This window comes from Periplaneta americana, chromosome 8 (assembly GCF_040183065.1).
Source record: "Periplaneta americana isolate PAMFEO1 chromosome 8, P.americana_PAMFEO1_priV1, whole genome shotgun sequence".
Lineage (NCBI taxonomy): Eukaryota > Metazoa > Arthropoda > Insecta > Blattodea > Blattidae > Periplaneta > Periplaneta americana.
In genome coordinates, this window is record NC_091124.1 from 63,080,640 (window position 1) to 63,152,728 (window position 72,089).

A 72,089-nucleotide genomic window follows, 5' to 3' on the forward strand; every position below is an offset into this window, starting at 1 on the left:
CTACAAGCCGTCGAAAAGTACTGGCCAACCTACCCCATTATCTCCTGGCCTAGTTGGCTTATAAGTTGTGTCTTATTGGTATCACTTGTGAGGTTCAGACCTGTCTTCTGACAGTTGACTAAACAAAAAATCAAGAACAACATCAGATCTGAGCGCACAGAACTGTTTCCTTATGTTTTGTGGTTTAAATGAATACAGGCTTCATACACAACAATTTGAAGCAGTCGGTCCACAGCAGCGGAAACATGCGGCTCTTGTCGCGAGTACGAGGAACGCGTGATGCTCTCTCAAGGCCCATTAACAATCGCTGAAATCTCTACGTGGATGTTGTGATAATTCACAGTGAGCTTGACGCACCTTCTTTGTCGTGGCCTTGCTGACATGTTAATCACTTCCTGCTTATCACGGGTAGAGCTCATACTTTGTATTGTTTTATCGCTAGGGCACAAAAATAGTAGTCGGAGAACCAAAATCTTTCTGACATTTCTGAGGTTGCCATTATCCTATTCCCTCAATTTTTGGAATTTATTTACGAGTGCAAATAATGTGTCATCTCAAATGGTAGGTCACTGGCGTTATCTAGAGGTAACAAGCGAAAATCATAATCCGAGGCTACGCCCGGCGTGACATGAGTTTGAATCAAGCTTGGTCTTCTTACCTGGTTGGGTTTTTTTCTCGAGGTTTTCCCCAACTGTCAGGCGAAGAGTCAAGTAATCCCATGATGAATCCACGCACTCATCTCGCCGAATACCATTTCGATATTACCAATTTCATCGATCTTAGATAATCGTGTACGCGATACAACGTCCTTTAAATACCTCTATTAATATGTCAAATGATAGGCCTACGTATTTCACATTACACATTTCTGTAATCACATTGCAGAAACTGATTTCAAACCAGTTTTATCCAGGTACTTTAATATCTTATCTTACGTTATTGAAATTCTTTTTGAACGGTCTGATGAACCGAAACTTTTCTTCTGGAATTTATTATAAGTTATTAACACTCTGATTTTCTTGAAGAGTACAGTATTTATTAAGATCTAGTGTAGCCTATCTCTCAGCGTATTCCGAATCTCACCGGACCGGTGGACAACAATGACGTCACGCAGCAGCGAAATAGGAACAAAACTGCTGGAAGGTTCGATGGCTATCATGGCGGCTGTACAAGTTGTTGTCTGTGCTACGCTAGCAAGATTTTTCGAAATTTCCGTACTGTCATCTCGTTCACAGAAAAGAGAGCATAAACAATTTATTTCTTGAACCGGTAGTAATAACTGGTCTGTTGACATGTTCGCTCATAAGCCATTAACATATTGTTTTTACGTTATACTCATTACAAACAATACAGCAGAACTAAAGCAGAACACACCGCCATGACACAACAGTGCACGATGTCATTCGTCTGCTAATTCCCGCCCTATACAAGAACCAATCAGATTCACTGATGGCGGCTGATGGAGACTGCCACCACCTCTGTAAGCTGATGGAACCGGTGCGACACCGGTGGAGCATCAGTGACGTCATCGTTGAAATTCGGAACACCGTGATGCCATCTGATTGCTCAGCGCTGAGATTCGGATTACGCTCTCTGATTGCGGTTCCTGGCTGATATGTACATTTTCCCTGAAAAAGGATGAGACGATTGAATATTCCTAAGTCTCAGATGTGAGACACTGCGCATGATCGGAGACCAGAGCACTGATACACAAGATAACGAATATTGAGTTACTTAAATTCAGACTATTTGGTTTGTTACTAGCATCGTTCCGAAATTCACTTCAAAAACTGCAAAAAATATGATAATATTACGTAAATGAAAGATAAATATATACATAAATCGTGTGGTTAAATCGACAATGGACCTTCATGACTAGATTGACACTCCACACAGAAAGGAAAGCTTTCATGTCGTTTCAATAGCTCAGACGGTAAGACTTCTGCGTGTTGTGTAGAAGAGTGCGAGTTCGATTCTTAGTCTACACAACGATTTTTTTTGTCTAAATAACGTTGAAATAGCTAAGTAACGTTGAAATAGAGTTTTACAAAGTCCTGAGATTAAGTGTTAATGATCGCAAACAATACAAAATTACAAGTTATAATATTATAAACGTTAATCTAATGAATGCATTTATACACACATATACAATGTAAATGCATATATATTAAAAACTAACAATTAAAATGAAATTATAAAAATATATATAATAATAGACAAACTTTTACAAAGGTTTAGAGTCCTTAGGCTATGTAATTTGTTGAGTAATTATTACAATATTTTATTAATAGCTTTCCCATATGTGTAAGAAATACACTCGCACAAAACAATTTTTGTTAAAAGTATGGCTTTAGATTATTTCATTCTCACACTTTCAGTTAATTTTAACTATTTTATCTACGTGTTTGCAATAGTGTTTAATTTAGTATGCATTCAATTTTATTCATGTTATGATTGAATGGAAAAGCACTGTTGCAGTTATTGACTAATTACATATATTAATACTAATTATTAAATGCATCTGTTAAGTAACCAATTGCAGTATCTTTTGCAAAATCTTGAATGTTTAAGTTGTCAATAATATTTCTGTACTATATACTATAATACGTTAAAAGAATTTGCAATAGATTTGGGATCCTCTACTTTATAATCATTGGTTTTAGTGAAAAAAATTTTTCTTTCTTAGGATATCTACAAGTTTAAATTGAATAATATTCCGAATAGATTTAATTGCATTATCTGAATTTTGTACTTTTCTATTCAAATATATTCTATTTCCCTCTTTCATAAGTTTTGATAAATTACACTGTACTCCTTGCAGTATTTAAGAACATGAGGATCATTACATTGCAACTCATTACATATAGATTCTTCTTTTTAATACATGAGATTTTGAAGTCCCTGCGTTATCTACATGTTTTTACTTTTGAATTTTTTCACAACATTGAGTGGAGAAAATCCACTGAAGTGATTATGAAATTAAGTGAAAAATGCAATACATTAACTCTTAATATCAGTAGTACCAGTATCATATACGTTTTTCCAAGATTCATTTTGTAGACATAAATGTAAATAATCATTAGATACAACATTTACGATCCTTTCTTAGTTTTTAAATTAATATTTTGAAATTGTTCAGTGACATTGGAAACACTTAGGATTTGTTTATCATGTTCAGACAAGCCATGATTATAGGTTCTGTCGAATAGGAATTCAGTCTAATTCTGTGTACAAAACATTTATCAATGGCTGTGCTACTTCAGCTTAGATTTAATTTGATTAGTTTCGCAACAGTTTGACTTCCTGTTATATCCTGTTATTTAGATATTTAACTTAGGGTTGATTTATTAACTCTTACTATGCAAGATGCCTCTTATTTCAATAATTCTATATCACGTTAAATAGTCATTGTCTACACTAAAGTATTATCGTCATCCCTCATTTCTCATCGTAATGGCGAACCGACGTGACATGAGACAGCGAGTTATAGCTCTAGTTGAGGCTGGATATGGGGCTAGATCTGCTGGCCGTTTGGTCGGTGTTCCTGGAAGTACAGCCGCGAGGTGGGTTATCGTTATCAAAATTTAGGGGAAGTCGAAAATCGCCCTATTCCTGGGCGTCCGCGGATTTCTTCATTGGAAGAGGATGCTCTCTTATTCGAGACAGTTCGACAGGACCCCTTTCTGACTGCTAACGAAATAAGAGCAGTATCTAACTTTCCCGGCTCTTCACAGACTGTGATCAGCAGGTTGAGGAACCGCGGTATTAGGAGCCGGAGGGCTGCGCAAATGGAAATATTGGGGGAAGCACAAGCTGTCGACCGTCTTGCCTTCGCTACCAATCGAGTGGATTTCGATTGGAGAAATGTAATTTTCTCCGACGAAACAACCATCTCGAGTGATTACGAAGGTCCTGTCCGTGTCTATCGTGAGGATGGTCTCCGACATGACCAGCGCTATGTGCACCGACGTGAAAGATCGGGGCGCTTTAGCATATCGTGTTGGGGGTGGATGTCTTACGATGGACCTGGCGTTATAGAAGCATCTATGGCCGGTTTAATGCGGGAACTTACGAGCACATTCTGGAAAATATATTCCTTCCCTCCGCCCGAGAACGTTTTCCCGAAGGAACATTGCTCTTCCAGCAGGATAGCCATCCCGTGCACTACGCTGCAAGCATTCAAAGATGGTTTCAAAGGAGACCCGAGATCGAAATCATTAATTGGCCTCCGAAGTCACCTGATTTGAATGTCATCGAAAATTTATGGGTGGAATTGAAAAAGAGAAGGATAGTCCCTATGCCCACCGACGCCCTCGAAATCGAGACGAATTGTGGGATCAAGTTGTTGACACCTGGGAAGATCTCGGCGGGGATCAGAACTTATTTCACAATCTCGTGACATCCATGCCGGATCGACTTAGATCTGTAATAGAAGCTGATGGCATGTGGACAAGATTTTAAGTTAACAGGTCTCTTTTTGTTTCTTATGATTTTTGTTTGAGGAAGAATACTTTTAACTTCCAAGTAAGTTTTATTTTTTTTTGACGAGGTTCAGCCAACTTGTAAAACCCAGAAATTGGGCATAAATTATTCCATATTTTTCGACAAATTAGACAGTCGAGGAACTCTGAACAAATTAATTACACCTCAATAAAAAAAAGTTTTACCCGGGATCGAACACGAGACATTTCGGTTATACAGCGGAACCAACACGCTACTATATGAGCTACCGAGACAAGACAGTGATAGCAGCAGTCCAGAATGTAGATCCCTTAGCAGGCATTTGCCATTCGTACAGTGAAGCAATGATATTTTGTGACTCGAGCTATGTTGTGAAATCCTGGCCTTAAATGGCAGTCTTCTTCATGATCCTTATTCTGGTCCTTGTCCTTGTTGTGGTCCTTGTAACAATTCTTGTACTATTTCTCATGTTATATATCGTTACGTCGATATCGAGTGAACCGCGCTGTAGAACTTTAACTTCCGACGACCAAGAATCGTCTCATTCTTTTTAAGGGTAACTGTACATCTGTAATCAGGGAGTACATTTCACTTGATATGTATCAGATTAGTGCAATATGTGGTAATATGTAATTAATCGGCGATGTTTGAAAGGAACCGGCCAGCCTATCTCATTATCTCCTGGCCTAGTCGCCTCATAACTGATGCCATGTTGGTATCATTTGTGACCTTCAGATCTGTCTTCGGACAGTTGACTAAATAAAAAACAACTAGTGAAGCCATATCTTCTCTATAGTAATTTCAGACCAATAGACCTTATTTGAGGGGCATGCGGTAACGTCGCGGTTAAGAAGTATTACCACAGTCTGGTATATACAGTCACGAAGCTTGAGTTGTGAGGATACTAGGAACAAAAGACTGTGCTGGTACTATTTCGCATTGTCTGTTATGAGGCGATAGTAGCGATCCTAGTGGTTAGAAACTATCCATGGATGCATATTTACTACGTATTGAGCTTCGTGACTGTATATACTAGACTGTGGTAGTACTGCATGCCGATTCCCGTTGGGTAATGGTTTTTCTCCATTGATCTAATCCTTCCAGCTGCACTGTGGCCCTATCATTTTTTCAGCCTGTAACAAAAATGAGTACCGGAGGGGTATTTCTTTCTTGTTTAGAGGCGGCAAGTATTTAGGATTGACATTCCTACTGCTGTTAATGTCGATTGTCTGTAAAAGGTAGGAGCTTAACATCCCGCCACTTTGTAGGCGTCCTATGACCTACCGTATATTAGCGACGCATTTACCTTTATCATTTAATTTAGTTTAAAGGATTTTGGCATTTATCGAGCATTGTGTTCCCTCGCACTAAAAGATATATACAGAATTAGAGTTTAAAATAAAATAAAAAATGCTCTATTTCATGTTATTTATTGTTAGAGTAATAAAAATTCAGAATGCATTCTCAAAAATCCCACCGTCTACCTCAATACATTTTTCAACTTGTGCGAGAGGATGACGCGTCACTCGTTGAAGATCATCGTGATGTTTCTTGACGCCGGCAACGGTATTCATTATGCGAGCGAGCAGTTCTTCTCGATTACTAACTTCTCTTCTGTACACTTTACCGTTCATCTAACACCATTAATAAAAATCCAAGGGGTTAAGGTCTGGATCTCTTGGTGGTAAGATAATAGTATCTCTAATGTAAATACACCACACGTTCAAGAATTGGCGCCAGGAAGTCATCCGAAGACTGCTTAATTTCATCGAAGACCTCAATCACTTCTTGACCATTGTTGTAATGAGGCAAAAGAGATAGGCCTAATGCTATCATTGAATGAACCTGTTGCCGAACTTCCACATTGCCTTCTTGAATATACGCCGCAGAAAACTTCAAGATTTGCAATTTACGCCAGAAAATTTGTCCTAGGCGAAATAAGCAATCCGCTATTTGACAACCTGGAAATACTTACCGGAAGACATTCATAGCATCTATCGTATCTCATATAATCTATGGAGATACGAGGGTGGATCGGAAAGTAACGAACAATATATATATATATATATATATATATATATATATATATATATATATATTCTTTTTCAGCGTTGGTATTGCACATGAGATGTTGACATTTCACTGACATATAGTTGGAAGTTTTTTACAGACATAATTTGTTTTGCATGTGCAGCTCTACCGAGAGAAGCGTGAACTACGCAACAAAGATGGCGCGCATGTCACTGTCGTCAACTTGTGAAGAGCAGCGAAATGTTGTGCGATTTTTGTGGACTAAAGGACTTAACCCGAATGAAATTCAGAGGGACATGAGTGGCGTGTACGGAGAAGACTGTATGGACCGTAGCAACATCTCCAGGTTGTGCGCATTCTTCGCAAATGACCGTAAGAACCTTTGTGATTCTCCACGTTCCGGGCAGTCGGTAACAGCTGCAACCCAGCGAAATGTCACAGGCATTGAGGCGGCAATTTTGAACAACCGGCGGATCCAACTGCTAACATTATCTCAGCAGTTCAATATTTCATATGGTGTGGTGTATAATATCGTGCATGACACATTGAAATTTCATAAAGTTAGTGCCCTCTGGGTGCCTAAGAATCTGACAGACGATCACAAGGGTCAGCGAATGATGACATGCTTGGACCACTTAAGATATTACGCTGCAGAAGGGCATAACTTTCTGAAAGGAATTGTCACTAGTGATGAATCCTGGGCGTACCACTACACGTCCGAAACAAAGCAGGCCTCTATGAAGTGGAAACATGCTGCTTCCCTAGCAAAGAAAAAATTCAAAGTGACGCAGTCTGCTAAGAAAGTGCTTGTAACAGTGTTTTGGGATATGCACGGTGTTTTGTTGGTGGAGTTTGCTAAACACGGGACCACAGTAAATGATGCAACCTACATTTAAACTTTGGTAAAGTTGTGTCGTTCCCTTCGAGACAAACGTCATAACATTAATGCTGACGATGTCAAACTTCTTCATGACAATGCTCGCCCCCCATGTTGCGGCTTCTGTTCGTGAGAAAATCAACACATTTGGTTTGGAGGTGCTTCAGATCCACCATACAATCCAGACCTTGCACCTTCGGACTGTCATCTGTTTGATCCCATGAAGAAATTCCTGGCCGGCCATCGCTTTGCGACAGATGCAGAAGTGCTGCCAACTGTCCGCAGATGTATATATTCCATCCGAACGGACTTCAATGAGCAGGATATACTGAAACTGGTACCACGATGGGAGAAATGTGTTGAGAAACTTGGCGCCTGTGTAAAAAAGTAGCTAAAAGATGTGAGTTCTTTTGTATATTTTTCTATTTTTGTTTACCTATTAAACGTGTTTTGTTGTTGTAAATTATTCTGCATTACTTTCCGATCCACCCTCGTATGTGTAAGGGGACAAAATAACTTCGAATCGTTGTGCCTCGTAAGTAGAACTTGGAACAGTTCATTATAAGCTTGTTTGGTTTTATCATCTAGAACTACCTCTGATTGAGGTTCTGGCTTATATGTACATCTATTATCAGGCAGTACATCTCACTTGACGATGTGTGTCAGAGGAAGAACAATAATTGTTTGTATACATCTGAAGTCTTATTAGTGTAATATGTAGCTAATCGGCGATGTATGCAATGGAGGGGAAAAGGAACTGGCCACCCTATCCCATTATCTCCTGGCCTACTTGTTTCGTAAGTGGTGCCTTCTTGGTATCACTTGTGAGGTTCAGATCTGTCTTCGGACAGTTGACTAAACAACAGCAACAAAACTAGAACCAGCGGAAACATTCATCAAGAATACTTGCGTCAATGCTGTAAAGCTGACACATAATTTTGGGAGCAGATTTGAAGGTCCCATCACAAATCCAATATGGGCAACGACTCAGCTTTATTAAGTTGGCCCTCTTTGAAAAAACTACCAGTTTACTCTCTACGTTAAATTTTAGCAGCCAATCATTACCAAATTTCTCTACTTTGAAGCGGTCGGCGATGTCACATAAACATTGATGTGTCATTTAGGAATGTCTTGTAAGTTATCATAACGCTGATTCAGAAAGAAATTATAATTTCATAAACATCAGCTGCCTCTCTTTTGGTTTCCAATCATAAACATGTGTCTAGGGAATGCATGCTGTTTCTCAATGGCTAGGGCGCTCTTTTCCGAATACAAGGCAGTGTTCCGCGATAATCGTCAGTCATTTGTGATGGATAACTTGAGGATGAATTTCATTGTGTACTGTAATTTTTCAGCAGTTGGTGAGACAGCATAATTTATACTGGTGAATACTGCATATTGTTTGTATTAACATTAACTGAAATAATTAAGTATTTTTCCTTTTTTGTCACATATTTTCCCGATTTTTAGTACATAAAAATAAATATTTTTCCGATTTTTATCCCAAAAACTCCGAGCCCTAATCATCACATGTAGTGCGCACAATGGACCAATCTGAACTTTCGTAAGTGCACGGATCCATCTCGGGTCTGGCCATCGGGTAACCGGGCAGTCGGCCAGCCAGTCGATGTGAGAGACCCCTTACCCAGTAGGCTATTTTAAGTAATATAATGATAATGGTAATGATTATCGTACCTTTCAGTCATTTACAACTTTCCTTTCCTTTTAACACTTTATCCATATTAAAGTCACCTTCGCAAGAGTTACTCATGATGCGTTGTTTCTTATTGGCTGCCCTTTGTCTACAACAGAGAGGATAACTCTTACAGATTAGATAAAACGTAGAAGGTAGAGTGAAGAAGATTGTTTTATGTAAATTGAACTGCCACTACCAAAGATATAATCAAAGTGTTTTTGGAACTTTGTTGTGTTATTGACTCGTACATGATGGGCGTTGCTAGAGGCTAAAAAAAGATCCTACAAAGAAATGCTATTAAGATAAAGGATTTGTCATTGTTAGTTTTTCCGATAACAACAGAAACGACATCGTTAGCTTGTTTTGCAAAAATCTCGGTTTAGAAGCTCTCCAGTATTTTTATTTTTAATTTCGTTTCGTAGATACAATATGTACAGCTTAGGACAGAAAATCTTGCCGCTGTCTTGTACAGTGGTTGTCTATCTCAGACTTTGGCTCACTTCGTTTCCAGCGGAGTTTACATGTCAGCGTTTCTGTGGGAAAATGTAATGTGTTGCTCTTATCTTTTTTTAAGATATTCTAAAACTCAGTGGAGCAACTGCCACAGACGTTGTGGTAGGAGCTCATAACGAAGATACAACATGCTTTCAAGATAGTAACTATCCACTTTATACAGAGTGATTCATTATTACGTGTAAATATTTTGTGTGTGTATTATAGAGGTGAAATTTAAGACTAAAACGTTCTATACAACTTTTTCTCAAAACCTTTAATTCCAGAATTCCAGTAGATGGTACCTACGTCGTAGTAACTGCATAGGCATTACTGTTCTCCCACACATTTGGTGTGATATTGTGAGGAATCAGTTACTCGGACCTCGAGTTCTACCTCCGTGGTTGAATGGGGAAATCTACCGCACATTCTTGGAACGCGAATGCATGGTCTGCTACATGATATCCTCTTACAACGCGAGTGAACTTATGGTTTATGCACGGTGGTGTTCCTGCGCATTACTGCCGCAACGTCAGGGCGTATCTCAATGCTGTGTATCCAGATCAATGGATAGGCCGCGCAGGGCCAACTCTTGGCCAACCAGTTCACGGACATGAACCCTCTGAACTTCTACCTTTGGGGCCGCCTGAAGGCGTTAGTGTATGCCTCTGCTGTACCAAATGTAGAAGTACAACAACGAATTGAACATGCATGTGGAATTGTTCGTAATGAGATGTATGTGCTTTGTAACGTTCAGAGATCACTAAGGCGGCGAGCACAGGTATGTCTTGAAGTTGAAAGACAGCATTTTGAACATGCATTACACTAAGAATTGTGCAAATGTGTAAAGCCTAGAAGAAATTCTTTACATTCTTTACTGTGTTTGGTTTTAGTTCACAAAACGTGCATAAGTGGACTCCCGAGGATATGGGTTTAGTGACTTTGGTTGTTTTTGTATTGAAGTCCAAATGCACTGTACGAAAGTGATAATTATTTTACATTTGGTGTGTTATCCTTTCTTTGTTTGGGAGCGCAAGTTCCACGCAAAATGGCGTTAACTCTGGAATTAAAGGTTTTGAGAAAAAGTTGTATAGAACGTTTTAGTCTTAGTTTCACCTCTACATTACACACACACAAAGTATTTACACGTAATAATGAATCACTCTGTATACATTTAAGGTTTACTCTTCGTTTATGATACGTTAATTATTTATTTAGTCATGTATTTCTGAAATACTGTATAATAATCAAAACATCATATATCATAGTCCAGTATATACAGTCACGAAGCTTGAGTTGTGAATGTAATAGGAACAATAGACTGTGCAGGTACTATTTCACATTGTCTGTGATGAGGCGATAGTAGCGATGGAGGGATATTTACTAAGTGTTGACCTTCGTGACTGTATATACTGGACTGTGATATTATTATACCGTACCATTATCGTACTGTAACTTGCAAATACACGACATTTTGTCCTAATTTCGTCGTATGGCAGGCGATGTTAATATTTCGATCTGTTGATTTCGTGAAAAGAATAGACACCATACATTTTAAGAAGATATATTAAAAACTAATTAAAAAGGCTCATATTTCCCGTTTTTAGTAGAGACATAATCTCCTTCAGTCTCAGGAATGCGGGAAAGTTATCTGTCTTCGGTAATATCAGAATTTATTTTACAGTGTCATAATACTAATGACTCGTATAAAAAAGTAAAGAAACTGCGTTCTCTACATCGGCTTTTCCACTACGCTTTGTTCTAAAATATCCTGCGCAAAATTCATACCTAATCTGCCGTGTGGATGGCCACCTGACCACAGCGATTAGACTTTGTTGCATTCCTCAAAATACATGACTGCACCCATCTCTTCTTATCTCTGAGCACAAAGATCTCACAGCTGAAGAGTTGATGCAGTAGGGGGGTACGCCCATTTCATTTTGAAGAGTATTTTATTGTTATTGTTGCATTGGTTTTTCCGATGTTTCATAATTTGTAAAATACTCGTATTATATCTTACTTACTCACTGGTTTTTAAGGAACCCGGAGGTTCATTGCCGCCCTCACATAAGCCCGCCATTGGTCCCTATCCTGAGCAAGATTAATCCAGTCTCTACCGTCATATCCCACCTACCTCAAATCCATTTAATATTATCTTCCCACCTACGTCTCGGCCTCCCCAAAGGTCTTTTTCCCTCCGGCCTTCCAACTAACACTGTATATGCATTTGGATTCGCCCATACGTGCTACATGTCCTGCCCATCTCAAACGACGGGATTTTATGTTCCTAATTATGTCAGGTGAAGAATACAATGCGTGCAGCTCTCCGTTGTGTAACTTTCTCCATTCTCCTTTAACTTCATCCCTCTTAGCCCCAAATATTTTCCTAAGAACCTTATTCTCAAACACCCTTAATCTCTGTTCCTCTCTCGAAGTGAGAGTCCAAGTTTCACAACCATACAGAACAACCGGTAATATAACTGTTTTATAAATTATAACTTTCAGATTTTTCGACAGAAGACTAGATGACAAAAGCTTCTCAACTGAATAATAACACGCATTTCCCATATTTATTCTGCGTTTAATTTCCTCCCGAGTGTCATTTATATTTGTTACTGTTGCTCCAAGATATATGAATTTTTCCACCTCTTCGAAAGATAAATCTCCAATTTTTATAGTTCCATTTCGTACAATATTCTGGTCACGAGACATAATCATATACTTAGTCTTTTCGGGATTTACTTCCAACCCTATCGCTTTACTTGCTTCAACTAGAATTTCCGTATTATATCTTACCTTGTACAATTGTCCTGTGTTCACATTGTTTGCAACTCTAGAGAGTAAAGCGACGGTTTATTCAAATGAGTTTGAATTAGACTATTTTCAGTAGTGATGAGTATAATTATCACTACATTTCTAAATTTGGATTTACAGGTAGCTTGACCTTCAGGTGTACAATTACGCAAAGAGTCAGGAAGGTGACACACACATACTTTCCGATACGTTTCACGTGTTTCGTAACAATTCACTTCCTTCATCCTTTTGCAAATTATGTTATCCTTGAGCGCTTGCAGAATTTTCCCCAAGGTGGTCAACCCACACTTTTTTCAATAGATGAATTATACATATGCGATCTACCTGCTGTTATACGGTCCGCGGACAGCGAAACTTGTGATAATCTGTTCTGATTTTGACGAAGCCAATGAAGAACCAATTTATGAGGACTGGGTGCAGTGTAGTGGGCGCAAACAGTGGTGGCATGAAGATTGTTCACGCTACGAAGACGTTGGGCTTTTTAAATGTGGCATGTGTTGATGCGCATTCTTAGAGGACAACGTGCGCAGTCTTATACGACAGTGTCTGTAAGATTGCGCGTTCACAACTTTTCAAAGAAGTACTTTTGCAAAGAACAAATATTTAATTTTTGTATGTTTTCATATTATTGTGATCTTAAGATTCAAGAGTTTCTTTTCATAAATATAGTTTTTATATTGGTCTCAAAAATGAGTATCTTAAGGACACGAATCCACTAAGTGCACAATTTTAGGAGCATTTACCTTATATGTCAACATTATAGTTGATAGCACAACGTTTGCCAAACGGCTGGAGCGTCGGCTTTTCACGCTAGTAACCCGGGTTTGAATTCCGGCGGGTGCAACCGGTATTTGTGATGAACGTTGTTTTGTTGTAGGTTTTCGAGGGGTACTCCCGTTTTCCCTACCGGAATCCCACCATTGCTCCATTAATCATCATCATACGGTGTTACATAGTTCGTCTCCTATGCTAAACCACAGATCACATAATTATATAACAGATAGTTCATCCCTATGTTAAAATTGGCAGCACTTTGAAGATAACAACCGCCAGGATCGCCACCCGTCCGCCGTAAACGAACATGAGATGGCAGTACAGTCGTTAATGCAATTCAAATGGGAGTTATGGCGTGATTTCTTATATAACAACTAGTTGGCAGCATGGTAAACCTAACAAAAGTTGTTACCGTCAAAGCCTATAAGACAGAGCAATCCGGGTATATATGATCTAGGGCTAAACCAAGGGCAACGTCTTCGTTCTTCGTGGCGGCTGAAAGCACTACAAGCTTGGTCTCTTCGTCCAGTAGATGGAGACGCTTGGGTGAATGACAGAAGTCAAGTGAACGCCATTAGTTTAAAAAAAAAAACATAGTTTGATAGGGTAGAAGAATATAGACTAAGATGGCTGAACCATGTACTACACCTTATGGAAGATGATGACAGATTTTACCAAGAAGGTCGTAGAGATATGAGATGTCCATATAATAGATGACACAATGAATTTGTAGGTGCAAAGGACAAAGCCAGAGCCACCTACGTATAGAAAGCCGGAGCCTTGGATCGGCAACACTATGAAGAACTGTGAAACGGAGGCCTCTGATACAAAAGCATGCGTTTGTATTAATGTCAATTATGAATGTAAATTAATTTTATAACATAAGCGTGTCGATGACATTATATCTGCGGTCGAAGCAAACATTAATTGTTTTTTTATTATAAATTATGTGCAAATTGGCGACAAAAACAAGACAATAAAGGGAAATAAAATGGCTGTAGCCTTCGAAAATGTTTAAGGTTAATGATGATAAAGTGATTGAGAATTCTCCTAGATAATATTAAATATTTTATAAACTATATTTTATAGTTTTACTTGAAGTTGTGGTCTAGCAGAAATGTTGTTCCAACCAAGTGGTAGGATTTCGCCTACTGTATGTATCAGTAAAGTTACTCAGCTAATTTTAAAGGTGGTGGTTCATTTTTTATTTGATTATTTAACGACGTTGTATCAACCAAACTAGGTTATTTAGCTTCGATTGGATTGGTGATAGCGAGTGGGTATTTGGCGAGATGAAGCCGAGGATTCGCCAAAGATTACCTGACATTAGCCTTACGGTTGGGGAAAACCTCGGAAAAAACTCAACCAGCCCAAGCGGGGATCGAACACGCACCCAAGTGCAACTCCGCATAGGCCTTAACCGATTGAGCTACGCCGGTGGCCTTTGGTTCATTGTAAAGGCCTATTTTTTTATCCTACTGATCCCACCAAAAGTGTTGTAGTTCTGTTGAAGACTTGGAATGTCTGACGTAGACACTCTGTTCATTTTCAAGGTTTATCTATTTTTTGTTAATTGTAAAATGTTTCTTTTCAATTCGTATTTGGGTCTACAGGATTTAAAGTTCACTGAGTGTAGGCTATTAATAGTTAATGGTATGGTTTCTTATATATAGTCATTGTTCCTGCAATAACTCCTATGTGCAAAATATCAATTTTTTTCAGTCGGAAGAGAAAACACATTTATTCTTCTATGGCAGTAGTGCATAGGAGATTATGAATTCTTACATTTTCGAAAGGAAGAAATAGAATTACATATAGGAGATTTTATTATCTGCTGTATCACTATTTAAGTTATTTAATAGAGCAAAAATCTGAAAATCGATAATTATGTCACATAGGAGTTATTGCAGGAACAACGATGAATAATATTATATTTCTGCACTTTTTCATAGACCTTTATACTCAGCCTAATTATTCATACCAGTACTTTGTTATATATGTCGATAGATTTATTTGTTTATATTTTATACATATTTTTTGCCTAGTTTACATTGTTAACTTGTTTTCTGTAGTTATGTTTATTTAAAATTTTATTTGAAAAGTTTGACAACAAATAATTTAGGACAACAGTATTGCTATGGTGACTGGCGAGGCTCAAACCAAAACTGGCTTAATAAGCATCTGAAATATTTGTGGCAAAGCACGACAGATAATCGCAAGAATTTATTAAAATGTATGTGATAGATCTTTCCCGGTATAGGTGAAACACTATAATGGAGCAAAACATTGCCAATTTGTAATTGATTGGAACGACTTGAAAATACCTCGAAAGTATATTAGTCATCATAATCATCATCAACATCACGGGTTGAGCCGGTAGGCCCGCTCCGTCCCCATTAGAATTGTTCTCTCCAACGAAACCTAGGACGTCCAACATTTCTCCTTTCTCTTGGAGCATACTGGAAAGCTTTCTTGGCAATTCGGTGATCCTCCATTCTTTCTAGATGTTCCATCCACCTATTACGTTGATTTGTTAACCTTTGTGTTATTCCCTTTATCCCTAATTCTTTTTTGATCTCTTCATTCCTCTTGTGCTGTAATAAAGAATATCCCGCCACTGATCTTAGGGATTTCATTTCTGAGGCTTCTAGTCGCCTTCGTCTCTTTCTGTTAAGGCCATGTCTCTTCTCCGTAAAGTAGTACTGGAAGGGCTACTGTTTTGTAGAGTTTAACTGTGTTTCTTTTGTTGTTCTTTTTCCTAAGCTCCGTCTAATTTTTCCACATATACCTTGAAATCTATGCATCTTTTCTTCCATATCTCATTTTTCCAATATGAAATGTTGCATCCTAAATATTTAAAATTACTAACTTGTTCAATCATTTTGGAGTCACTAACTATTTTATACCTTTTATGCTGGGTCCCTATGAAAGCCATTGTTTTTGTTTTAGTGTATGATATTTTTAAATTATAGCTTTTGGTTATTTGACTCAGTTTATAAGCTGAATTTTGGAGGTTGTATTCTGTATCGGCAATCACCACTTGGTCGTCTGCAAAAAGAAGGCAATTTACAGGTGTTTCATCTAAAATAAAATCATAGTTTAAAATATTCAGCTAGTCATCAATGCCTTCTTTAAGATACACACGTACGAGTATGTTAAATAAAGTGGGTGATAGTGGGCACCCTTGTTTAACACCCCCATTAGTTGTTAGTGCGTTACTGAATTATTTTTAATACAAGGAATATCCTTTTATGTATGTATTTATTTATCCTTGTACTATCAATTAAAAACGTGTAAAAATTATGGTTTATTTAACGACGAATGCAACTGCATAGGTTATATCAGCGGTTCCGGTGTGTCGGAATTTTGTCTCGATGGAGTTCTTTTACAAGCCAGTAAATCTACTGACATGAGCCTGCCTGATATTAATAAATTTAAGTGGCAAAGTCTTTGTATAAAAGTAACTTACTTACGCGGCATTCTGAAACTCAACTAAAACACCATTTAGGATTCCGTAGTAAAATATATACATCAAAACCCTGAATCTTGATCATACCCACTTACCTCAAACATCAAACGTACGTATGGTCCTTCTTGTAACTGAAGACGGCTCTGCTAAGACTCATCGCATGGTGAAGAAGAAGAATACCCAATATTTATTTTTCCTGTCATTCAATTGCAAGTGATTTACCTTCAATCATTTGCTGTTAAATGTTATCACTCCTGTTGGCTATTGGTTCTTGTTTCTTAGACATAATCAAGTCTGCATTGTGCTAGTGTTAAACATATTGCTAACAAAAGTGACGAAACTGTAGGTAAATTCCAAGAGTGATGTCAATTTTTTGGCCAGTACTGTACGGACAATGACAGACCATCCATGTATTTGGATGCCATCTTTGAGATAAAAGAGAGTCAGAACGAGACACAGTTCTGCTTGCGATTTTCCTCTCCCTAGTATATAGGTATCCTACAAGCAAAACTCAGCTCGGACTACTCGCGACGCGCATGCAGTAGGCGTGAGAGCATGCTGGGAACGGGAGCATACGTCATCTGCGCGAGGCAGTCACGCCCGCTGGTTTCTGCGCACTGAGTTTTCCTTGTCGGATGCCTATAGTATACAGTAGATCTATCATTTTATGGTAGCATTCCGTTGTTGGGAGTATTCGTCGAATTGAATGACATATGCAGCTTAAATATAAGCAAACCTGGTATTGTCAGAGTGTAAAAATACTGTTCACACACAATACAAACACTCTCTAATTATCATACTGTGAAAAGCTAGGTAGATATAAACTTTTTTCGCCACACTGTTATATGCAATGCTTAGACCTCCTGACTTTTTATCTCCAACAATTCTAAGAAACAACAAACATAACCAAGCAAAAAGGACATAAGAGAGCTACCACCACAAAGTGAAACATCTATAGCTATTAGCCTAGATCATATATACCCAGATTGCTCGGCGTTATAGGTTTTGACGGTAACAACTTTTGTCAGGTTTACTTTGCTGCCATCTAGTTGTTACATAAGGAGTCACATCATAACTCCCATTTGAATAATTGCATTAGCAACTGTACTGCCATCTCGTGTTCGTTTACGGCGGACGGGTGGCGATCCTGGCGGTTGTTCCCTTCGAAGTGCAACGATTTTAACATAGGAATGAGCAATCTATATTTGATCTGGGCTATTAGGCTATATATATTTTTGGGGCTTTCACCTACAAAATTCTCAATTGTTTTTTTTCAAAGGAAATGGCGAAAATCGGAATTAGAAAGAGATGGAGCTCACATAGACAAATCCTCTAAGCCACATTCCCTTGCAAGGAAGATCGATCGCGTACCTTTTAATTCTTCCTCGCATTTCACTTTCATTCATTCATTCATTCATTCATTCATTCATTCATTTGACAAATCTGACAAGAAGTATCTTTGACACATGTAACTTCGAGAGACATTTCATGCCAGAATCATGAGGAATTTTGTTCAGAATTGTAAGAAAAATACATAAGGAAAAATCACAACAGTGAGGTAAATTATATTTGGAACGTAAGAAATTTATTACAAAAAAATATTTATGACAAACGAGGCTTGAGCATCACACAGGCGTCTCTGGACACCGTAATCGAGCACACACATTTTTTTGCGAAATCATTGAATTCACAGCTGGGTGTTCCTCTCAGTGTTTACTTCTACAGTACCATACATATAATCGTAATGGCAATATACTTACCAATAAAATGTATACCAGTCAAATAATTTCAACTCTTTTCGAATAAAAAACATAGACCTATTTTCCTCCCAGACGACATCTTTGTTGATTTATAGACTCAAATCGTAGTGATATTCTATAATTTTCATGAATGCTATGGACACTTAACACAGCTTCCATACTTCATGCTAACTAACATGAAAAGGCCGTGTTAAACGATAGATATTCCGAAATGAAGATCGCTGGTGAATTCCTTAGCATCATTCTGAGTGTAGTGATAACGAAGCATTCAGGTAAACTTAGTAAGGTATAGGACCACTTGCCGCTGACTGCATTTATAGCACCTTCTTTAGAATAAATCTGGAGACGCCCAAAAACTCGCGCTCTTCTTGAATATTTACATTAGGTACACATACACACATTTCCGAATCCCGATCAATCACACTATCACTATGGGCGTGAATTGTTTCCACGGTAGTTCAGAGTACAATTTACTCACAGGTCTGACATAAGTCCCTTACTATTTTCCAGTGTTCTGTAATAGAGACAACGAAGGCTAAACCCAACCGTATGAAAGAAGGTGAAAATCTGTGCAATTATAAGGAGGCCATTGCTATTATGGTGTTGATACACTTTCATTGTATACTTAACGTGACGAATTTTTGTAGTGGTTGTGCTTGCCTTGTGAACGATATGTCAGCTTACAGCTTGCCTTATACGATATTTGGAGATTTTCTTTCTGTGCAGTTCAAAGTTTGACTTGAGAAGCATTTGGCCGTCAGTTCCTGACGTGACAACAGTGGCTTGTTCGTCTGCACTTTAAACTGAAATGAATACTGTTATATGCTTTTCTTTTTATTTTAATTGAAGTATGTAATTGTTTCTTGTTTTCTATTACACAAAATGTAATAGGACAATATAATTAATAATATCAGCTTTATCTCACATGTACTTATGAAATCTTGAACAACACAGAGAGAAAATCCGTGAGCAAGCTGATTTACCTTAACTCGATCACAAATCTTGCCACCGCATAGTCTTAAGCTTTTGTCTTCGTTTGTACTGATGAGAAAAATTACTACGCGAAAAATCTTGCTATTCTGTTTTATCTTTCACATGTTCTTTAACTATGAGTGTAACAGAATTCAAAATTGGTTTAGAAGTAATTCTTCTGTATCAAATGTCTGGAAGATACCATACTCTGCAGCACACTATATAAGATGCGAGAAAGCTCCAAATTCCAACTTAGTGCCGGTATATTATATCAGCCAGTGTTACATTTTTTCCTGCATTGTGAAGGACACTGCTGTAGATATTCACGTCTATTGTATAGCATGCCAGAGGCGTATCAGCTTCATTCAGCAACATCAGTGTAAAGTACCCCCGAACCTGTGGAGCAAACGAATTTAGGCTTTCAAACGTTATCACATTATGTTGATTAAATGTTTCATGACTCCTGGAACTAATTGCCTTTTTACTAGTGTTTTTTTTTTAAATATTGCTTTACACATCGCATAAGGAATATCGATGGTGTTGAATAGCAATCTCGTATGTAAAAAGAGAACAAAATGAGATTAAACTTTATTTCTATAAAAGAAGTCTTCTCCAAGCTTCTGCAAACACGTCTTAAGTCAAGGTATGTATACAAACTTCACAAGAAGAGATTTAAATATCCTCGTATAACTGACATTTGTTCATTATCAAGATATTAAAATATTTCTAGATTTTCTGGAAAATTCAATTTTTTGACATACGAAGTTGCTGTCCATCACCATCGATATTGTTAAATACCCGAAGTGAGAAAAATGTTTTCATCAAAACAAAGAAAAATACACACTATCAGTTTGATGGTTCTTTAGGTCATGCGGCTGTAGTATTTAAGGAGGCAATTCGACCTTTACAGAAAAAATTTATAATACTGAAGTATCCTGATTCTTCAGCCATTTTAAGAATCGTCTCCATATCTAGTGCCATGTTTGTCATTCAAATACACATGAAAATGAACATCACAGGATACATCGAACACTAATATACATATTATGTCTTATAAGCAGGCTTCGGTCCTGGGCACAAAAACGCATGACGTTCAGAACGCACAGATAATAGTGTTGTGTTGGCCGAGTGGACTGGGAGATGGAGAGCGCCATTACTTCGTATCTCAACGTGTAAACAGTCCATCACAGTACGATAAAAATATATTTCACTCTGTACAGATGCAGTATATACAGTACATTCCTAGTGTAGACAATAAATGTCTACCATTAAAGTATTAACGTGAGTTGTAACCTTCAATCAGGTGTCCCTACGCCGAAGCCTGTTACACGTAACGCAGCCAAGCAGCAATACACACAACGGTAATGCACATTATGGACTCATCTGTGCTGTTGCAGTGGGGTTACTGCACACGGGTCATGACGTCATTTATACTCCGTGTACCTCATATATGTTACTCTGGTCCCTAGGCCGAAGCCTGCTTATAAGTAATGTCGGTTTGAGAGTAAACTTTTAGCTTGAGTGTACTGTGACAAAAAATAATCTAGTAATCTTCAAAGCAATGGCCATTAGATTATATGGTCTCCAACGGGGTTTGTTATCCCGCGACGCTACCAGTTTCTGATTGTTTGGTGCGAAGATTTAGGCTTTATACATTTCAATTTCAGTATACTTCCAAATTTTCGGAATTTCTTCCAAGCAGAAAGTGGACAATGGATCAAAAGAGATGGTAATCTGAATGCGCACGATCAGGACTGTAATATGCCGAATGTGCTAGATATTCGATTCCTCCTGTTTCCTGAATTTTTTTCATAGTTGTTCTTCCGGTGTAAGATCTCGCAAATGAATTCTTTTCGATTAACTAATGCGGAGTACCCCTATCTCAAAACTTCATCAGCTCGGTCTAGCTTTTGAAAATAAAGACTGCGACTGTATGTCCGTTTGGGATAAACTCTCCGTGAATCACATCTTCAAAATTCCACCAGACATATGACATATTTTGATACTGAACCAATTTTGTTTAACGATGACTTTGGCAGACTGACGAGGATCGAGCGACTGTTTTGAGGTAACTGGATTCCGGTAATGTATGAAATTTTTAATCAAATGTGACAATTGTCCTGATAAATCTTTGAAGAACCAAGTTCATCATCAGTGGATTTTCTTCCATTGCTCTGCGTGTATTCTAAATATTACATACCTTAAGTCTTTCAGGACGTTGTAAATCTGTAATGTCTCCTTCTCCATTATTGAATCGCTGGAACCATCTTTATGCTACACACTCAATACTTGTATATGTGTATGTATATTTGCCATCAAAATAATATACAACTTGTGTATCATGCGTTAATGGTGGTCCTGTTACATTTTTGTTTTCCAGGAAATCTCCCTTAACTACATTTTACTATTCATAACTATTACTATACAGAATGTAAGGGTTATAATTCCATTATTTTAACAGATGATTATTCATGTCATAAGGAAGAAAAAATGAAGGGTTCAGAATCGTAGTGGGTCAAGCGCTATTTACTAAAACCGTAGAAAACAAGGGTTAAAATGAAGTTATTGCCATAATTAAATGGAAACATATAGCAAGTAATATAAAGTAAACACATTAAAACTAAATGATATGTCAATCTTCATTAAACTATGGTATTAACTTAACTTTAACTCTTTCTCCGTTGTTAATAAATGGCGCTTGGCCCACTATGGTTCTGAACCCTTCAAATGCCCTTACAATTTTTTTCTAATTGTAATATTTAAATAATTATTAAAGTTTACAATATTAGATATTTTGCAACTTTGCTGGATAGGGAGGAGTGGGTTTATAAGTACACAGTACACCTCAACAACAGACATACCGGTACATATGCTCTGTTCTAATACAGGAGCTTACCATGATAATGCTGTTGTTTACATAAAACGAACAGCAAATACAAACTTTCAATCTCATTAATAGAACAATATGGTACATTTACATTTTATGTAACAATATTGCTCCATTGTACGTCTAAAAAATAAACAATAATGGTTTTCTGCACAAAATCACACGAACGTTTTTCTAAGGCAAAATTTTAATCTCTCCCGCTTCCGTAAAGCAGTATCATTTTTAAACAAATTTCTGGTTGTGTAATTTTTGAAACAGGGTAAGAGACTCCTAGTTTCTAAAAATCGTTGAGAAACTGCTACAAAAGTTCGCCGATTAGGTAATCTTCTTTGAGAAAAATGTTGACGGAACATCCTTCTTGTCTCACTTGAATTACGACGACTTTCTCCATAAATTAATAACATATGGTATTCCTAAACTGTGAATGACATTGTAAGTTTATCGAATACCCTGTACTGAACCGTCATCCGCTCGGCAGTATACGTATGGACAGGGAGCTTGAATTCAGCTGACTCTTCCTTACGTCTGTGCAGAGTACTGCCTGCTTAACTTAGCTATTTTTCATAACTTTATGAAACACTTTTACATAGCCAGTGAATAAAGAGTGAATCTCTATTATCAACTCTTTTCTTTTTTCAACCATCAGTTTGATAGTGAATACATCGTTCATGCATGAGCAATTGAGCATGCTTTTGTGAATTCATATTGTTCATCCTGCAGTAAGTGTTCGCTTAGTTTTTTTGTACTGCATGGAAATTATCTCGAATTTCATAATCGAGAGTTAGCCTAACATTGTGTACGTACGATTTATTGTTTAAAATGGAAGGATCATTGCTTCTATGATTGAAGCTTTTTAATTTCGCCAGTCGGTCTGTACAATAGCTGAAATTAATTGTCGACTTCTTTCAGAATATTAAGAAACCTAAACGCTATGTAAAATTTGAGACTCATAGGCCTAATATGACTTGCGATTATATATCCTAAATTTACATATTCATAATTACGAAACTGTTCAGATAACGATATGACAGTTTTCGTAACTTCGCTCCATTGGACTCAAATGACAGAGTACTACCCAGTTTAATCTTGATAAATTGTGAAATAATAAACGCATGTGAACAAACCTTGGACCTGTCGGTAGAGTTTCATCGTCATTAACGGCCTTTATTCTTGTTTTTGAAGGATTGTCTTTGAAGTCATGAGAAATGTGACGCTAGTCATCGATGAAAACTTCCACCTTTTGTTTCATAATCCCTGTAGAATTCGAGAACCTGTTGATTTCTATCATTATACGCACTCCTTCCAATGTCCTTATTTAAATTACATATAGGCTATGTTTCTGAGTATGCGTATATTTAATGTTTCTTAATATTATTGAATCAAATATTGTTGAAGTAGTAAATAACTTTACGTTTTTTCTTGACTATCATTGGCTGATTATCTCTCTACTGCAACACTCATTACTACAAAATTAGTTTTATTTTATATATTCTAATCTAGCTTGAAGTTATTTGCTTTCGATAAATTCTGTTATTGAATTTAAGAGTCTACGTTTTCACTACTCTGAATTTTTTAAAAATTTTATTTATAGTCGCTTTAACTACTATGGTCATATTGGGGCTTTACTATGGAGGTCATTCATTTTTGTCTGAAGTTCGGCGTTCTCTCTAATCCGAAGACATCTGACGCCCCGACCCGAGGTTCTCTCTCACCATCACGACATCCATCGCGCTGGCTGGAACTTAAACCCCGATCGGACCTCCGAGATGCTCTCTCACCAATATATCTATCGCGACACTGTACACTTCAACCCCCGACCGAAGCACCATCTATTTCCGGGCAGGAAATTTAAACTCACACTTATAGACGCTATCTCGTGTACAATGTTGCAACTATTAACGATAGCTGAATTACTGAAATAATATTTTAAAGTGTTTTTTCGTGGAAATTGGGTACCAACCCCCGCATTTGCCTTTATTATGAGTGAGAGAAACACACAAAAATCTCAGTCGCGTTGGTCGACCCTGGGTTTGAACCGGAGACCTTTCGTGTACGAATCTCAAACGCAAGCATCTGAGCTACCATACTCCGTACTCTGAAATCTCACATAGTATTATCATAGTCTAGTATATACAGTCACGAAGCTCAATACGTATTAAATATGTGTCTATAGATCAGTTGCTAACCACTAGTATCGCTAATATCGCCTCATTACAGACAATGCGAAATAGTATCTGCACAGTCTATTGTTTCTAGTACCCTCATAAACTCAAGCTTCGTGACTGTATATACTAGACTGTAGTATTATTATAATCTCTCTCTGTCTTTTATGACTTGTACCGATATTTTCTGTAATACTTAAACGACATTTTGTGTTAAAATTAGACCGCCACTGTGGTTCCCTGCTAGCGCACAGGACTTATATGACAAGGAGCCCGAGTTAGAATCCAGGTTGATCCATCATGAATTTATAACTTTTGTTGGACAAGCTCGTGGTCTAGGCAACGCAGGGGTTTTCTTCTGGTAATCCGGTTCCCCTGTGACATTCCAACAATTCTCCAGGGAGAGGAGTACGAAAAGGATGCCCTTTACCACCTACCCTGTTCAACATCTACCTGGCGGATTTAGTGAAGAACTCTTTTCAGAACATGGGAAGGGTGATAGTAGGAGGAAGAAGAACAATAAAGTGGTGATAGCAAAGGAAGAAGAATACCAATAAAGTGCATAAAATTTGCTGATGATATGGGGTTGTTAGCAGAAGAGGAGACGATACTAAAGGATATGCTACTGGAGCTAAATGATAGCTGTGAACGGTATGGGATGAAAATAAATGCAAACAAGACGAAGACCATGGTCATAGGAAGAAACGTAAAGAAGATAAATTGCGAATTCTAAATTAGACAGTAGAGCAAGTGAACAGCTCCAAATACTTGGGGTATAGTCTACTATAAGCAGTAACATGAGCTACTGCCAGGAAGTCGAAAGGAGGATAGCAATGACAAAGGAAGCTTTTAATAGCAAAAGGAGCATCTTCTGCGGTCCTCTGTAAAAAAAATGATGAAGAGACTAGTCAAGTACTTTGTGTGGAGTGTGGCATTGTATGTGGCAGAAACATGGACATTACGACGAAGTCCAGAGAAACGACTTGAAGCGTTTGAAATGCGAATATGGTGAAGAATAGAGCGTGTGAAATGGACAGACAGAATAAGGAATGAAGCTGTATTGGAAAGAATGAGTGAAGAAAGAATGATGCTGAAACTGATCAGGAAGACAAAAAGTAATTGGTTAGCTGTCTGACAAGAAACTGTCTACTGAAGGATGCGCTGGAAGGAATAGTGAACGGGAGGAGACTTCGGGGCAGAATAAGACATCAGGTGATAGACGACATTAAAATACATAGGCCGCCAAAAAGATGTACTGTATATCCTACACTCTTTGTCGGATTGTATCGGGATATTGTTGCTTTATGTATCTGGCCGCCAACGGCGAACACTTTGAACATCTAAAGTAAGCACGTGCTTAACTGAAGACAGTACTACATGTGTATTTAAATGTAATAAATAGTTTTCGTTCTTTAAAGAGTGTATACATTTTTTCGGCGGACTCTGTAAATGCATCATATGCGGAGAAAAATGGCAAGGCCGAAAATAGGAAAGATTAGAGATACTGAGTTTGTAGTGAAAAATTTACTTTAGGCAGAAAATTATGAGTGAATGATTCATCGTCATTACGAGTTTAATGTAGACCAACCCCGTGGTGCACTTGGAATAGTTTCTGACGAAGTTGTCTACGTTTCTCGACAGTAGTGATATCTATAAGCCATGCTTCTAGAGTCGGAGTAAATAACGACAAGTTAAGGGCCTGCCAATGCACAAAGCATTAAAGCACTCTTACAAAAAGTAATTTATTATTCTAAGTTTACTTATCGCAGTAATGGATATTTTATTTTCACTTCTTATATTCTCTTCCTTGCCAATTCAAGAAATGAGATAGAATCACTTATGATCATCATTAAAGATAGGAATTTACCCACAGAGACTACAAGGTTAGGTATGCATAGAGTGTTCGTTGTACGCACGAGAAACATATCCCCATTCAATTGCTGCTATACAAAACACATTTCAGTTATAACTAGCCATACCTCAGGCTTCACGTCATTCATGACGTAACGATAGTCTAAGCACAACTAACCTAACATCCTCATGTTGTGGTATAAATTCCTACCTTTAATCATCATAAAGATACTGATGACTAAATCTACTTAACTGTTCGAGCTTGGATACGAGTATTAATGAACAAAGAAATTCATATTCATAATTGATCACTCAGTCAAAATAATATGTACAGTGCGTTCGTAGCTCGACCGGACTTGCCGGTCGTTTACGTGTAACTCTGGCGGCAGGCGCGCCAATCTTCACCCAGTCCAAGACAGCAGAACGGTCCGACCGAGCTACGAACGCACTGTATATAGTATATATTTTGGAAATTCTTACCGGCACGAGATTTGTCCCAAACGTGACGTAGGCAGAATACTGATGTGTGACGCCACTCACTACGGGGCATGTAGTGCCGGATCCATCGGCACAGGGTTCGGGAGTCATATCCAGGTCAACTATGATGCCATTGACCTTCGCAAACGCCTCTTTGTGAACTGTTTCGGATTGGAAATCTATGTAGGACAAAATATGATGTTGGAAATATTAATTGTGGAACAAATTACAGTATGCATTATCGCGTAATTTCCTCTTTCCCCTGAAATTTTTGGTTTAAAATACACCCGGAGAGAGGAATTTATGCAAGTATATTTTCTGAACGGTACGGTGGTATGAAGTGGTCTAAGGCTTAACTCACATGGACCACAACTTTGCTATTATTTTTCAGTTTTTGTGTGGTTGTGCTGTCGACGGAACCGACCACACGCGGACTCTTTTGTGCGAGATCGTGCGTATTTGCTTGCTTTCCGCACAAAACCAATACGCGGTAAGTGTGAAATATCACATTCAGTATTCCCAACGTAACACACATAACAATTTCCCTCCTCTTACCGCTTAAGCTCCATATTAATTTTACTGCTTTAGGCTTTTAACATATTATTTTTAGAGACGTTTAATATAGTAATAATTAAAAATTGGAAATTTACCACTGCAATTTCACCTAAATTGCACTGTTAATTATTGTTTTTAAATATTTGCAAAAATTAAGTAAACTCTACAACACCACAAAAGTTACTGCATTTGTAATGCAAGTAACATTAAGGAAGCCGTGAAAAAATCAACAAGATTACAGATGCCGATGTTATTACTGCAATATGTTATATAAATAATATTGTTAAAATATTAAAATGAAAAATAAACCATTACATAACCTTACCGTTTGTTTTAAGTTCGCATTTATAGACTGGGGGAAAAAAAGACAGACGTATATCACGGCCTGCTGGAATATAGTAAACACAGAAAACATTTTATAGCAACAATGTTGAAGATAGATATTTTAGTTTTTAAAAGTTGCCGTCATTGAACAGAAACCAAGATGGAGATTTCATTGCAACTAATTAGAAATTCCTCTTTCAGATATGTAATAAACGATCTTCGCACAAAATAATGTACGATACACGAGCGGTATGTTTATTTTCATGTTCTCGGAAATTAAAAAAGCTCAACTACGTTTCGCTTTTTCAGTGTTTTCCTCGAACATGAAAACATCAACATGCCGCTCTTGTAACGCATATTACTATTTTGTTGTCGCTTGAAATTCATATCGACCACAGACAACCACACCGGAAGCTTGCTATTTGCCAAGAAATCGTATGTCGTGTGCAAGGGTACAGTGTCGGTGTGTCGCACTGTGTGAGTTGCGCTCGACCACCGACAGCGACAATTCTGTGGTTGTTCTGTAAGTGATACCGACCACTCACGACCACATACGCCGACAATGACTTCAGTCTGTGGTTCGTTTGAGTTACCGTCACCTGTTTCCATACCATAGTGAGGATCACATAAGTTCAGTTCCCAAACAGCAAATATTTCCGTTTTGTCAGTGTTGCCAATGTCCTATGTACTGAATGACTCTGTACTCTGAATGGCACACATTTACTTCCTTGGAGGAGTCACTGCCACGCTATTTCCTCTCTTTGACATTGTAATAAAAATCTTAACACGAAAGAAATTCATTAACATGTGAAATGGTATTTTTATCAATTACCCACGTGCATTATCATATCCAAGTATGTTATATCTATTATCTGACTATTCTTGAATTATAACCACAACACAACACATAAAATAACTATTATGTATTAATATTAATACTAATATTAATTAATTATTGACAAGTTCGATTTTCACTATCTTCCAGTAACCGACTCAGAATCTAGTAGTATTTAGTTTTCAAGAACGCCAGTACCGAAGACGCTTGCCACGGCTACGACTGTAATACCAACATAACAGTTAAAAAAACATTACCAGTTGTAGTATTTGTCAGTACCGAAATTCTAAACGAATTTGGCAAAAGAAAATTCAACCTTCAAACTAGAAAATCACCATAATCCACTAGCATATGTAGTAATGGGGGAAAAATGGTTAGATTTCACCCTTAGGCTATTAAGTTAGTTGGTCTGCCCTATAATTCCTGCCCACAATAAAATTTAACCACCTTTTTGTGGTTGTGTTGTGGCCCGTGTGAGTTGAGCCGAAGTATTTATAAAAGTTCTGTAAGTATAATTTGTTAATTCAACCTTGAATTGAATTGACCTTGATTTTAAGGGAGAGGGCAGTGCGATGTTATTAGCTACATCTGTTGTGCTGACTCTCAAGCTAGGCTCATTCACAAACCCACACCGGCTGACAACGCTAAGGTTCGCTGCGTACCCAGGTTCCTAGCGGCAACTCCACTCGTCCCTAGATCAGCCTCCTCCACGCATTGCCAGTGGGAGTTCGGGGAATTCTATGGAATGATGACAGAATGGAGAAACGTTGATGGAATAATATAGGTGCCTAATATAGACAAACGGGAGAACTTCGAGAAAAACTCCATTTGCGACCTTCTCCGCCACACGTGTCACTATGGACAAATCTAAAAAAAAATATCGTATTTTACTTGTTTTCATGAAAAAGAATTATCCCTAGTTAGGAACCACAGGTTTAGATAAATGAGAGTGCAGCAAGATTTTAAATTACAACTTCAATGTGACACGTGTTGAAAAAAAGTAGAAAAACGCTCCTCTAATGGATTTCGTTCGTATTCAGCATCTACGAGATAATTCATGGGGAAAATATTAATGGACAATATAATAATTCTTAAAAATATTAATGAATCCTCATTTAAATAAGAAACACGAAGTCCTATACCGACATAGGCTACTCAGAATCGGTTTTTAAGGATTTCCTGCTTTGGATTTCTGTTCTCTTCTAGTGTTTAAATTATGATTATTAGTGGCTAGAAAAAGTTGTAAGTTTAGGGAGTACATTTTCCTGACAGAAAATAAAATTTCCGCAAGAATGAAGTCTTTCTCATGTTTATTTGTTACTATAACGATTAGGGTTACGTTAATTTTGTAATTAATTTGTGTATGTATTTACAGGCTATTATATTGTTAACCAAATTAATTTTCAATTAGAAGTAAATGCTTCAGGTATTAAAAAGTTTCTTAGAGAAAAATAGTATCTTTTTTCCTCTATTTGGGCTACAATTATGTTAAGTAATTAATTTACATAATATTTTTATAACTATTTCTCAGTTTCATAATAATAATAATAATAATAATAATAATAATAATAATAATAATAATAATAATAATAATAATAAATTTCTCTGACACAAACACGTTTGAAGAGATGTCGCCTGTGCCATTTCTTTTATCACTTTATTTTGTTTTAAAAAAATAAAATATCAGATCTGTAGCCACTTTTGGGTGAGTCTCCATTTTGTCTTTTTTTTTTATAAAATCTCATAAATTTGTAGTAAAAATTAATTAGTTCCATGTGTATTACTAGTAGGTATATTTCGGATGTCAATGAATTGTGAGACCACCAGTGTAGCTCAGACAGTAGCGCCTATGCCTTCTGATCTGTAGCTGCGCTTCCGTGGGTTGGTTTCCCGCTTGGGCTGATTTACTGGTTGGGTTATTTTCAAGGTTGTCCTCAACAGTAAGGCGAATGTCACGTAATCCACGGCGAATATTCGGTCACATTTTGCCAGTTACCATCTCACTATCATCAATTTAACCGACGCTAAATAACCCAGTAGTTGGTACAGCGCCGTTAAATAACCGATCAAAAAATTTAATAATGAGAAATCATTCTAAACAACTATACGGTATATAGGAAAGCATTTTTGTATGGGAGAAGTTGAAAATGCTTACAAAAATCTCTAAATTCGATCTTCATCATCATACAATGGAATCTATTTGTATTTAGTATAATTAAAAAGTGAAAATAAATATCGAACGGAAAGAAAATTTTGATAGACGTCCAAGCCGATGTGTAGAGTGTTTTTACTTACCTGCCTCGAAGACAGCCGTCACCTTCCTCTTAGTGCCCATGGTGACGGAACATGGTTGCGAGGCACATCCGTCTAAGTCAAAGCTTATCGCATTGTACAAGGAACCTGGACATACAATAGTCTAGTCTCAAGTTTTGAAAAGATTCATCCTAGCACTTTATTTCTTATACTCCATAAATGCAAGTTATTATTATTTAACATAGATCAATTGCCTAGTTGCTTAGTAAGCATTTTTTTCCAATAAAAGTCTTTCATAGTCGATTTAGATGTGACGAAGAATTCCTGAAATATCACGTAAATCGAAATACTTCGGACATTTTTACCCCATCGCAGACGCTACCGAATATAGAACTCAAATATTCTTGCTTAGCTCGTGTTGACTTTCCGATACCCGGATTCGTAGTGGCTCCTTGCACATAAGCTGAATTGGCCCCCATTGTGAGTCCTATATATGGAATGAACCGTAAGTAATGTCATTAATTTCAAAGGGTTATTCTTTGAGATATTTGAAACAAAGAAGTTTAAAACAATTTTACTTCTTTTTTACTTCCTTTTCCTGAAAAAAAAATATATGAAACATTTCATAGCATATTTTGGGAAAACCATTGAATTAATTTCCGATATGCTCAGTCAGTTTAAGAGATCAGTGTATTATGATGATAAATGATTAAAGGAAATTTAGTTTTGTCTTTTAAATATGCGAAAATTTTATCCCAACAAATGTAAGTTTTCTTTCTGCAAAGGAATTTTAAAACGTGATGCACTCTGACAACCCTCTAAAGGTTTGGAGAGATGCAGCTTGTGTAATGCGAGAAATGGGTGAGACAACGAGAAATGTAAACATAAAACACACAATTGATTTGAATGAAATTTGATTTTTTGTGTGTAAGTTTACCGCTTACTACTTTAAAAATTACAGTGGAAGGGAACTATTTATAATTGGCTGAAGAAAATGCTTGTAGTACGACAAACGGAGATTTTTTAAACCATTAATTAGATTTGTATAACGTAAAATAAGCTTTTCTTGTTTTCTATGTTTACCGAATATTTAATTAAATTAAATCGAAGAATTAAAAAATAATATTTTTAATTCAGTTCATTTTATGTAAAATAAGCACATCGTATTTTTATTTTTTCCTTTCGAGTTTAAATGTTTTAAAATTTTGTTTTTTTTTTTTTAACGTGACATAAGCATCATTATTGCTTACATTGTCTAGAATTTTCAAGTGGAATGGGAGAGTAGAAATATGTTTTAATCTTTCCAAGTTAATTTGACATAACCGTATCTTATTGTCTGCGTTCTATAAACATTAAATTAAAATTAGGTTGTAGAGGTTATTTTAAATTTTCCAAGATTTTATTTAATGTGAACTGAACGGTGTTCATCTCGCTCCCTAACACAGTTTAAAGACAAAAATTAAACGGTATATCATCTGTATTATTTCTAATGTACTTGGCAATGACCTTCAACTTTCCTGTTCACTACAAGCCAGGTGAATATGTTGTTCAGAGCAACACAGCCTTATATGTACTCTCTACTGATTACACAGCGTTGCACGATCTCGTAATTAATGTATTTTAAAATGAACATTTTTCTGGAAAACTATTTAAAACATTTTTGGCTTTTTAGATGTTCTTTACCAAAGGAATTATCGACCAGAATTAATTACATTACTTACGGCCGAAGTCCGACAGGAGGCCCAGATGGCATTCGTAAATCCGATGTTGACAGGTTGGCCATCCACCCTTACAGAGCCAGAACCCATCGTTGGAAGCGTACCTGATAAGCCCCAACTTTCCGAGCCCCAAACTCTTTCATTTCACAATCAGAAATCCGTAATGCCCCAATACTTCATCTCAGCCTATTTGTAAGAATGTTGCAGATGATAGATAAAATGAGAGGGAATGGAGTGTCTTAGTGGCATGATAGAGGAAAACGGGAGTACACCAAAAACACTCTCTAAAACTCTGTTGTGGCTGAAGTGTGCCTCTCCTTTAATCTTCTTTTTCTTTATTATATCCTGTTTCTTCTCCTTTCGTTGTTTACGTTTCTTCCATGGAGTTACTTCTGCACCTGAAGATAACTCCATAACTAATACAACAATTCACGTACCGAAGTATTTTTCTCTGAGGTGGCCGCGTATGTAACAAGCAGTACTGCCAATCTACTACAGTTCACAATTGTATGGATAAACGTTTCAAACTGATATGAATGAGATATTTGTAAATGCTACCATCATCCTAGCTGGGCAAAGACTGTTTTTTTTTACAAAAAAAAAGTCTTTGGATTATGGTTGTTTTGTGAAAACCACTGAAAATTTCCACTTCTGTAACATAGGTCTATGATGTTTTTTCCCCCTAACAACTAATTCAATAGATGGCCGTTACAGTACGCTCAACATATGCTTAATTTACATTACATATGCTGTAATTTATATTTTTGTTTTATAATTTTAATTTGTACTCACTAGCTAGCTTACTTACTTACTTACTGGCTTTTAAGGAACTCGGAGGTTCATTGCCGCCCTCACATAAGCCCGCCATTGGTCCCTATTCTGAGCAAGATTAATCCAGTCTCTACCATCATAACCCACCTCCCTCAAATCCATTTTAATATTATCCTCCCATCTACGTCTCGGCCTCCCCAAAGGTCTTTTCCCCTCTGTCCTCCCAACTAACACTCTATATGCATTTCTGGATTCGCCCATACGTGCTACATGCCCTGCCCATCTCAAACGTCTGGATTTAATGTTCCTAATTATGTTAGGTGAATAATGCAATGCGTGCAGCTCTGCGTTGCGTAACTTTCTCCATTCTCCTGTAACTTCAGCCCTTTTAGCCCCAAATATTTTCCTAAGAATCTTATTCTCAAAAACCCTCAATCTCTGTTCCTCTCTCAAAGTGAGAGTCCAAGTTTCACAGCCATACAGAACAACCGGTAATATAGCTAGCTAGTTACATAAATTAAATTAAATTAAATAAATATCTCAAATTTGCATTTTTTGGACTGTGGTTATTTTTTTTATTTTCAATTTCTTTTAATGACCGCGAAGCACGGACCGCTTGGATGGGCAGTACGCTACTCACAGCCACCGTGGCGGGTACTTCAGAGCCACCGCGACGAATACTTCAAGTTGTATCTGCGCTATATGACATTGAGGCAGATTTTAATGCAACTAAGCCGTACAAGTATCAATCACTTGGACTGAACAGGTGAATGTGGCGCACGTCCATGTCTGGCCAGACATCGATTGATAAAGCTTCTTAAGACTGACAATTGAAGGTCCGCATTGTGATACGAGTTAATTAATATCGCTTCTATCATTTTGACAGGTGCTTGCACGTCGTAGTGTGATTGATTTTGTATCAATTATGCGAGATTACAACAATTTCACTGATATACCTATTAAACAATGGAGTATGACATTGCGTGTTTAACTTCAACTAATCAGAACCATCTACCACCGCAATATTATCGTTTTAAATTATCTGTTTTGTTTCATCGTTACTGCTTGATAATTTTTCCCTCCTACATTTAATTTAGACCGTGATTGATAGTGGTGTTAAGGAATGTGGGTTCTATAATTTGAGATACATCCCAAACCTAAGGCCTTGTGCACAATTACATACAAATTCCCCAAACATATTGAGCAAATATATGTATCCAATGCCTACCCACTTCACTTTACGTGATTTGGGTTCCGCATTTGCGGCTAGATGGCAGACTGTGACCCATTTTCTAGTTACACACCACTTCGGCGAGCTACGATGAATATAATGTGTACTAGGTGAGTGTATGTGTAAGTTTTCGTGTAAATGTTGTATATGGAACGAGTAATGATGTTGAGGAAGGGAGAAGGGGGAACCCGGTGCCGTTACGTAACCTAGTCCTGTCGAATAACACCAAGGGGGCCGCCAGGCTTAACGTTCCCGTCCGACGGACGAATCACTATCAACAGTGACATATGCTTTCCCTTCATATGCACTGCGAAGAGATTTGGATTTAACCTTGGAATATTGGCACACAATCTAGTGATTAGAAGTTGTGTATCGCCATCTCTCCTAGTCCCGAGGTAGACCGCGCCAGGGATCGAACCCGGGCCGGCTAGTCTGAAGGCAGACACGCTACCACAGAGCTAACTCGGCGAACTATAGAGTAAGTGTTAGAAATATGAAATAGGGGTACAAATATGAAATAGCGTGATGTACGACCTGAGACGTGATGTATTCCAGCGGAACCCGTCTAAATTACTACGCACTGATGCTCTCTTTCGAGGGAATGTGTTCGTTTGCAGTTAGAAGCTGAACTGTTGAAACGTTTATCATTATTGCGTTTTCGAAGAAAATTATAATTTTGGCGGTAAGTTCTCTTCTTGAATACACATTGTAATTCCTCAATGTTAGAAATATTAATGTTGTATATTCTTAAAGAGAAATAATCAACGTTTATAGCAATGTATGTTTAATTGATTTCGTTTTCAAATTATATGTTTTGAGGTTGAGGTGGAATGTACCAACAACACTGTCATTGATCGAAAACTACATTTTACTCCATGCTTGTGGGGTTGTGTAGGATGAAGAGTAGATTTCTGAAACCAGCTCCATCATTTAAAATTGTTTAGAATGTTTTCGACATAATCATGATAAGCTAGTAGAAATGTACATATCCACCAACATCTCTTATTTTTCTTGTACGCCAAAAGGATATAATCAAATCAGCACGCCTTCAGCTATTTCACTCAGGGACATGTTTGCAACTGAAGTTTGTAGGTGTTGATACGCTTTCAAGTTTTCTGTAATGCTATAGGGCAGCGGTGGCGAAAACGTAATCGTGCGTCGAGCCACTGTGTAACCTGCAACGTGCATAGCACCTATGGAGGGAGGCGGACACCCGAAGGGGAAGTGAAGCAATTGTCTTATTAACGGATTTTCATTTTCCTTACGTCAAGCACTTACATATAATTTTATACAGTACAAGGCTACAAACTAATGTTTAGTACGTGTAACGAAGAAAGAAATGAACAATAAATGAACAATATCACAACCTAAAATTAACTGTCTTCAGAATGTCTCTGCGACAAAGTTTCAAAATCAGGAATTATGTCACTTACTGCCAGTCGTAGTTGATCACGAAGGTATTTGTCTGTCAGTCGTGATCTAAATTTGGTTTTTACTATTTTAATTGTTGAAAATAATTTTTCACAAACGTAAGTTGTAGCGAACATGGCTTCAACAGAGCAAGCGAAAGAACGAAGCTTCGGATATTTATTTTTTGGCAAAGATTTGAAAGTTCAACATTTGTCAAGTCCTTACATCTAGCTTTCATATGACATCACATAGTAAATGAGTGAGTTCGAATTGAAGAGCTAGCCACATTGTTCGTACATCTGCTGAAAAAAGGATCGACGTACAGAGATGGTGATGATGATGATGATGATGATGATGATGATGATAACAACAACAATAATAACACTTAACCTTTTAATGTTTCATCAGTAACATGCAGTATAATGTCGTTTTATGTTATACAACAGTTTTCCTCGTAATACTTGTGAACAAATCATACATTTAATATTCTCATCATATTGACAGCAAAAAAATGCGTCCTCCCATCCTACTTGGAACTTTTGTACATAGTTTCGAGAGAGACATATGCCACTCGCAGGTCAGAGACAAATACAAATGGAACGGAGTTTGACTCCAGTGAGTGAGAGGGTGGGGGTTGGCGGAGGTTAGAAGCAGCTATCACTGCGAGCCACAATGTCTTGCGAGTCACGTTCTCGCCACGGCTGCTATAGGGCACCACAGACTTTTCAGTAATAAGCAGTACATTTATTTACTACAAACTTTTCAGAAACAAGCAGTACATTTATTTACCACAAACTTTTCAGAAACAAGCAGTACATTTATTTACCACAAACTTTTCAGAAACAAGCAGTACATTTATTTACCACAAACTTTTCAGAAACAAGCAATACATTTATTTACCACAAACTTTTCAGAAACAAGCTGTACATTTATTTACCACAAACTTTTCAGAAACAAGCAGTACATTTATTTACCACAAACTTTTAAGAAACAAGCAATACATTTATTTACCACAAACTTTTCAGAAACAAACAGTACATTTATGTACCACAAACTTTTCAGAAACAAGCAGTACATTTATTTACCACAAACTTTTCAGCAACAAGCTGTACATTTATTTACCATAAACTTTTCAGAAACAAGCAGTACATTTATTCACTACAAACTTTTCAGAAACAAGCACTACATTTATTTACCACAAACTTTTCAGAAACAAGCTGTACATTTATTTACCACAAACTTTTCAGAAACAAGCACTACATTTATTTACCACAAACTTTTCAGAAACAAGCAGTACATTTATTTACCACAGACGTTTCAGAAACAAGCAGTACATTTATTTACCACAAACTTTTCAACAACAAGATATACATTTATTTACCACAAACTTTTCAGGAAGAACCAGTGCATTTATTTACCACAGATGTTTCAGAAACAAGCAGTACATTTATTTACCATAAACTTTTCAGAAACAAGCAGTACATTTATTTACTACAGACGTTTCAGAAACAAGCAGTACATTTATTTACCACAAACTTTTCAACAGCAAGATATACATTTATTCACCACAAACTTTTCAGAAACAACCAGTGCATTTATTTACCACAGACGTTTCAGAAACAAGCACTACATTTATTTACCATAAACTTTTCAGAAACAAGCAGTACATTTATTTACCACAAACTTTTCAGAAACAAGCAGTACATTTATTTGGGGGAATTGTTTAGAGAACAATTATTTTAGACAACTGATTAACAACATTTGTAAATTTGATTGTGAGCAATTGTATGTAGATGTGGATTAGGTCTAACAGATTTATGCACATATATTCTGTAAACGTTTCTAAGCAAATCTAGAAATTATTACTCCCTATAGTATTCTAAAAATAATTGCGAAGTACACAGACTTAGCAGAAAATGGAACTAAGTAGCAATGGTACTGATGAGATTGGTAGGTACCTATATCAATTTTTTGTCATATCTTTAGAATTGTACAAAGAAGAACTTCTTTATTACTAAACTACGTATAAAAAGAATAATTTGATGCTCCTGAAGATTCAAAGCCAAGATAGAAACTAGAAAAAAATATATATTATTTTGGTAAGGAAAATAGATAAGATAAAGTGTTTGACCGATAATTGCTCTTCGGCAAGAAAATACTTGACATATACATTGTTAAATTTGTGCAGATAAAGTCATACTTGTATAAAACAACCTTTACATTCATCGAAGAGTATTTAACAGATATCATGATAGATAAATATTCATTTACAGTAAATTATGAAATTTATTTCAAGATCAATTTGCATTCCTTGTGTAAACAGGAAATGACGTTGGGTACCATTAGATTAAAAAGCCTAACATTTGTACCATGATATATTATTGTTTGTTTTGTGATATCTTTAGTAGTTCATATGTCTAAATTCTTTTCAGTTCTGCCAGTCTTCTAGGTTTCCTTTGCAAAATTTTCTGTAGGTTTTTATTTTTGGTACCGAAAGGTATCTTCTTGTTTAAGTATTAGGAGTAACGCATTAGTCGGAAGATCTTTTGCATTATATAGGAAACATCGTGTGTAAATCTTCATGATAAAATGGTTAATGAATAAAGGAACTGACGATGAAACTTCTAATGAGTTACACTTTGATCAATTCGCTGCTCTCCAAACAATTTTCTCTGGTCCTTCGGAATATGTAACGTAATGCGCATTGAATTTTTACAATACAGAATCATTATTGATAATTTTTCTGCTTCCTTACCAGTGTAGTTGGAAAAACTGGGAAATGAAAAGTTAATGCTATTTAGTCAATTACAGAGATTTTAATTTTTATTAGTAAAATATTTTACTCATGATTAGAACATCTGCTACAAGAATCATACTTCCCGATTTTATTTCATGTAATTTTGAATTTAGCCAGTTCCCTACAAAAGAGTAAAGACCGCTGTTTTTTACTAAACAAAACAACTGAAAATTTTAAAATCTACGCTGGGTACGATTGCTTGACACGTCACATACAGAGTGATTTATATAGAACTGACACATTTCTTTCTTTCTTTATTTCAAATCGAATGATGCTAGCCACAGTTTGTTATGCCTCAAATGTAGGGTATCTTTGGGAGATTACTAACCTCTATAGCAAATGTTGAAAATACTTTATTTATTCGGCTGCAAATTCACTTAATGACCAGTTTTTAACGTCAAATTAAGCAGGAGTTTTGATTCCCTGTCAGGAGATGCGCAGATGTTTATTCTTTATTCCTTATTGTTGGCAGCTGTTTTCGACATTTTGTTTTAGTCACTGAAAATGCAGTACACATTAAATTAAAAGCTCTACCTTGTGAAGCAATACTGGATTAGGAATTCAATTACAGCTACTCAAAGGGCATACCGGAGAGAATTTGGTGTTCGTAATCCCCCCCAAAGAAACACAATACTGGGATTGGTAAACAAATTGGAAACAACTGGATCTCTAAAAGAATATGACAAATATACAGAATAAAAAATAAACATCTGCGCATCTCATGACAGGGAATCAAAACTCCTGTTTAATTTGACGTTAAAACTGGTCATTAAGTAAATTTCCAGCCGAATAAATAAAGACTTTTCAACATTTGCAATAGAGGTTAGTAATCTCCAAAAGATACTCTACATTTGAGGTATAACAAATTGTGGCTAGCATCATTCGTTTTGAAATAAAGAAAGAAAGAAATGTGTCAGTTCTATATAAATCACTCTGTATAATGTATAGAAATAATATACTCCAGCAACTGTGTATCATGAAAGAGAGGAATCTGCGTTAAATAAACGAAAATCTGTTGATGTGCTGCAATTGTAATGAAAAAAAAACAGAAGAAACAGGCCTGCTTTGGAAAGAAGGTGTACAATGTCAAACTCAAGAACTTGACAATGCAAATTAACTGGCTGAATTATTGACAGTCTGTATGCATTAACACATACATTGCGGGAGAGACTATTGATATATAGGAAGATAAGTCCAACGTTTCGGAGAAGATCTATACTTACCACAATCCTCGAAATCGACCGCCACGGTGCATGCGCACCAGGCTGTGATCACCAGAAGCGTCGCGCGCAGCATCTTGTCCTGTTGTGGTTCTGCGCGGCTCTGCACTCTTTTAAATGTATCATGGCGAGATAAGGACGGGCGTCATGTGACAAGTCCGGCGCAGAGTACATCTGAAATCGTCAGTGGTGGCTCACAACTTTTCTGTATTCTCCATAGATTGTGATATGATGTTGAAGAATAGAGATTTCGTGGGATAAGAAAAGCAAGGGAAACCCAACTGCTTGAGGAAACCTGCCTCGTATTCTGTTGTCCACCAGAAATCTGTTGAGGATCGAATCCTGACCAGATAACAGGTTTATTGGTCTGATAGACCAAAAATCATCACTTTTCGATTCACGAACAGTAGAGAATCAAACATAGAAATTATTTTAATCATAACTTTAATCACAGTCTAGTATATGCAGTAACGAAGCTTGAGTTGTGAGGGTACTAGGAACAATAGACTGTCAGGTACTACTTTGCATTGTCTGTGATGAGGCGATAGTAGCGATCCTAGTGGTTAGCAACTATCTATAGATGCATATTTACTACGTATTGAGCTTCGTGACTATATATACTAGACCAAAGGTGGGCAGCAAGAGCGGATTCTACTCTCTCACGGGGAGCCATATGATTTCCCTTCATCCCTTTCTTCCCCGCCGAACACCGCGCAGCGTTGATTCAGTGATGGACGAATATTAAGCGTCCCCGTTTAGAGTCTAGTTCCGCTCCCGATGTCCAGGCTTGTACTAGACTTTGCTTTAATGTCAATGACAAGATGCAACAAGGGTCGAATCGACGTACCCATCAACATAGAACGCAGTATCAAAACACGTAAACTGTGTGATTCAGTAAGCATAGGGAAACAGGCATAATGAGTTTGGTTACAGAAGGGTTTCCTCCCGCTGGGTACCAAAAATGCTGACAGACGAGCAAAAACGGACCCGGAAAGACAATTCAGGTTTTCTATGAAACAAGAACTTAATACAAATATTGAATTTGAGATATAGACCATAAAACATTTTAAATATTTTAGCCTATAACAACATTCTGCTTAGAAAGACATTCAAATATTTCTAGAGCGCGGTGTGTTTGTTGGAGGTAAATAATATTTTATCAGGAAGGAGATGTGTTATTAAGGATTCAATATATGTTGGAAACGAAAAAATGACTTAACATATGTTAAGTTGTTATTCCAGGGAAGGTCACCAATTGTTCGGAGCTCCTGGAGCGTTATGCAAATAAAGGGTATATTTTTCTCTCACGCATCGTTACAGGAGTCGAAACCTGGGTTCACCGTTATGATTTGAGAGAAATCGTTCGTGCTGATCTTCGGAATAGCAATAAGAATTTTAACCGGGATTGCGCAGTTGCGTAACAAATGACAGCGACTTCGTAGCAAAATAGCTGGATGTTTATGAAAGATGTAGGAATACTTCACCTGAAAGTCATAAACTACCCTCGCAATTAAAGATTCTTAGAAAGACAAAAGAGGAGACAAACCTTTCATAAAGATGCAATAGGTGTAGATATTCATCAGGGATGACATTAAGTCTATCTGTTAAGACCAAGTAGGCTTTTTGTGTACTCATGTAATGAGTTGCGTGGCGATTGTGCTGCCTTGCTAGGCCTACTAAATCATTCACTGCAACATCCATTCTTCTCCAGCTATTAAATCCGTATACCGTTTCTTTGGTCGTCGTCTGCCGTACCTCATAGATATACTGTAGTCTATATTGAGTCATCATATTCCTGTCAGGAAAGAAATTCAAGTCCTGGGGCTCTTCGGTACCTCTTCTACAGATCTATAGGTATGAGAAGTTTACAATCCACCACCACTGCCATCAGTGTCATCTATCAATCTTTGAAGAAACCACGAGGAACCACCTACTACGGCGGACGATCGATTCAGCGTCGTACAAAGACAAATGGTGTCTTATCCAAAATGGAGATGGCAGCGATACGGTAGGGGAATTGTGGAGAGTATTGGTAGAAATGCGAGAGTAAAACGGGAAACTCCTGGTAAAACATTCAGAGCATTGACTTTGTCCATCACAAATAGACTAAAATTCCGCTATCGCTGGGTTTTGCAATCGGATACACGATACCCGTAAGCTAGCGCTCTGTCATCTTAGCTTCGTCGGCTTAACTTAAGAGCGTTCTCTTGTTTATACGTCTCGTTATTACCTTATTGTAAAATATTTATTGTGAAGTATAGAGGACAGTTGGAAGGGAATTGTCGTCTGTACAATTTTCTGGCACCTATCGGAATTTATTATGTCTACAAGCTTCGAAACTTCGCTGAATTATGTCACTATAAGACTTTCCTTAATTTTAGTAAGTATTTAACATTGTCTTTGAATAGAGCGTTACAAATTTACATGCTAATAGATTTTCCAACCTTTAACTTAATAAGTAGTCTCCGACCTTATACTCTTTTTTATACAGAAAATAGGCCCGAATACAAACATACAGCCTCGAATGGACTTATTGTACACTCTTAGAGAGAGAGAAAAAAAAGACCGGGCTCCAGATTCTATGTCCGATTCGGAAGACTTCGGGTGCATTCGTCAGAGCATGATACACACGCAAACGAATATCTTCTGTCATAAATGTTTCCAACACTCCACTGCCACCACTATATGATGATTATATAACATGCTTCTTACAGAGTCATTGTCTCTCCCGCATAGCGTAGTCGGTAGCATTGTGGCCTTGTATTCGAAAGGTTTCGAGTTCGAATCTCAGTCTAAACTTTGTTTTTTTTTTATTCTCATTTTTTACTTCTTGTATACTGATAATAACCAGTATTGTGAAATATTTAACAGAAAGTTGAATATTTACAAGGGCAAGTTAGATACATAATAGCAATCCTTTCCCTTCCATCTTATATTTAAAGAGACTAAACGAAATCTTCTCGGATATAAATAAAGAAAAATAAACCTTAAGTAAAAGAAATCCTCCTCGGATAGGAATAAACAAACATAATTCTTTTCTTTGTTTTAAACAAAATAAAGAAATACATCTCGGAGACCAATAAACAAAAATCAAAATAGACAAAAAATTCAATACCGGGTATGTAATCCCGCCGCATCTATAACCGCCTGCATCCTACTTGGTATGGATGCGATCAGGCATCTCAGGTACTGTCGACGTGAAGATACACGGTCCCAAGCGTCCTCGATAATGTTCCAGAGTGCATCTTTTGTGGTCGGCCGACGTGGCATTGTATTTATCATCGCGTTCACAGTTTTCTTCACCTCCGACCACACATTTTCTAGAACATTCAGATCTGGTGAACAGGGAAGCCATTCTATCAGTCTGATATATGGCCTCTCTGAAAACCATCTCATGACCTCGACACATGTGTGAACACGATGATTATGATATCATCATCATCATCATCATCATCATCATCATCAGGATACATAACATCCGTACAGAGGGAAGCATAACATTTTGTATTGTTGGGCATTAAGATTTCCGTCGAGCCGCCATGGAATACCCAGACCGTCACTTGACATCCAGCCCCAACATGGAACAGGTACACGGCCACTGCGAAAGCGAGTTGCCACATGCGTAGGATCGTATCGGGATCCCCGTGAACGGTAGACTATTTGCCGCCCGTAATTGTTAGAGGAAAAAGTAACTTCGTCTAAAAATATTACCTTATTCCAATCGAAATTAACATTTTCCTGTCCACACCTGTGGAGTAACGGTTAGCGCGTCTAGCCCCGAAACCAGGTGGCCCGGGTTCGATTAACGGGTAACTTTCGGTGTTGGACCCCGAACTCATTTCACCGGCATTATCACCTTCATCTCATTCAGACGCTAAATAACCTAAGATGTTGATAAAGCGTCGTAAAATAACCTACTAAAAAAACATTTTCCTCTGCAAATGCAAGGCGGAATAATCTGTGGTCATCAGTGATGCACCCTTTCATTGCTGCCACTCTTGGATAACGTCTTACGTCCCGCAGACGCCTTATGACAAGATCCAGGGAAACGGGCATTTACTCTAATAGAAGTGGGTTCGCTTCTACTTCTGCAACTAAAGCAGCGTCCTGTGCACGAGTTGGCTGACGATGTTCAATTCCTTCTCTGGACAATCTCACCCATCTTCTATGTAGCTGTGGAATCGTGTACTCCTAGTCGCCTACCTGCTTCAGTAGCGGAAAATCCGGCATCCCTCACAAGAGAGAGAAGAGCTTGTCTACACGTATCTGGCCTATGTCTTCTGTCAGCCATGTTACCCCTGATAATGACAAGAGAGAATAGTTGTTTCAAGTTTGATACGCGCAGTTACATGTGCGCAGAACTATGTTTGTTTTCAGAAGTTCCAGATGTCTCTAAATAAATTACACATCAATATAGAAATAAACAACTGACGTCCTTATGGTGTACACGACCTTGAATCGCCTACACAAGAAGCAAGGCTGTTACCACAGAGCTATTACAAACAGATACGTAACGGCACTATTTACGAGTGTAGCCATGGAACGCATTGGTTTTGTCTTTAACATTATTCATCTCGTTTTTTGCAATACTATTAACTTCATGTTGATTATTATTATTATTATTATTATTATTATTATTATTATTATTATTATTATTCTCGGGTTTGTAATACTATGAATATTATTATTGTTATTATTCTCGTTGTTGCAATATTATTATTATTATTATTAGACTTTATTATTATTATTATTATTATTATTATTATTATTACTACTACTACTACTACTACTACTACTACTACTACTACTACTACTACTACTACTACTACTACTACTAATTTTAGTAACTGAGCAATACTCCTTATGGAGAAGGGAGAAAATCCAAGAACTTGCATCTGTTTTAATTCAAGGGTAATTAGGAAGAAGTCTCCGATATTACTGAACGTTTTTGTTTAATTTCCAAACTCCTGTGCACGTTAATAAATGTATCATTCGTTTTTAACTAGAAAAAAAATAAAACGAAATAAATATATATACTTATCCGAAGGCGGATACGAACCGGGGTTTTCTGCGTGTGAAGTCATAGTTTTACCACGGAGCTATGACACATACACAGTTCAAGCCGTTGTTTGCCGGCATAAGAGTATGTTCTTGGATCTCGCTAGTTTCGTCCTTACTACTCTGATTTTAGTCTTGTGTATCAGGCGCACAGTCGAACGGAACTTTGACAAATTTACGCTTCAAGAGTCCGGCCATTTTTTTTTTTTGTCTAAGAGTGTACCTTGTTACTCGATTATTTTTTTATTTAATCATATAATACAACCTGCTTTTAACCCGTAGGTATAACGCGGGATTTTTATTCCTATTACTGACACCAATTAAATTAAGGAAGACACTATTTACAGCTGTTAAGTTACTGTTCCATATAATATCTGGTTTATAAATACGAATGTCCTTGGATGCGAGATAGAGGTTTACTCTAGAATTCTTGAGGTATGGAGAACTGTTTTCTTGAAGTCTCCACCTATTGATATGATGAACATATACAGTAGTCTTTTAATTTATTATAGGTGTTACTGTCATTATTATTATTATTATTATTATTATTATTTATTATAATATTATTATCATCATTATTATGATTATTTCATGGAATGAAGCTCTCTTGTTTCACTTTCCTGCCTAGCATAAGAGCTAGTCCACTCCAAACCGACCAAGATTTGACATTGCTATCTTCGACTTCTTCTTTTTTTTTAACTTTTTCGGGTACGTTTAACACTTTACTGAGTTTTGGGCTCAGATGAAAGGTAAAAATATATTTATTAATATGGGGATTTATATGCAATAAAAATATGGGAATATGAACGCATTTATTCAGCAGCGGTAAGTGCATGTCGCCTTCTCTTCCACTCAATCAGGTCTACAAAAAATACAAGTACAAAAGTTATAATAATAATAATAATAATAATAATAATAATAATAATAATAATAATAATAATAATAATAATAATAACAATGACAGTAATACCCATAATAAATTTAAAGATTACTATGACATTCTTTTCATTTTTCTCAATTTCAGAGTATTGTCATGCTAGTGTTGTCAGCGTAGATGTTGTGTATGTACTAGAAAGATTTTAATTACATTTCAGAACTCACGATTAACTCGAAAATCTTAAGCAATGAAAATATTTTGAAAACAAATTTGAAATCAGAGCGATGATTTCTATAAGAATCCTCAGTTCTAACCATAGGTTCTAACAGACAAATGTTGTCACTCTGCACATAAGAACGTCCGCCCCCTTACCCCCCCAAAAAATCTTTGGTAAGTTGCCGTAACTAACAACTAGTTTGAGTTGCAGCCACTTTTAAATGTAATTTCCATTTTTTGTGAAAATTAAAGAAAAAAAAAAGTTTGTTGCTTATCATGTCAATGTCTATTTTGATGGCTTATTTCGAAGTTAATAATTTTTTTCTTACTTTCCAAAAGAGATTTTGATTTAGAATTATTTTCTATCTTTCCTTAGACATTTATCTATACTAAAAATTACAGTGCTTTTGATTTATTATCATAGAAGCTATGACATGATAATGTTTAACGGTGCGGCAAATAGCGTCCTCGTGTGTTTTCTGCGAACACCAATAAAAGAACTAAAATGGCGGACGATTATACCCAGTATCTGTAGATCCTTAGGAGGTGCATAACGTCATCAACTGCAAATGACAAGACGCACACGTTTAAATGTAGCCGACTTGCGACATGATTGGCTGCCGGAAATAAGAGCGATGGGACTATAATATTATAACCATTTCCACTTTATGCACTTTATGTGTACCAGTAACACGACCATGTAAGAAAAGTAATGTCACTAATTAGAGGCTTTTTTTTTCAAATCTGGGATATTTTGTTAATAAAATTTAAAAGCAATAACTTAGTTATAGGCCTACATCATTAAATGTAAATTCTTCGATTTTCTAGTAATACAAAAAACCCAGGCGCAAAGTAACAAACAGTGTAAGGTGTATGAAAACTCCTATGTGAACGAACAGGTTTTACACATAAAGTTTCTGTCCCCTTGTTTCTAGCAAACTGCAGCTGTAAAGACACTCCTATGCAGATATTCCAGCACATAGGAGATTTTGTCGGCAGAATTTTTTTCGAATAACAGATTTAATTTTAATTTGACACATGGAATATTTTGTTATATTTGTAGATCGCGCCATGCACTATCCAGTGGTGCCATAATCTCATTTTCACCAATTGCTACACATAGGAAGTATATTTCCGGTAGCGACGTTATATTATATATAGTGTTAAATCTAATTAATTATTGGAATAGTAGACTAGAACTTAATGTTAATAAAACGAGTCTAATCTAATGTATTTATACCATTAAGTACGAGAAAAATTCGTACCGGCACCGGGAATCGAATCCAGGACCTCTCAGCTGTGCGCGCTGAGTGCTCTCTAACCAACTGAGCTATGCCGGGACCCGATTCACGACGCCGGCCGAACTCCTCTCGTAGTGTTACGGCCTTACTGCCTGCACTTGAGACGATACACGTCATATATGTACAGGAGCGCATATTACATGACTTTATGGCCATATTCAACAACAGACCTCATTCATATTTGATACATATATGATGTTAACAGTTTAAAGAAACTGTTGTTGAATATGGCCATAAAGTCATGTAATATGCGCTCCTGTACATATATGACGTGTATCGTCTCAAGTGCAGGCAGTAAGGCCGTAACACGATACTACGAGAGGAGTTCGGCCGGCGTCGTGAATCGGGTCCCGGCATAGCTCAGTTGGTTAGAGAGCACTCAGCGCGCACAGCTGAGAGGTCCTGGGTTCGATTCCCGGTGCCGGTACGAATTTTTCTCGTACTTAATGTATAAAAACAAACTGACTAGTCATATTAGTCGAGCAAAATATAATGAGGTGGGCGAGACCTCATTCATATTTGATACATAATCTAATGTAGCACACGTAATAGTGATTAGTGTTCCTACAATAGTAGATTAAATGAAAATGATCTCAAAATATCTACAAGCACTAAATTCCTTAATATAGAATTGGATAGATAAATCACTTGAACTGTAAAACAAAACACACATAGAATATTATATTAGGTACTTGTAAATTGAGCTCTGCCTGTTATGCGTTAAGTTTCTTATCTTCTATTGGCGATATAAATAGGCTTAAGATCGCATACTTCACATGAGAGATACGATTATGAAAGACGTAAAAAAATTATACAAAAGTATATGATACGTAATAAGCAGATTTATTCAATTTATACGTATAAAAATTCACTAGTTTTCTACTTTTGTTATACAGTACAATGAAATATTAGATAAGGAGACGGAAAATGGATACGTAAATAAGAGAAATGATTAGGAAGTTGGAAGACATTGAAAGGGGGTAACAAATCCAGAGGGGCTCAGATTAAGGAGTGTAAACAGTGATAAGGTGAGGGGCCCACTGTAAGAAGGAGCTACGCCACAAAATTCTAATCAGTGAATTTTCATGTTATTTAGGTACTTCCTACAATATGTTGCTCATTTTCCTAAACTATATAGATGTGGCAGTGCACGAGCAAATGTCAGAGCACTCTTACTAATTCTAGGATACGACCCTTTTCGTAACATACTTATTTTTCTCACGTTATGGTTAATGTGGCATAGCTCCCTCTTGCAGCAGACCACTCAATTATTAATGTGCTGACTGCAAATAAATTTGTAGTAAGCGAGGTGGAATTAGCGAGGAAGAAGAGTGCAAGAAAGGCAAGGGTTGCAAAAGTGATCAAATAAGAATAAAGAGAGAAGAAATTGTCAAGTGTCAGAGGAAAGTGTAAAGAGTGTAGTAAGACAGACATGTAAACAATAAATTAAGTGAATGAATATCAGAATCAAATGAGAGGTAAAAGGTGAGATCGGTAATGAAATTCCAGAAAAGTACAGTATATATTTAATGTGTTTAGGAAGACGAGCTGACAAACTGAATAAGTATATATTATTTAATGTATCGAAGTACATATATTTCCATGCAGATTGGGGGTGGAATCGTTGTTGTGTTCCCACGTTGGACGCCATTTGTGGGTGAAGTGGTCGTTATTGTGGCCCCACGTTGGGCGCCATTTGTGGGTGTATGTCGTTATTGAGTTCCCACGTTGGACGCCATTTGAGGGTGAGTGGTTATTGTGACCACACGTTGGGCGCCATTTGAGGGTGGGTGCGTCTCGATGTTGCGTGAGATTCACTCAGGGTAGCCGAGGTACTGTTGTGGTATAGGGTGATGTCGGGAATAATACCAAGCCGGCTACTTATATAAAAGGCAGTGTAAATTCCAAAACTATAAGTTTATTGTCGTATTCACTTGGTAACCCTAGAGTATGTATTTCCGGCTGACTTATAATTCAATCGTTGGTCGCACTTCTGTATCGACTCTATGGCGGCTCTGAATAAGCTCTATCCGATACTACAAATTCAATATTCTGTCCAGTACACTATGACACGAAGCGAAATAGTAGTCCTGTCGACACCAAACGAAGTAGTTATTCTGCCCTGTATGTAGGGCCGCCGACACGAAGTAAAGTTGTTTTGATGATCTCCGCTCCGAAGCGGAATAGTAGTCGTCATCTCCGCTCCCCGTCACCCTTATTTATAAAAACCTATCCTACGCTAAAACTAACTATCCTATTGGTTAAAAACTACGTCACTAACTGGCCTAAAATCTATTCCCTATTGGTCCAAAGTGACCTCATAAGCTGGACCAAGATCTCTTCTTATTGGGCGCGAAATATGTCATCTCTAAATTTAAACTTTGGATTTCCCATAACATCTAATTAGTTTGTATATCTCACAAGAATACCCGTTCTTTGGAAAACCCAAGCTTGGCAGTATCTTTCCCACGGGTCTAGTCCGACTCCGGCTTTTATGCTTCATCGAGTCTATACGAAACCCCGCTCAAGGTGGCCCTAAATCTGTCCGATGCTGACAAGTGACGAAACACCTGTGTGAGGAAGCTAATTCTAACGAAGTCGCCAGAACATCCCCGCGAATACATGTAATAAAAATATGGAGATATCACTTCGCTAATAAATCGGTCTCTCCCTCTCCTAATTACTGCTTCAAGATATTCTGCGTCATCATACGATGAAAGAGTAATGGAACGGAGAAAAATTCTCTCCGGCGCTGGGAACTTAAACTGAGACGATTCTGTCCGACGCCGGGGTGGGTATCCGGTGTGGCTTAGTAGATAAAGCATCAGCACGTAGAGCTGAAAACCCGGGTTCAAATCCCGGCGCCGGAGAGAATTTTTCTCCGTTCCATTACTCTTTCTTTGTATGATGACGCAGAATATCTGCATGGAAATGTCATATGTACTTCGGTACATTAAATAATATATATGATATGCGTAAATCACTTCGTGATTTAAGACGGCGCTTATTCCGTCGGATCCTGGCCAACTAGTCACTCATAACGAGTGCACCTCAGCACATGTGTGGACTTCAGTCCTACGTTCATAGACATCTATGACGTAGTGCAGAGGACTGCTTCAAATGCCCATCTACATAACCATTGGAAATTCCCGAAAGAGGTTCCAATATTATGAGATGTCCCCGCTTTCTGCCTATAACTAGCCTCATAGTTCCCCCACGCGATCAGCCGGTAACACATTATTTACAATACAGTGAGATTACAATGTCACTACAAACTATTACAATAAATATTACATATATCTTCACAAGCCTTTCTATGTACACAACTCTCACACAATAAGCACAACAATGTACAGTTTATATTCACATTTACATATGTACAATCCCATTCATTCACATATTTACAATTGTTTATTCATTGATCAGTTACACACTCTGCGTGCTTGGTTGTACCAGCCGCCCTGTACAGGTGCACCTAGCTGTACGCGTGAGACTAACCATCCTACTCTTTCTCATTCCTGCCTCCTAGCCTCTCCTGTTTGAAAGGCCGCAAGAGTTGCTTGTGGTACCTACCAACAGGTTTACTTTTTCCCCTTTCTACCAATTCGAAAGTATGGTCTCCGTATTTACTCTTAATTTCGTAGGGCCCCTTGTACAGTAGCTCCATGCGTGAGTAACGTCCTCTAAGGGCGGAAGATAACTTCACGTCCCTTAGCAATACCAAATCGCCGGGTGAGGGCTCCCATTTGTGGCGATATCTTTTGACTTTACCGAGTCTATACTCAGCCTTTTTCCTGATTCGGTCGAAAGCTAGTTTACACAGTAGTTCCGCACTAGGAGGCTCACCCTCCTGTATTGCCTGCGGCAAACTCTTTATCATGGGATCGGGATCGATCCCTAACATAAGTTTGATCGGAGCTATTCCGGTCGTTGGATTGATAGAGTGGTTCATGACCCTCTCAATCACCTCACATTGCCTAAACCAGTCCTTATGGTTTCGGTGACACAGAATACGGAGGTACAATGATATATCCCTAAGCGCTCTTTCGCAGGGATTACCGCTGGGAAAGTATGCGGAGCAATTGTACAGCTTCACGCCCGCATCTTCCAGCCTTTTGCAAAACACTTTCGATTTATGTACCGACACATTGTCACTGAGCACCGCTGTTACCGGACCGTAAGTCGGTATGTAATCTCTAACCAGCTTGTCAGCACACAATTTACTAGAGATATTTCTTAAAGGGTAAATCTTTACAAATTTTGTGAAGACATCATACGTAACAAATATGTACCTGTGTCCGAAGGACGATGTGGGCATTGGACCGTGTTCGTCCACTGCTACAAGTTCATTCTTTTTACCCCTGATAATGGCCTGTGGTACATTGTCATACCTTACATTTAGAGGTTTCGCCCTCTGGCAGACTTCGCAACGAGATATTACCCTTCTAACCTTCTTTGACAGTTGCTTAATATAAAATGATTCTGACATAGTTAAAATGATCCTATCACTCCCAGAGTGACACATAGATAGGTGAAAGTTATTTATAAGTTCATTCTCCATACTCGCAGGTATGTATATCTTCCACTTCTGGATATCCCTACCATGCAATTTATACAGGATACCAGAGCGCAATCCATACACTTCGTCTTTCACCTGTGAGATTTCTCTAGCTTTGTCCATTAAGGCCCTTATCGTGGAATCCTCCTGCTGCAAATCTGCAATTTTCTGAAATTTTCCCGTCAGAGCTCCATTCCTCGTGGAATCAATTTTCATCACGGCAATTTCATACGCGGGGGCGGTGATAGTTTCCGGTAGCCCCGATTTGGAATTCAAACGAGAGAGACAATCACCAAAGATATTGTCTGCCCCCGGAATATGTCTGATCGTCACATCATGAGCCAAAATTTCGTGCACATATCTAGATATTCTAGAGTTCGTCAATTTGCATCTACTCAGAAACGCTAGGCTTACATGGTCAGTAAATATGATTATCTGCCTATTAAAGATATACTGACGGAACTTCTGTAGTGCGAAGTACACAGCAGAAATCTCTAGTTCCGTGATGTCGCTTATTATCTTCATGGGTCTGACATCGAATTGCTCCATATCCATATGAAGACGCATCAGTATAAATGTGAAAAGGTAGGCTGTCGTTAGGCCTTTCCAGCAGAATTGAGTCGGCGAAAAGCAGTTTCGTTCGATCGAATGCTTCCTGCTCTGCCGACCCCCACCTGAAGGGTGTATCCTTCTTCAACAATGCTCTGAGTGGGGCTACATGCTTAGCATAATTGACGAGAAACCGATTCTGGTATTGTAGGATACCTAGATATCTACGAACCTGTTTCCGGTTCCGCGGCGGCGGGATCCTCGAAATGCTCTGAATTCTCTCTTGGTCCGGTCTAATTCCGTCAGACGAAATTACGTAACCCAGGAAAACTGTCTCAACTTTAAAAAATGCTGTTTTCCCCAGCTTGACTGTCATACCAGCCTCTCTCAATTTAGTAAGTACAAAATCAATATCCCTAATATGCCTATCCACATTATTGCCATATATAAGAAAATCGTCAATGTACTGTGCCAGAAAACCTTTCGTCGAATCACCAAAAATTATGTCAAGTGCCCTTAGTAGCGCAGATCCAGAACTCGCGATGCCGAATGGGCATCGGGTATACTGATAAACTTTCCCGTTATGTAGGAACGCTGTGAATTTTCTCGAGTCCTCGTCAAGCGGAATCTGCCAATACGAACTGGTCAAGTCCAAACTAGTGAATATAGAACAGTCACTGATACGGCCTAACAAAGTGTCCACTGACTCCGTCCTGAAATTATCTTTAACTGAAAACGAGTTAACGTGTCGGGCATCGATCGTTACTCTTAAGCTTCCATTGGGCTTCCTAACCCAGCACAATGCATTTACGTAAGGCGAGTCCGATACTTCTATAACTCCGTCTTTTAACATATCATTTATGACTTCGTCTGCCTGATCCCTTAAAGATAGGGGGATGGGTCTACATTTATGCCGAAATTCCTCCATTCCTACCACCTTAATTTTGTGTGTATACACTCTACACAGACCCGGCGCGTCTGAAAAGACATTTAAATGGCTACCTACAACATCCATTAAGCGTTTTCTTTCACTCTCACTCAGGCCGTGTGCCTGGTTAACTTTATCTCTCACTATTTCGAAAGTATCTGTCTTCCTATTGTTAGACGCGACTACCTGCCTAAGATCGCCAAGCGAAATCTCATTACAATATCTGGCCCTACCGCTAATGAGATTACGTCCTATTTGTCTCGCCTGGACTAATTCGCCGATACATAACTCGCATTCTCCGCAGCCTACTTGACACACTCCCCTAGTTACCTCGTTACCTTCCCATCTCTTCCGCGGTTCTTTCATCTAACTCCGATCTATCGCTATCCCTACTGAATGGGACATGGCCTACACTGCCGTTACCTGCCGTAACCCCTAGCCTGTTTTCCCTGAAATCTAATAGCGCGTGCCATTCATAGAAGCTTTCTACTCCAATAATGATGTCGGTAGTCAACCTTTGTATCACAAGAAAAATAGCATTTAATTTCACGTCTCCGCACTCTAACTCGAACCATACTTGATATTTTACCTTTTCCTTTTTCTTGCTTAGGGCGCCTGCACAGTACAGTGAACATATCGGTAACGTTTGCAGTTTTATTCCTGAATCCCTAACCTTTTGAAAAAATTCCAAGCTGCATACATTATTTGTGGAGCCCGAGTCCAACAACACACAACACTTTGTCCCAAATATTTTAGCATCTATATAAGGCAATACATAAGTCCCATTATTTTCTAACTCTGGGTTAGTAATATCGCTCTGTCTCTTTACGCTTACCGCGTTGGTGGATTCTTTTGACAGTGGCTTACTGCACTTAGCTACAGAAATCTCCGAACCCTTGAGACTTCTGTCTAGCAGTTTCCCGAGTGCGACGCAGTCGGTTCCACTGCTATCTCGTCTCTATTTCTACTATTTATAGGCTCCCGGCCCATACTCATTCTGACCGGACTTTGCTGACGTCCGTTCATGTCTCTATTCCTGCTTTGTCCCACGTTACACTGTGTAGGTGGCCTATTGCACCCTTGTGAGGCCATTTCTTGTAGGACGTCTCGCCTATCTCTCTCCTGCTCCTGTCTCCTCCAATCACCTCGATTTTGCGGTCCCCTGCTAAAATTAGGCTGCCAGAATCCCTGTCTGTAATTCCTGTTCCGAAGCCAGTGTGGTTGGGTTCTAAGCCTATTATTTCCATTTTCTTGTCTTCCCGTGTACCATCGTATGTGGTTAACCCTACGCACGGGACCAACACCTCCTCGATCGTTCCTCATCCTGTTATGACTACTCTGGTTATTCCTACTATTATTGTAAGGACCCCCAAAGGGCGGGTCAATCCTTCTCTCCCTGTTGGGACCATTCCCTCCGTTCTGACCATTATGGTATCGACTATATGCATTGTTGGGGCTCCTGACACCACCCCAGTTACCCTGATTTTGGGCTCCTGTCCTTGGGGATGAAAAGGCCGTACTTGCCCCCTTCCCCGCTTTCTGGTCGGTGGGGCTTGAACCCTTTCCTTTGCCATGTTCATAATCTGCCTGTCCACTACATTCATAGTGCGTGGCGTCCGAACCATCCAGCGCAGTCAATAAATCTATTGTTTCCCCGAAGTCTCGGGGCCCTGCTACGATCAGATTATACCTTATGTTCTCGGGATACTGCGAAATCACAGTTTGGATCAGCTCTGAATCCGGTATTGGCGGATTGAGGCTTTTCCCTTTCTTAACAAGTTCAAGAAAATAATCTATCATAGAGACGCCTCTTCCCGCGTCAAACCTGCTCTGTTTAATTTCCTTCCTAATTCTTTGTTGTTGTCTTTGTCCCCAGTATCTCTCCGAAAATTTTTCTCTGAATTCCTCATAAGTGACATTATCCCCTAGGGCCACTAGCGCCCAGTTGAGTGGTCGGCTCTTTAGGCTCTTTCGTACGACAGTCATTTTTAAGTCATCCGGCACCCCTCTTACTCTAAAGTACGTTTCTAGCTCACTTATGTAGTTATGTGGGTTTGAAAATTCAACCTCATCAAAAATAGGGTAACCAATCTCATTCAAAATGTGAGTGGGGTACTGGGGACGGCCTAAATATGCCTTGTCGTTTACATTCATCAACTCACTACGCACATCATCCCGTGAGGTCTGACATTCCTCACCAACACTATTGTTAACATGTCTTACATTTATGTTGCTACCTGATGCCGGGCTCTCACTTGTGCCCTCTTGTCTAGAAACTGCACGGTCCGAGCTGCTATGTCCGCTTAAATTTGCGGGACTACCCCCATTTAGTACGTCGTTTATTGAGTTTAGTTTACTTCTTAATTCTTCCAAACATTCGTTATCCGCCCTTTCTTTATTCTTTATGGCTCGCTTGAGACCGTCCACTTCCTGATCCATCTCACCTATTTTCTCTTCCACCGAATTCTGAATTTCCCGAACCTTCTCCACTATCGTTTCCTCCACAGCTGATTTTAGATCGCTATTCTCTCTGGTAGCGCTATCTCTAACTCTAACTTCTAAATCCTTCATACTTTCTGACATCCTATCCATAGCTATCTTCAATTGGTTCTCCATTCCGATCCCATTCTCGGTTAATTTCCCCTCTAGCTTCTCTATTTTGTCCTCCATCTTGTTTCCTCTTTCCGCTAATTTTGCAATATGATCTCTAATCTCTTTCGAACTTTCCCCCAATCTATTTTCCATTTGTTTTATCTGCTCTCTACTTTCCCTTGAGTTATTTTCTAATTTACTTTCCATTTGTTTTATTTGTTCTCGACTTTCCCTCAGAATCTGCTCTCTACTTTCCCTTGAGTTATTTTCTAATTTAGTTTCCATTTGTTTTATTTGTTCTCTACTTTCTCTTGAGTTGTTGTCTAATTTAGTTTCCATTTGTTTTATTTGTTCTCTACTTTCCCTTGAATTATTTTCCATGAAGTGTCTCATCTGCTCCCACAACTGTTCTAGCGTCATTTCCCCTTTGCCACTGTCTCTACTCTGTTGCTTTTCCACCGTTCGCTCTCCCTCTATTTCTTGTCCTGCGTTATTCTCGACCTCCTCCCTAATTTCCATAATTTCCTCGTCCTTCCTTTGCTCCATGGTTCCCTTGTTTCTATTTCCTCGTCTTTCTCGTATTTTCCTAACTACCTTACTCCTATGGCTACGTAGTATCATCTATATGCTACTCTGTCATCTATCCGACGCTTGCTTTCCCAATAATAATCTAACTAGGCCTGTATTTGTACTCGGCTCACTTCCAACAAATTACGCAATACACTTATTTCACTCTTTCCCCCAAAATATCACACACAAAAAAATACATATATATACCCAAAATATCACACCAGAAATTGAAACATATACACTTTATAATTATTCCCCCAAAATATCATATACATATATACACATTTATACGTCTTCTATTCATACTTGCCACCGCCTCTCCGAGTCGCCTTCTCTGGTGGTCTCCGTGTGGCCTTCTCTGGTGGTCTCCGTGATGTCGCGATGACTTGGTTCTATTCCCGCCTTCCAGCGTCGTTCCTCGGCTATGCAGGGCTGAACTGCTCCGTCCGGTCCTCCTCGTTGTTTGGTGCTGTGTTCGCAAACGGGGCCGGTCACTGGAACAGCTGTCTTCCTTCGAGCCCCACGTTGGAAAGCGCCATTTGGGGGTGGAATCGTTGTTGTGTTCCCACGTTGGACGCCATTTGTGGGTGAAGTGGTCGTTATTGTGGCCCCACGTTGGGCGCCATTTGTGGGTGTATGTCGTTATTGAGTTCCCACGTTGGACGCCATTTGAGGGTGAGTGGTTATTGTGACCACACGTTGGGCGCCATTTGAGGGTGGGTGCGTCTCGATGTTGCGTGAGATTCACTCAGGGTAGCCGAGGTACTGTTGTGGTATAGGGTGATGTCGGGAATAATACCAAGCCGGCTACTTATATAAAAGGCAGTGTAAATTCCAAAACTATAAGTTTATTGTCGTATTCACTTGGTAACCCTAGAGTATGTATTTCCGGCTGACTTATAATTCAATCGTTGGTCGCACTTCTGTATCGACTCTATGGCGGCTCTGAATAAGCTCTATCCGATACTACAAATTCAATATTCTGTCCAGTACACTATGACACGAAGCGAAATAGTAGTCCTGTCGACACCAAACGAAGTAGTTATTCTGCCCTGTATGTAGGGCCGCCGACACGAAGTAAAGTTGTTTTGATGATCTCCGCTCCGAAGCGGAATAGTAGTCGTCATCTCCGCTCCCCGTCACCCTTATTTATAAAAACCTATCCTACGCTAAAACTAACTATCCTATTGGTTAAAAACTACGTCACTAACTGGCCTAAAATCTATTCCCTATTGGTCCAAAGTGACCTCATAAGCTGGACCAAGATCTCTTCTTATTGGGCGCGAAATATGTCATCTCTAAATTTAAACTTTGGATTTCCCATAACATCTAATTAGTTTGTATATCTCACAAGAATACCCGTTCTTTGGAAAACCCAAGCTTGGCAGTATCTTTCCCACGGGTCTAGTCCGACTCCGGCTTTTATGCTTCATCGAGTCTATACGAAACCCCGCTCAAGGTGGCCCTAAATCTGTCCGATGCTGACAAGTGACGAAACACCTGTGTGAGGAAGCTAATTCTAACGAAGTCGCCAGAACATCCCCGCGAATACATGTAATAAAAATATGGAGATATCACTTCGCTAATAAATCGGTCTCTCCCTCTCCTAATTACTGCTTCAAGATATTCTGCGTCATCATACGATGAAAGAGTAATGGAACGGAGAAAAATTCTCTCCGGCGCTGGGAACTTAAACTGAGACGATTCTGTCCGACGCCGGGGTGGGTATCCGGTGTGGCTTAGTAGATAAAGCATCAGCACGTAGAGCTGAAAACCCGGGTTCAAATCCCGGCGCCGGAGAGAATTTTTCTCCGTTCCATTACTCTTTCTTTGTATGATGACGCAGAATATCTGCATGGAAATGTCATATGTACTTCGGTACATTAAATAATATATATGATATGCGTAAATCACTTCGTGATTTAAGACGGCGCTTATTCCGTCGGATCCTGGCCAACTAGTCACTCATAACGAGTGCACCTCAGCACATGTGTGGACTTCAGTCCTACGTTCATAGACATCTATGACGTAGTGCAGAGGACGGCCACTAGAGAGAACCCAATAGTTGGAACTTAAACTGAGACGTTTCTATCCGACGCCGGGGTGGGTATCCGGTGTGGCTTAGTGGATAAAGCATCAGCATGTAGAGCTGAAAACCCGGGTTCAAATCCCGGCGCCGGAGAGAATTTTTCTCCGTTCCATTACTCTTTCATCGTAAACTTAATAAGGTTTTCGCATTGTTTTTCAGCTTTTAATAAGGGTAGACCAGGTCACTGTCCTCATATCTTAATCTCTTTCTGAAGTGTTTGTGCAAAGATTTGCCCTATGCTACCTGCTACTTGCTTAGCAGTTACAAAATAACAGTATTATCGTGTTTGAAGTAAGCAATTTTTTAGACACGAACATTGTCGGAATTTTTACTCTGAGTGTGCATTAACAAAATAATAATTAATATCAAGTACATCCGATTAATTTTAATTGACTCGATTATTCGATTAAATATTTTTGATCGATTGATCTTACAATAGAAATTGATGGATTAATCTGATCGATTTTCGATTAAATCCCACAACACTAATAAATAGCTATTTTAAATGTCAAATATGAAGATATTTTGGTATTAATTTGAATGATCATGACTACAACGATCCATGTCTTATGTACAATAAGAAGAAGTCATTTTAATATGTACCTGTGAATAAAAAATAATCAGGGAAAGATGAGTTTCCAAAGTACTCTTGAATAACGTTATGTAATGGATTTGTATATATAGGCCTATGTTTTGAATTTTATTGTATAGTACAGAGTATTAGCGCATATACTCGGCACACTTGTTTGATGTAATTATCTGCAGATTACCTCATAGCGGCCTACATAAGTCGTTCTTCAATGTAACAAAACCTTTGCTAACAATCTGCAACACTCTTATAAAATTGGCTAATATCTGCATACAAATTTGAAAATCTCGTGTTTACTTGTGTATTTCTCTCTCAATATGTATAGACAACTCTTGTATAACTGGGAAGATTAAACCTGTGGCAAACGAACAGTGAGGAAAATACGTCCTCTCTTCCGCCGGTCGCTATAGGAGAGATGATGCACTCATGGTCTGCTGTGTGTAGCAGTGTTTGGCCAAACTGAGTCAAACACGCGCAGAGGTAATGTAACATCCTCCCTTCCATCGACCGCTACAGAGAAGATAATGCAATCTTGGTCTACTGCGCAGACCAATGTTTGGCTACACATAAACCAAACACGCGTAGAGGGGAAGGCACTTCCTTCTGCCGGCCATTACAGAGGAGATGTCATCATGGTCTACTGAGCATACCAATGTTTGGGTATACCTGAGCCAAATACGCGCAGAAGGGAAGGCACTGCCTTCCTTCTGCTGGCCGCTACAGAGGAGATGATGTCTACTGCTCAGCTGTAATTGGGGCTTTCGTCGAGTTGAATGAAGATCTGGTGGTAGCAATTCTGGCCGCTGCAAAAAATATCCAATATACTCTAGATATTTTTACAGTACCCTACAAGAACATGCCTCGGAAGTGAATATTTACTGTGAAGTTCATGGTCGCCATTTCTAATAATACATACCGCAATGATACCATAAGCAATAACTGAAATAAAAGTGAATAATGGTGTTCTTGTGATCTCACATACTGTAGTGGCAGGATGTGAAATATTTTCAGCTCGCAGTAGGCCTACGGAAAGGTGCGCGATCTTGCACGACATTTCTTCATGAAATATAGGCTATAGGCCTACTCTTTTCCCTGTGAAAATTCTAGAAGTTTGTGATGTGCATTCAGTTACATTCTGTATATCTCCGAGGTCAGTTTTTCTTAAACTCTCTTTCAGCAAAATTATAATTTTTCAGGAGACACAAATAACTGATTGGAAATCTTTATGTAAAAATAATTTGCAAATTCTATATTAAACACTTTATTTTTATGCAGTACTTTGTACATATATCCTACAAATCAAAGCAAAATATCTGTTGTTTTCTTAAAAAGAAGTATGTTAAATTTAAGAATATTTTCAAAACTCGCTCTTTACACAACATTTTGAAAGGACGATATCCTTTCTAGCATTCGCACAACAATGAAACTGTATATTAAAAGAAATATACCTACATCTTACATAATAATATTAGTCTATTATTTAAGGAATATATCATACTTTTTGTTTCAACAATTAAATGAATATATTATGACACAATATACTAATGAGAACTATTATACTAGTACTTTCTTAAAAGTACACGCACTCACCATCCATTTTTTCTTAAGTTAAGTCAGCAGCGTAACAGTTTCTGGATCCAAATTTCGATGAACGAGTATATTCTCTGGCATCCAGTGGTCCTGCACTCTCCTCTTTCAGTGCCGATAGTCATTTTAGCTTTAACTCTTCTAGTCTTTCTCTCCCTCTGAACTGTTTTTACAGGGTCCGAATGTTCTTCAGTTATTTTATCTAGAACAGGGCTGGGCAGCAAGAGCGGATTCTACTCTCTCACGGGGAGCCAAATGATTTCTCTTCATCCCCTTTCTTCCCTGCCGAACACCGTGCAGCATTGAATCAGTAACGGATGGATATTAAGCGTCCCGGTTTAGAGACTGGTTCCGCTCCCGATGCCCAGCCCTGATCTAGAATAACCACTATAAGTGCAGTTCCCGCGATTATTTGAAAATCACGATCAATAAAATGCGATATGCTTCTATTTCACTATTGAAATTAACTACAGGAAGCGAGTTTTGCTATATCACTTTCGTAGTAAGAGTGAGCTTTGAAAAAACGATTGAAATTCTGTATTTTAATACAGCCGAACTATACAAGATTTGCAATATCTACTTTTAGGATATGAAAACTAGCTGTCTTAAATAATATATACCACACAAAACTAAACTTTGCCCATTACTGCAGAAAGCGAGTTTTGGAAAAAGGTCCTCAATTTTCTTGCGTGAGCATGATGGTTTATGTATCGATTTTTGTTGCTTATGTTTAATCATTTATGTATTTATAATTGTAATTAGCTTTGTGAAATATTACCTTTGTAATGACTAATTGAAGCTCTGAATTGACAAACATACCATGTCTAAAATTTACTGAATTTGACTTTTTACCTGGTATGTTGTGTTTTGCATAGGCTACCACTCTGTAAAAAAGAATATCCCAGTCCGACTCTAAGTCTGTGTTTCATAATCAAACAAATATTTATTTTAATACTGATGCAAGCCTGTGTACTTTCCTTTCTCTCCCGAAAAAAATTACTTCAATGAACTTGGTATGTTCGTCAATTCACAACTTCCTTCAATTCGAAGATCCACTGCACATTAATATTGGAATTTCCACAACTTCTTCTCTCTTTTTTTTAAGATAAGTAGTTCTCAGGAAGGCCTTTTCAGTGGAATCAAAGTATGAGCTTAAAAAGTAGCAGTGGAACTAACGGTTTCGGTATATATTGACGTAAGTAGGTTCTTGTTCTTAGGTTAATTTAAGGAAATAATTTGTTTTCAAGGACAGCCATGATACTGTTTCTACATAGGATGAAGCAACACTCATGCTATTATTGTTACTAAACTGCAAGCACCTTTGTACAATTGAATAGTTTGTTGTTTAGTCATCTGTCTGAAGACAGGTCTGAACCTCACAAGTGATACCAACACGGCATCACTTATGAGACAACTAGGCCAGGAGATATTGGGATAGGGTGGCCAGTTCCTTTCTCCATTGCATACGTCGCCGATTACCTACAATTACATTAATCAGACTTCAGATGTATACAAACAATTGTTCTTCCTCTGACACATATCAAGTGAGATGTACTGCCTGATAATAGATATACATATCAGCCAGCTGAGAGAAAACATTTCAAGCGTCAAATTAAAATTTTACAGATATAAAAAAAGAAATACCTGATGCTTACAACGGACACCTTTGACCTCGAACGATCGAAACCGCACGAAAACATGCTTAGAAAAACAATCGATCATAAACAAAACAGTGGTCTGTGTCATTTCCATGCAAAACGTTACATTCTACCTCAAGTGACATTTTAATAGAGAGAAACAAAGTAACAAGATATCAATACCATAGGAGGGAAATTATACGTAATTCAATGACGTCAGTTTATCATTACATTTGCAATCAACAGTGCCAAAAACCCTCTGCTTAAAGTACTTATAATAGCGCAAAACACACATATACAGCAGTACCACACACATGATAGTGTTTATATTAGTCCTCAAAGTGCAGATGTGGGATTTCGATGAAGTGGTTAAAACAAAGTGGAAGAGAACAATGTGCACATCTCACAAGAGCCACGTTATGATATTCCAAATCACTTTCGCAAACAAGCACACCAATATCAAAAGCCATACTAATTACATTTTCAAATGATGATGTTGATATGTCAATGTCAAAACCTGGCATATTGCAACATAGGCTTATACGTAGGTGCAGCAAATTGATTGTAAATCACAGAGTGAATTTTCATGATGAAATAACGATCATGTATCTTCACTTGTGGTTTGACACATTGTAGTCTTAAAAAATCAGTAATCCTTCTGATATAGAGCTTATATTGCAGAAAGAAGTAAACATCAAGGGGTTTGCAATATTTTGTTGTTTTCGGTAGCAATATCTTCAGCATAACATCTTTGTTTGGAAAACTTGCATCTAGAAGGTACGATCTGTATGACCTGACCAGAATCACACAACAATAGGCTCTTTTCACTTGTTACATGTTCGCCAAGTACTGAAGTTAGAAAACGTTTCATGTGTTCTTTAGTCATTTTTCCACTTTTTCTTGCCTCCACATGAATGTTTCGTGGACAGGTTGTTTCAAGTTTCTTTGAAATATTTGGGCCGAAAGTGCCCTGCGTCTCTTGAAAACAGATGTACAACTTGTTTGCTAGTCTGCCTGTCATTGATAAAGCCACATCAATCGTGGAGCTGTGGGTAGAGCTACGTACAGACTGCAACACACTAGCAGTAGTTTTCTCTCCTCTGTGGGGCAGTGTTGATGCTGAAGACATTTCATACTGGAATTGACTCTGGTCACTGTTTCAATCATTACCTTTTTTCCACACCCTCCTCTCTTATAAACATGTTCACTTCCTCCACACTCTGTTGTGCCTTCTGACGTATACTATTGTCGTCTTCTATGTCCTTACGTGTGACAAATGTAGTAATATGCCTGGATGAAATGCCATATTCACGCTTGAGATGGTCGATAAAGGAAATGGAAGATTTGAAATTGTCCAAGCCAACAATTGTAACCTCTTCCAGTGCCCACATTGCAGATGCCAATAGTGAACTGTAGATCCATACCTCCTTGCACTATCAAATTGCGATATTACATGCTCTTTTATAGTTTGTAATTGCGACAGTCTGTTTCCTTTGAAACGAGCTCCTGCACGCCGTTTGTTAGACACATAATTTAGAATCAATGAGCAATTTGATTTACTTTCAATGCACTTATAGCGCTTCATTAGTTTGCTATAGGAATTGAAGCCACGATTGTAATAGTCTTCATAAATGTTCTCTAGTACGCTGTCATCAATATCTTCTAATACACTGGATCTCGACTTTTTGGGTGGAGAGAGTTCGTACTCACTTTGACTTGGCTGTTCCTGTTGCTCTTGAGATGAACGTCGAGTACCGCTTGAACAGCCACCTTCAGGTTCAGGTTGCTTCTCTCCTTCAAAATTAATGTATCTAGCGTAATCCAGCGTAATGTCATGTATTTCTGTGTCTTCCTCATTATATTTCTGAATTATTATGTTATATAATATATCCGCGAACTCCATATCCTCAGCCCTGATGTCATTTTCATATTCAGCACGTCGTAACTTTGTCCCTAATTTTTGGACCACATTCGTAGGATTAATTCTCTTCATGATGTCACTGCACTGTACACAGTTTACACAGTAACCCGCCTGCGAACACTCCAAGAGACAAATACACACTGCAGCGATACCATTCACGCAACTGGAGCACTGGTTAGTGCAGCTACAATATGTCACCGTCTAATGGTAGTAATATTAATGTAATATACTAATTTGTCATTTTCTTCTTCTTAAATTTCCATTTCCTTTCTTTTATCCGCTCCCTTCATACTTTAATAAACTGATTCTTTACTCTTAGTCTCGCTTTCATTTTCTCTCTTTCTGGTATTCATCCGTCAGTCATTGACGTATCGTGCAGAAATGAGGCTTGGTACCCTGCCGTTGTAAGAGATGCTGCTGTTGGTGTTGTTGCCTCTGTCCTCGCCCGCCAAGCACACCAGCCTGCAGGTTCTCGTCGCCCTGCCCACGCGCAAGGAGGAACCTGGTCGCTGCTTCGTTGTCATCCTGCCGGGCCTGGATCTCGACGTGAAGCTGGACAACGTGCTGAGGGTGGGTCAGCTGCCTTCTTTCTGCTTATCTTCTCTTTTGTTCTCATATCCGCTCTTATCTTCACTTTCTGCCCCGCTGCCCCATCCTTCTGCTCTTTTTTTTATTTTACCTTGGGGATTTAGTTGAAGTGAATTTTTATGGCAGACAGAGTAACTATCTCATGCCCCATGTTTTAAATTGCTTCCAGTGCACTTCATTTAGAACCAGGTACCCAGCTTCGAAGCCGTTCCTTCTGCTCTTTCTCCATTTTGTTCTTATATCGCTCTTCTCTTATATTCACTTTCTCCCCCGCTGTCCCATCCTTCTGCTCTTCTGCCCTTTTGTTCTTATATCCCCTCTTATCTTTACTTTCTGCCCGCTGCCCCATCCTTCTGCTCTTCCTCCATCTAGTTCTTATATCCGCTCTTATCTTTACTTTCTGCCCCGTTGCCTCATCCTTCTGCTCTTCTGCCCTTCTGTTCTTATATAATCTCTTAACTTCACTTCCTGCCGCGCTGCCCCATTCTTCTACTCTTCTGCCCTTTTGTTCTTATATCCGCTCTTATCTTCACTTTCTGCCCAGTTACCCATCCTTCTGCTCTTCTGCCCTTCTGTTCTTATATCCGCTCTTACCTTCACTTCCTACCCCGCTGCCCCATCCTTCCACTCTTCTGCCCTTTTGTTCTTATATCCGCTCTTATCTTCACTTTCTGCCCCGCTGCCCCATCCTTCTTCTCTTTTGTTCTTATATCCGCTCTTATCTTCACTTTCTGCCCCGATGTCCCATCCTTATTCTCTTCTGCCCTTTTGTTCTTATATCCGCTCTTATCTTCACTATCTGCCCCGCTGCCCCATCCTTCCGCTCTTCGTCCTTTACGTTCTTATATCCGCTCTCATCTTCGCTTTCTGCCCCACTGCCCCATCCTTCTGCTCTTCTGCCCTTTTGTTCTTATATCCGCTCTTATCTTCACTTTCTGTCCCGCTGCCCCACCCTTCTGCTCTTCTGCCCTTTTGTTCTTATATCCCCTCTTATCTTCACTTTCTACCCCGCTGCCCCATCCTTCTGCTCTTCTGCCCTTTTGTTCCTCTATCCGCTCTTATCTTCACAATCTGCCCCGCTGCCCCATCCTTCTGCCCTTCGTCCTTTATGTTCTTATATCCGCTCTTATCTTCACTTTCTGCCCGCTGCCCCATCCTTCTGCTCTTCTTCCCTTTTTTCTTATATCAGCTCTTATCTTCGCTTTCTGTCCCGCTGCCCCATCCTTCTGCTCTTCTGCCCTTTTGTTCTTATATCCGCTCTTATCTTCACTTTCTGCCCCGCTGCCCCTTCCTTCTACTCTTCTGCCCTTTTTTTCTTATATCCGCCCTTATCTTCACTTTCTGCCCCCCTTTCCCATCCTTCTGCTCTTCTGCCGTTTTGTTCTTATATCCGCTCTTATCTTCACTTTCTGCCCGTTGCCCCACCCTTCTGCTCTTCTGCCCTTTTGTTCTTATATCCGCTCTTATCTTCACTTTATGCCCCGCTGCCTTATCCTTCTGCTCTTCTGCCCTTTTGTTCTTATATCCGCTTTTATATTCACTTTCTGCCCCGCTGCTCCATCCTTCTGCTCTTCGTTCCTTTTTTCTCACATATCCGCTCTTATCTTCACTTTCTGCCCCCCTGCCCCATCCTTCTGCCCTTTTGTTCTTATATACTCTCTTATCTTCACTTTCTGCCCCGCTGCCCCATTCTTCTGCTCTTCGTCCTTTATGTTCTTATATCCGCTCTTATCTTCACTTTCTGCCCGCTGCCCCATCCTTCTGCTTTTCTTTCCTTTCTTCTTATATCGGCTCTTATCTTCACTTTCTGCCCCACTGCCCCATCCTTGAGCTCATCTGCCCTTTTGTTCTTATATCCGCTCTTATCTTCACTTTCTGCCCCGCTGCCCCATCCTTCTACTCTTCTGTCCTTTTGTTCTTACATCCGCTCTTATCTTCACTTTCTGCCCCGCTGCCCCATCCTTCTGCTCTTCGTCCTTTATGTTCTTATATCCGCTCTTATCTTCACTTTCTGCCCCGCTGCCCCATCCTTGTGCTCTTCGTCCTTTATGTTCTTATATCCGCACTGATCTTCACTTTCTGCCCCGCTGCCCAATCCTTCTGCTCTTCTGCCCTTTTGTTCTTATATCCGCTCTTATCTTCACTTTCTGCCCCGCTGCCCCATCCTTCTACTCTTTGTCCTTTATGTTCTTATATCCACTCTTATCTTCAATTTCTGCCCCGCTGCCCCATCCTTCTGCTCTTCTGCCCTTTTGTTCTTATATCTGCTCTTATCTTCACTTTCTGCCCCGCTGCCCCATCCTTCTACTCTTCGTCCTTTATGTTCTTATATCCGCTCTTATCTTTACTTTCTGCCCCGCTGCCCCATCCTTCTACTCTTCTGCCCTTTTGTTCATATATCCACTCTTATCTTCACTTTCTGCCACGCTGCCCCATCCTTCTGCTCTTCTGCCCTTTTGTTATTACATCCGCTCTTATCTTCACTTTCTGCCCCGCTGCCCCATCCTTATGCTCTTCTGCCCTTTTGTTATTACATCCGCTTTTATCTTCACTTTCTGCCCCGCTGCCCCATCCTTCTGCTCTTCTGCCCTTTTGTTCTTATATCCGCTCTTATCTTCACTTTCTGCCCCGCTGCCCCATCCTTCTACTCTTCTGCCCTTTCGTTCTTATATCCGCTCTTATCTTCACTTTCTGCTACGCTGCCCCATCCTTCTGCTCTTCTGCCCTTTTGTTATTACATCCGCTCTTATCTTCACTTTCTGCCCCGCTGCCCCATCCTTCTGCTCTTCTGCCCTTTTGTTCCTATATCCGCTCTTATCTTCACTTTCTGCCCCGCTGCTCCATCCTTGTGCTCTTCTTCCCTTTTTTCTTATATCCGCTCATATCTTCACTTTCTGTCTCACTGCCCCATCTTTCTGCTTTGCTTCTTTATTTCAGTTATGAGCATCCTTGGATGCTACAGAACTTCCCATCCATTACATCCTCTCCGCTTCCGAGTTGACATCCAATCCACTGCATTGCACTGTCGCATTCACTATTCTGACAGCAATAGGCACGATCCATTTCTAAAATGGTTATTTCGCATTCCATCCTCTTCGACTTGTAATCCTTCCCAGTCCACTCCATCGTCCCATTCAATATTCTGTCGGTTGTCTCATAAGTATGGGTGAATACTAAAATGACTGAAGTAGAAGGAATTGACAATGTAGTAACGCTTTATTTCGCATTCCAATCTCTTAGACTTGTAATCCTTCCCATTCCAATCTCTTTGACTTCTACGGCTTCCATTTCAGTTTCTTCGATTTAGTGTCCTTCCCATTGCAATCTGTTCGACTTGTAATCGTGCGAACTTAACTCCAATAAAAATTGCGTCCGTTGTCATAGGCATGGTTCAATATTATTACGCATTCCAATCTCTTCGACTTGTAATTCTTCCCATTCCAACATCGTCGACTTCTAATCCTTCCCATTCCAGTATCTTCGATTTGGAATCGTCATTGTAATCTGTTCGATTTGTAATCTTGCGCACTTAACTCCAATAAAAATTCCATCCGTTGACATAGGCATCTCTTTGACTTGTAATCCTTCCTATTCCAGTCTCTTCGATTTGGAATCCTCATTGTAATCTGTTCGACTTGTCATCTTGCTCACTTAACTCCAATAAAAATTCCATCCGTTGACATAGGCATGGTTCAATATGATTTCGCATTCCAATCTATTCGACTTGTCATTCTTCCCATTCGAATATCGTCGATTCTAATCTTTCCCATTGCAGTCTCTTCGATTTAGAATCCTCATTGTAATCTGTTCGACTTGTCATCTTGCTCACTTAACTCCAATAAAAATTCCGTCCGTTGAAATGGGCATGGTTCAATATTATTTCGCATTCCAATCTCTTGGACTTGTAATTCTTTCTATTCCAATATCGTCGACTTCTAATCCTTCCCATTCCAGTCTCTTCGGTTTGGAATCCTCATTGTAATCTGTTCGACTTGTCATCTTGCACACTTAACTCCAATAGAAATTCCGTCCGTTGACACGGGCATGATTCAATATTATTTCGCATTCCAATCTCTTGGACTTGTAATTCTTCCTATTCCAATATCGTCGACTTCTAATCCTTCCCGTTCCAGTCTCTTCGATTTGGAATCCTCGTTGTAAACTGTTCGACTTGTCAACTTACGCACTTAACTCCAATAGAAATTCCGTCCGTTGACATGGGCATGGTTCAATATTATTTCGCATTCCAATCTCTTCGACTTGTAATTATTCCTATTCCAATATCGTCGACTTCTAACCCTTCCCATTCCAGTCTCTTCGATTTGGAATCCTCATTGTAATCTGTTCGACTTGTCATCTTGCGCACTTAACTCCAATAAAAATTCCGTCCGTTGATATGGGTATAGTTCAATACAATGGGGATAAAAAACAACTGACGTTTCTCCACGAACAGTTAGTAAACCGAAAGCCACTATTTCAGCAATTCACTGAATATTATCGCCGTTGTATTACTCATATGTGGAGCGATGATATTATGTTGTTGCAGTTTTTGTCTAAGTTTGTTTCATTTTGTTGGTCGTTTATTACCGTATTGATATACACACTTGCAAGTATCACTTGGATTGTCGTGTTGCTTGTCCTGTCCACTTCCATGTGTAGTAGCAGTTTACGTACACTATTTAAGTTTGCCGAAGGGTTTAGTTGTGTCATTCGTTCATTCATCCATAAACAAATGTTGTTTAGTTTCGGACATGATAATAAACGATGATGTATAGTATCTAACTGGCCAAAGTCTTTGCAGATTGGTGATGCTGTTATACTGTGTTGGAATTTTTTGAATTCAGTCGCCAGAGTGTCGTTTACCACCGCGTAAACAATTGCCTTCCAATCTGTGGGAATGTGGGGGATTTTAAAAAGTTTTCCAGATTTGTTCCTATTTCAGATTTGGATATTTCTCCATAATACGTATATTCCTTTCAGTGGATTCCAGCAGTTTTTGATATATTAATTTTGAATAGAAGATTTCTTGTGTTGGTAGGATAGTATTAGGAGAGAAAATTGTGTTAAAATTTTTTTTGAAGGGACACAGTTGGATAGGTAAGGGATGAATATGTTGAAAGTAAATTTTCCAAAATTGTATCTCTGATTGACTACCGATGTCGTGAAGTGCTAGAAGGATGTGTCGTATTAGTAATGCATTACATTTCAATTGGACGTTGATCAAGTCAAATCCTCCTTTGTCTGTTGCTTGACGTAGTTGATTTCTATGTACCCTGAACATGTATCCTCTCCAAATATAGTATCCAATTGTTAGCCCTATCTGCTGGGAAAATCTTTCCGGGATCAGAAGAATCTGGGCGATATACCACATTTTAGAAAGGGCGAAAGTATTCACGTGCCATATCTTCTGGATAATGTTCAGGTTACGACTCAACTGTCTCATTATGACACCTCGTACATTGTTTACTATTTCCGTCCAGTTGGAATTGATCATATCTTTAAAATTCGATTGAACATTTAATCCCAACAATTTAATTCTTTGTTGTGGTAAAATGTTGAGAATGTTGACATTATTAGGCCATGTTCCTAGCGGCAGTAAGGATGATTTATTATAGTTAACTTTTGCATTGGAGGAACGTTCAAATAATACAATAATTTTAGGAAGATGATTGCTGCATTCTACATTCCTGAATATCACTGTGACATCATCTGCGTATGCTGTGATGGCGTTTATTCCCATAGAGTTAGGGAGAACAGTAAGGTTTATATGCACCAGTCTCATAAAGGGATCCAGACATAGAACAAACAGGATCATTGAAAGAGGACAACCTTGACGGACAGATTGATCTATTTTGATAGGTTGGGATAAGAAACCATTAATTTGTATTCTGGATTGTGCACTATGGTATAATGATTGGAATACTTTAACCAAACAAGGATGGGAGCCATAAGAGTGTAACACTGCCCATAAATATCGGTGGCAAATATTATCGAATGCTTTCTGAAAATCTAATGACAAAATAGCCGCTGTCTCCTCCGAATATATATCATAATGCAGTATTATATTCCTGATGAGCTGAATATTCTGAATGATGGATCTGCCAAGTACCGCGCATGTTTGCCTTCCTGTATTAAGTGGTTCATGCTTCTTTTTATGCGATTAGCCAGTATTTTCATCAGGATCTTATAATCTGTGTTTAACAGTGCTGTAGGTCGGTAATCTGACATTCTTTTCGCCGGCGTTGTTTTAGGAATTAAAATTATTATGCCTTCGTTAAAGGAATGACATAGCGGATTTTCTCGAAGGATCATATTAAACATTAACAGGAGAGGATGTTTCAGGAGTTTCCAAAATACTTTATAAAAGTTGTAGTCCAATCCATCCGGCCCTGGTGCTGAATGTCCGCTAGATTCGTTAATGGCAGCTTCCAGTTCAAGTTCAGTGATTTCCCTAGTCATTGCTTTAGCTTCCTTCTCATCTAGTTTTGGTGTAATTTGCGATAGAAGTTCTTGCTGTGCCTGTAAATCATTGTCCTTGTGTTTGTAGAGATCGCCAAAATAGCGCACCGCTTTTGTAAGACATTGGAGTGTTGTATGGGCGACCTGATTGTTGGGCAATTGAATATTTGAAATGAAAGGAGATTGACCGTTTTGTTTCTCTTTGACAACATAAAAATGCAGTTTTTCCTTCACAATGATTGTTTTGTTTCGAGAACGAACTCGTACGCCTTCCATAATGCGTTTTTGCAATTCACAGACAACCTGTTTAACGTCGTTAAGTCCCACCGAAACGTTTTGCCCCTCCATTTGCTTCTTATGCAGCTCATGCATTACAGAATAATAAAAATTCAATGTTGATCGCAGTGCGCGTGCTTGCTCGATGCCCTTCCATTTGAAGAAGGATTGGATAGCGGGTTTATATATATATATATATAAGTCCTTACCTGAAACGCATCTCTGTTGGATTTTTGTGTTCGTGTGTGTAATGAGTTACACAGCTCTTTGAATTCTGTAGCTGCTTGTTCTTCATGTAGTAATCAGGAATTCAATTTCCAGTAGCTGCGGCCGTATATTGGAGTGGTATAGTCAGCTCTACAGGATACAATTACACAATGATGGTCGGAAAAGGGCATTGAAGTATTTATTAGTTATATTTTGTACGTCTACTTGGCAACCTTTATTGGTATACCAT

The 72,089-nt window shown here is 38.5% G+C and overlaps 1 protein-coding gene and 1 non-coding gene across 2 annotated transcripts; one reads left to right on the plus strand and one right to left on the minus strand.

The window, feature by feature from the left end:
- Positions 1-18,153: 18,153 nt before the first annotated feature.
- Npc2f (Niemann-Pick type C-2f) lies at positions 18,154-39,973 on the minus strand. Its single transcript, XM_069832976.1, has 4 exons — positions 39,841-39,973; positions 30,733-30,837; positions 26,727-26,902; positions 18,154-19,742 (listed from the first exon to the last, which is right to left on the minus strand). Exons 1-4 carry the CDS (start codon positions 39,911-39,913, stop codon positions 19,599-19,601), a joined length of 498 nt encoding a protein of 165 aa, XP_069689077.1. The 5' UTR covers positions 39,914-39,973; the 3' UTR covers positions 18,154-19,598.
- An 18,623-nt stretch (positions 39,974-58,596) lies between these two features.
- Positions 58,597-58,668, plus strand: TRNAY-GUA (transfer RNA tyrosine (anticodon GUA)). Its single transcript has one exon. It is a non-coding gene; the product is annotated as a tRNA-Tyr (tRNA).
- The last annotated feature ends 13,421 nt before the right edge of the window (positions 58,669-72,089 follow it).

Bases quoted from the DNA above. Each gene is read 5' to 3' on its own strand.
- Npc2f (XM_069832976.1), bottom strand. From the start codon at position 39,913: ATGCTGCGCGCGACGCTTCTGGTGATCACAGCCTGGTGCGCATGCACC. The intron at 26,903-30,732 runs GTAAGTAAAAAC...TGTCCTACATAG, and splicing joins GACGGCTGTCTTCGAGGCAG to ATTTCCAATCCGAAACAGTT. The intron at 19,743-26,726 runs GTAAGAATTTCC...TTTGCTCCACAG, and splicing joins TTGGGACAAATCTCGTGCCG to GTTCGGGGGTACTTTACACT.